The sequence below is a fragment of the Heteronotia binoei genome, chromosome 14 (genome assembly GCF_032191835.1).
Source record: "Heteronotia binoei isolate CCM8104 ecotype False Entrance Well chromosome 14, APGP_CSIRO_Hbin_v1, whole genome shotgun sequence".
In the NCBI taxonomy this organism is placed as follows: domain Eukaryota; kingdom Metazoa; phylum Chordata; class Lepidosauria; order Squamata; family Gekkonidae; genus Heteronotia; species Heteronotia binoei.
In genome coordinates this window covers 1,323,057-1,386,823 of record NC_083236.1, presented here as the reverse complement: position 1 = coordinate 1,386,823, position 63,767 = coordinate 1,323,057, and the positions used below count along the sequence as shown (strand labels likewise).

Genomic DNA, 63,767 nt, shown 5'->3' with positions numbered 1-63,767 from the left:
ACAGTCACCTCAACCAATGCAAGATGCCCTGTAATAATCCTGCAATTCAAGTTCTGTCTCTGTCACTACTGCCCTTGCTAATTAGGATCCCCCCCCACTCAATCTATCAACCCTGCCAATTTAACCTCCCCTAAATGGCTGATTAATTCTAAGACCCTTAGTCTATTCCAATTTTCAATTAGCTAATAAATTATCCTTCAAGTTAGTTAAGTTCTGGATCCCCCTACTTCCCAATTAACACTCTTAATCAGCCAATATTAATCAGTTCCTAATAGCTAATTACTTCAGTAATAATGTTAAACCCAATTTAATTCACCCAATTTATTTCATCCCAACATCAATCAGTCACTAATATAGTAAGGTTCTGTTAGAATTTAGCAGCTAAAAACATAAATAGCTCCTCATCAGCAATAATATTAGATGGTAATGGGAATAAAGTGCTGGTAGTTAAAGTGCTGGGGGGGGGAGGGGTGGGCTCCCTCTTGGGTATCCTGCCCCCCCAGGGAAAGTGTATGCGCAATACATAGCCCCTCTTTCCTGGTGTAGTGAACGCCGCGTGGTCACTGTCCGGCTATGCCTGGCAGATGGTCACTGCAATGGCCTCTCCTGCATTACTGCATCCGTGGCAACACCTTCCCGCTGGTCCCCCCCGTTTCTCACAGAGTTTGCCATGTCATGGTGCGACCGATGGGCAGGCTGGGCCCACCAACCTCGCCAGCCAAGAGAAGGAAAACTCTAACATCAAACCCGGGCAGATAGAGCTCGTTAATGTAACACCTACCACCTGGAGGACTCGCTGCCGGCGTCCCGGCTTACTGGGCCATGGCAGATGACCCCAAGGTGAAAGGGTGGAGCCAGTACTGCGCACACTGTGCTTCACCTAAAAATTCCTCTGCGCAGGCCTGAAGGGCATATCCACATCCACAACCCACAACACACCAAGTCCTGCAGCGATGGGCAAGGGGCGAAACGGCAGGTGGAAGATGCCACTGGAAGCCGCAGTCCCGATCCTGCATGTAGGCGGTTCAGGGTATTGGTCGCCTGATGCTGCCCCGGAGACGAAAGCATCTTTCGGCAGCACCCTGAACGACCAAGCAGCCTTATCTAGGGACAGCACTGCTTGCTCCACACGGAGAGGGGCCTAGAAAAGGTGGCCTAAACAAAGCTCGTCTCCCCCACCCCAGTTGGCTAGCCGTGGTCAACGGGCATTCTTACTTGCGGTCAAAAAATAACAACAAAGAAAAGGCATGCACCTGCCTCACAAAGTGTGCAAAGACTTAAGCTTGCGTGTTGGAACATCAGAACATCATCAGAACATTCAGAACATCAGAACCATGCTTGCGGTCAAAAAATAACAACAAAGAAAAGGCATGCACCTGCCTCACAAAGTGTGCAAAGACTTAAGCTTGCGTGTTGGAACATCAGAACCATGCTTGACACAGTAGATAGTGGTCGCCCTGAACGACGCTCTGCTCTAGTTGCCCACGAACTTCTCAGGTTGAATATTGACATAGCAGCTCTCAGTGAGGTCCGCTTCCCTGAGGAAGGTAGTCTTCAAGAACATGGTGCTGGCTATACCCTCTACTGGTCGGGTAAGTCAAAGGCTGAGAGCCGCCATTCTGGCGTTGGCTTCATGGTCAGGAACTCCATTGCCTCCAAACTTGAAAACCTGCCAACAGGTCACTCAGATCGCATCATGTCCATGCGCCTCCCACTTCAAAACAAGCAGCATGCAACACTCTTCAGTGTGTATGCCCCAGCCCTTCAAGCAGATCCTGCAGAAAAGAACAAGTTCTATGCTGATCTACGCAACCTCGTACGGAAGACCCCTACAGAGGACAAGGTGACTTCAATGCCAGAGTAGGTAAAGACTCGGAAGCCTGGAAAGGAGTACTTGGCAAACACGGCATTGGCAACTGCAATGATAACGGGCGCCTCCTGCTAGAATTCTGCACAGAGCACCAGCTCACCATCACCAACACTATCTTTCAGCAGAAGAACAGCCTGAAGACAACCTGGATGCACCCACAGTCCAAGCACTGGCATCTTATCGACTACATTCTGGTGCGCCAGAGAGACCTTCGAGATGTCTTACACACCCGAGTAGTGCCCAGTGCGGAATGTCATATGGATCATCGTCTTCTACGCTGCAATCTCCGTCTTCACTTTAAACCCACACTCAGGAGAGGAGGTATCCCTCGGAGGAAGCTTCAGGTTGGCAGCCTTCAGTCAGCCGAAGTTAAAGCTGCCTTCCAGGCAAAACTCCAGTCAAGAATTGAGGACCCCAGTTGCCCCACAGACCCTTCTCCAGAAGCACTCTGGGAACACCTAAAAACTACCATCCTGTCGATCTCTGAAGAAGTCCTCAGGTTCTCCACAAGGAAAAACAAGGACTGGTTTGACGAGAACAATCAAGAGATCCAAGAATTACTAGCGAAAAAGAGATCTGCCTACCAAGCACATCTTGCTCAGCCCTCCTGTCCCAGGAAAAAAGCAATCTTTCGCGCTGCATGTAGCATCCTCCAGCGCAAGCTTTGAGACATTCAGAACGAGTGGTGGACCAAGCTTGCAGAGAGAAACCAGCTGTGTGCAGACACTGGTGATTTAAGAGGGTTCTACGAAGCCCTGAAGGCAGTATATGGCCCATCATATCAGGCTCAGAGTCCCTTGCGTAGTGCAGACGGCCAAGTGCTCCTCACAGACAAGGCATCCATACTGAATCGGTGGTCGGAGTATTTTCAGGCTCTCTTCAGTGCCAACCGCGTAGTTCAAGATTCAGCAATCCACCTCACCCCACTTCAACCAGTGAAAACAGAGTTGGATGAGATCCCCACCCTAGAAGAGACTGTAAAAGCCATCAAGCAACTGAAAAGTGGCAAGGCAGCGGGAGTTGATGGAATCCCACCAGAGATCTGGAAGCATGGGGGCACAGTACTACATAGCACACTTCACAAAGTACTTGTCACCTGCTGGGAACAAGGCAAACTACCACAGGACTTTCGCGATGCAATCATCATCACTCTACACAAGAACAAAGGAGAAAAGTCAGACTGCTCCAACTACCGGGGGATAACCCTGCTCTCCATCGCAGGCAAAATCCTTGCCAGAATACTCCTGAACAGACTGGTGCGCACCATTGCAGAAGAACTCCTCCCAGAGAGCTAGTGCGGCTTCAGAGCTAACAGGAGCACCACCGACATGGTATTTGTTCTCAGGCAGCTCCAAGAGAAATGCAGGGAACAGAACAAGGGTCTATATGTGACTTTTGTCGACCTTACCAAAGCTTTCGATACTGTTAGCAGGAAAGGCCTGTGGCAAATCTTGGAACGTTTAGGATGTCCCCCAAGGTTCCTCAGCATGATCATCCAGCTACATGAAGACCAGCGAGGCCAAGTCAGACACTGCAACGACCTCTCGGAGCCCTTCCCAATAGGCACAGGTGTAAAGCAAGGCTGCGTTCTCGCGCCAACTCTCTTTACGATCTTCTTTAGCATGATGCTTCAAAGAGCCGCAGTAGATCTAGATGATGACGATGGTGTCTACATCCGCTATCGCACTGATGGCAGCCTGTTCAACCTGAGGCGACTAAAGGCTCACTCCAAGACAATGGAAAAACTCATCCGAGAGCTACTATTTGCTGATGATGCTGCACTCGTCTCCCACTCGGTATCAGCTCTGCAGCATATGACGTCCTGCTTTGCAGAGGCTGCCAAGCTATTCGGCCTAGAAGTTAGTCTGAAGAAGACAGAAGTTCTCCACCAGCCTGCACCCCAGGAAGATTATCACCCTCCCTGCATCACTGTGGGTGAATCAGTTCTGAAGACAGTCCAGCAGTTCAGCTACCTAGGGTGCATCATCTCCTCAGATGCCAAGATCGACAAGGAGATTGACAACAGGCTGGCAAAGGCAAATCGTGCATTTGGCCGACTGCACAAAAGAGTGTGGAGCAACAAGCATCTGAAAAAAGGCACAAAGATCAATGTTTACAAAGCGGTTGTGATGACAACCCTCATCTACGGCTCCGAATCGTGGGTTTTATACCGTCATCACCTGTGACTCCTTGAGCGCTTCCATCAGCGCTGCCTTCGCACCATCCTCAACATCCACTGGAGTGACTTTGTGACCAACACTGAAGTCCTCAAGAGGGCGGAGGTTACAAGCATCAAAGCACTGCTGTTGAAGATGCAGCTGCGCTGGGCAGGGCATATTTCTAGGATGGAAAACCACCGCCTTCCCAAGATTGCTCTGTATGGCGAACTTTCCACCGGCCATCGAAATAGAGGGGCACCAAAGTAGCGGTACAAGGACTCCTTGAAGAAATCCCTTGGCACCTGTCGCATCAACCATCACCAGTGGTCTGACCTAGCCTCAGATCGCAAAGCATGGAGGCACACCATCCACCAGGCTGTCTCTTCCTTTGAGAATGCACGCATAGCTGGTCTTGAGGACAAAAGGAGATTGAGGAAGAATCGCACTGCTACAGCACCAACCCCAAATCAGACTTTTCCCTGCAGCCACTGTGGCCGGATCTGCCTATCCCGCATTGGTCTTGTCAGCCACCAGCGAGCCTGCAGCAGACGTGGACTACTGCATCCTTCTTAAATCTTCGTTCGCGAAGTCAAGCCGAGAGAGAGAGAGAGAGTTAAAGTGCTGTGATAACAGTGATGTTTAAAGGGCAATCTAGTGCAGTCTATGTACAGGCACCTCTTCATACTTGGGCCGGGGCAGCTCCGCCAGTCGGCAGCCCAGCAAGCACGGAGGGGGCAGAGATCCTCCCTGCGCTCCCTAGGCACTAAGGTCTACCTGGTGGGAGTCTGCACACTACAACTCCAGTCAAGCCCAGCCCAAACAGAGCAATAAGGGACGATGTCAGGTCCCAACCGGCCCAGCACACCAATACCGCTGACCGTGTGAGCAGCAATGTCACCGAACACCGTCCTTGCCCAGAAGCAGCAGCTGCCGGCAGCGACTCAACAACTCACCGACTCAAGAGCCACCAGCAGCCAGACGCCGCTGGTCTGCTGAGATGCAAGCCGCCGCCATGGCCAATTAGTTACAGGTGCACCGGAAAAAGTTACTGCAGTTAGGGCCTGTTGTCAAGCATGGTGAAATTCCATTGATAATTGATTCTTATAGGGTCCTGTCTAACACTGGTCTGTGAAGTATCAGGGAGGACCCAGCTTTGCTAGCTATGTTATTCTTTCCCTCCCCCCTTCTTGCTTTATTGCCTGAAAAGTAGAAGTAGTGAGAAACTAAACTAGCTTGAGAAGACATAATCAGCACCTTCCCATACATTCCTGGTAGGAAGTGTGACACATCTGGGGAAAGCAAGGACAGAGTCCTGATAACACTATGAGAATGTAGACATTGAGGCACTTCCGGTTACAGCGAGACGAGGCGGTCACGTTTCAAGCCATCAGGGCAGGAACGGATCGAACCGTGCGGGTTGGGGGGTCATAGGACCCAGGCAAAGCTCCCATCAGAGGAGCATTGCTAGCAGAAGGGGTCTTGGGGAGAGGCACGGGGGAACTTCGAGGTTCCTGGCTTTTCTACCCTCACTTTGCCCCAACCGCATCATGTGCCATTAGGTGAGAGAGTCTCAGCTACCGGAGACAGAGGTGAAGGTGGAGGGCGTTTGGTGAAAGTAAATGAAACTAACCCAAAAACGGAAGACCAAGAGAAGATGAAAAGGAAAAAAAAGGACAGTATATACCTGAAGTAAGGCGCTTTTTGTTATGGCTGCAAATTGGGCTTGGCTCGGTCGCTGTGACGGAACCGGCCCGATTCTGCCTTCAGACCCGGTCCCGTCAGCTCCCTATTGAGTCGCCAACTCCTGGAGGGAGCTATTTCTCCTCCTGCCCCTTGGGCTCGCTGCCACCACCTGCTCAGTCTAGGGGTTCAGATTGAGAGGAACAGGACTCCCAATCCCCCTCTCCAGCTATGAGGCCAGGCCTCAAGGTCCTCTGCCACCCTGTACTTGGGTTTCACAGAGACCTCAGCACTTCTTTGGGGCACCCCTGGAGGACTGGCACCTTATCCAACTGCATGCCTTCCCCCTTCCCCGGGGCCCCCTTCTTAAAACAGCGTGGTCTAAAGCGGTTTGGGGATCTATGTGGTACAGAGATGGACTGCCAGCATTTAAAACAGTAAAAATATTTAATTAAAAGAGAAAAAGAAAATAACAGAAGAACAAAACAAAAACAGTTGCTTGTAAAAGGTTACACAGCACAGCACCCGCACAGCAAACAGCATGACAAAGGAAATGTGGTTATAAACGCATCCTACTGTCCCTGATCTAAACACGCCCTGCCTTTTGGATGACTTACTTTGTCTGGCTGCCTGGGGGCCTCATTTTGCATAAATAGGCCTCTTCCCCAGGCAGGATCTCCCAGGCGCACATTCTTCTCCGTTGAGTGCTAGCTGAGAACTGGTTTCTCTTCCTGCCTAACACATGCCAAGAACAAAAGAACTTCCTGCCTCTCTAGGAGGCTTTCCCCCTAGAGTTGTTGGTTTGGCTCTGGAAGGGAGGGGGGGAGTGAGGGGAAGGCTAGGCCCAAGCTTGCTTGGCAGTTTCATGTTTTCCCTCCCAATGAAGCACCAACATTGACTAAAATGGCGTTTCTCCACACGTCCCCCTCCTTAAATTCTGAGCCGGAGGGGTTGCCTCCTACAGAGGTGACCCCGTAGCAGAATCCAACCAAACAAGGAGAAACCCATTTACCCAAACAGAACATTCACCAAGATTAGGAATTTTCTCAACAATACAAAGTCCAACACCCTAGGTGTCCATGTCCTTTCTGGACAAGTCGCATTGCTGCATTCGGAAGGAATGTCCAGTCTTTAAGATGTACTCCTCCATCTCCCAGGACCACCTCTGGAGTTTGGTGCTCTCCCTCCGTTGCTGCTGTTGCTGGGGTGAGTGGCCCATCAAAGGAGCAAATTCCTGGCCCCACATATGAGGTTGGAAACTGCCCAGTTCCCACACAGTTGCTTCTTCTTTATCCCTCATTGGTGGAATGTTCCCTCTGTCCACTCTGACCTCCCAGAAAACCACCTCTGGGGCTCCAAACAATTGCTGTCCCAGGTTCTTTTTGTCTCCTTCCTTCCTACTTATATGCAACACCATGGACCTCGCAGAGAATGGCTGTGGTATATTCACCTGCACCACCTTAACTGCCTTTCCCGTCTTCTCCATAGCCACCACATAAGTAGCATCGTCCAGGTCATCCACCATCATTTCTTGACACTTGCCTAAAACTTAAGACTCATTTAAAACATTGTGTGTAAAGACTGCTACGTGTTGTGGAGATCGGATGGGAGAAAATATATAATGTTATAGAAGATCTGATTTATATTAAGGATTAAGTGGACTATTTTTTTTGGACTAAGAGCTGTAGAAAAGTGAATAGTTCATTAAAAGACTGTGTTCGATCAATATAATATAAGTAACTTGGAAGAAGAAATTTAAAGACTAGAAAGACCAGAAAGACAAAAAGGGGGAAAAACGGACAAAGAAGAAGAGGAAGAAAGGGGAAACAGAAGGACCGAAGGAAGAAAGAAGAAGAAAGAGAGGGAAAGCAAGGAATTGAATGCTGTTAGTCTATAACTGTATAATTTACAAAAGTGTGTGAATGTGTGTGGGTCTAAGTCAAAGTGTATGGTTAATGAGAAAGGATTAGGATGGAGAATGAATGAAGAAGTGAGTGTATGTAGTCTGCAAGAGGTAGTGAGTGGAGTGTTGAAAAGGGTTAAGTGGTGCAAGAGGAAGGCAAATAATGAATAATTATTGAAATCAGTTGAACATGAACCATTATTGCTTGGGGAACAAATTGATTTAGACTAGTTGGTAAAGGGATACTAAATCTCTGTATTGGTGTCTTCATTCTATATTAGTATATGATGATTTGAATTTCTCCTGCTTAACTCAATGATAGAGGGAATCATGTTGTTGCAGGATGCTCTCAAAGTATTTCAATCATCTTTTGAAGATTTTTTAATGGGGGCATTAAATCAGATGCAGAACAATTTAATGGAACAGATAGGGGGATTAAAATTTAAGTCTGATGGATTAGAAAATGGACTGAAGGGCATAAAAACGGATATGACAAAATTGATGCAAACCAAAAATTCTATTGATACAAAACAAATACTAAAGGAGCAAGGTACAGGAGACTTGGAAATTAAACAGGAAGAATCAGAGAACAGGATTACTAGATCAGACATGTATAAGGTAAAATATACTTCAAGATTTTTAAGCATATCAGAAGAAATAAATGAGGATTTATTTTGTTCAGTAGCGGAAACATTGACCCCCATGCTGGAAAAAGAACCAAAAAAAGCCGAGAGGGAAATTGAATATATATATCTCTTAAGCTAAAAAAGAATGGTTCACTTAGAGAAATACACATAAGGAAACAGAACAAAGATGCAGTTTGGAGAAGGAAAAGGGAGCAACTTATTAGATCTAGAGGTTAGAAAAATAAAAAAATGAAAGAGATATTATGGATAATTAGGCATTTAACTCCAAAACCAAGAGAGGTTTTAAATAACCAAGAGAGAAATTGGCATAAATGGAAGAAATACCAAAAATGGAGGATTCATTAGGAAAGTATGGAATTTATCAAAATTACATAATTGGATGGTGCTGCTGAATGGAATGCCAAAGCAAAGTTAGATTAGTGGGGCAGGTCATACAGATGGTTAAAGGTGTATGGAAGTAAGGCATTATGTAAGGTTTCGAGCGTCATCGATAAAAAATCTTTAATGAGTTTTCCTTGAGTGTAAGTGAAAAGGATAAATGGGTTTAATTTGTAATGCAATAATGAAGGTGAATGCATTAAATGGTGAATAGAGATAATGGAATTTGAATGTATATATATAACAGTGAAAACACTGCCTTCGACTTCTGTTTTAATAATACTATTTTCTTTTGTATGGTAACGGGCTTGTACACAATATATTAATTTAATAAACTATAAAAATATTGGGGGGAAAAAGAATGTAGACATTTATGATAGTTTATGTGTGAGAGCTACCCCGCAACCCCATCCTTTGGAATCCTTTTGAAGTAAGCCTTAAAAGTATTGTATCAATGTATTGGCAGCATTACTCTCAAGAACCCGTTACACAGAAAGTATTGGTCTATCAATAAACATAGTCTTTGTATCAGCTTTGACTCATCATTGAACCCGCATGCTTGACACCGGGATCTGGGTGTGGCCGGCACAGCTCCGTCAACCGAACAAACAGGCAGGGGGTGGTTGTGGAATGAGAAATAATTCCTCGTCGGCTGGAGGGGAGGGGGATGGGGTTGGAAGTCTCACTCGACCATCGTGAGCGCTCCACCGAAGCGATCAACGCCGCCGGCTCCACTCACAGCTCCACCCCTTCACACTCAGCCACCCCGCTCAAATTGTCGCCACCTCCCTGTTGCCCGGGCAGGCACTCACACCACCCCAAGGTCCGTCTCTGCGTTGCTAGGCCAAATCGGAACGGTCGTAAGTGTCTCTGTTTTCCTTGTTTCCTTACTAGTAAAAGTCCCTGTACAGACCCAGCTTTTTTCCCGCTGTCGACCACAATAGCACCTGCTTTACTCCCTTTCTTCCAGTCCAGGAAGTGCAGGGTGTAGCGGCAATAGCATTCTTAATCGGCAGGCGCCCAGCACCAGTGCTCCGTGCCTGCCACCTTCTTCCTCTGATGGTGTAGAATAGGTATGTAAGAACGGAATGAGTTTTGCATGTATAGTGAGATAAGAAACCTCTTCATCACATCGCTTTCTAATTTGCTGGTCAGCCTCTAGTTAGTTTTTTTTTGTTACCTTTCATTTTAATGTATCTGAAGAAGTGTACATGCACACACAAGCTCATACCTTGAATAAAACTTTGTTGGTTTTAAATGTACCTCTGGACTCAAACTCTGCTCAATACAAAAGAGATAAAAGGATGACAAATTCATACAGCTTTAGAAATGAAGTGAAAGCTGCCTGAGAACAAGTGGGAGAAACCAGTCACCAGGAGTAGATGACACATCAATAGAACCATTCCAAGCCACAGAAATTTAGTCCATCAGAATCTTAACAAGATTGTGCCAACAAATATAGAAAACAAAACAGTGGCCCACAGACTGGAAATGGCCAATTTACATCTCAGTCCCCCCAAAAAGGCATCAAAGACTGCAGTGACATCAGCCCATAAGGTTAATTTCTCCCAGGAGCCAGGGGACACCCAAAATCATACAACAAAGACTTATGTGACAAGAAATGTTAAGTCTTCAAACTGGATTCCAGAAAAGGAAGAGGCACAAGAAACAGTATTGCAAATTTACCATGGTTACTGGAGCAAAGAAAGAAAATGCAGAATTAAATCAGTTTGGGTTTCATCGATTACAGCCAATCTTTTTTGACTCTGTGAATTATGAAAAGTCATGGTTGTTTCTAAGAAATGAGCATGCTGAAGCATCTGATTGTTTTGATGTGCAACCTGTACTCCAGACAAGAGTCTACTGTTACAACAGAATATGGAAAAACAGAATTCTTTCCAATTGGTAAAGGTGTCAGACCAGGATGTATTCTATCTCCCTGTCTCTTCAATTTATATGCAGAACATATCGTAAAGAAAGCTGGATTATATTTAGATGAAGGCAGAGTGAAAACTGGTGGAAAAAACATTAACATACTGAGATATGCGGAAGATACCACTTTACTGGCAGAAAACAGTGAAACCTTGAAATGACTCTGTGCTGAAGCAGGATTAGAGCTGTGTAGTACTGGGATATTGCACAGCTTTAATCAAGGTTGATGGTGAAGAAATTGCAGCTGTTCAAGATTCCAAGAGGGAGAGACTGCAACCAAGCAATCAGAGGACTGAGCCCAGGAAGGGCAGCCATAGGGGAGCGGTAAGGGATTCTTAAGTGTATAGGTGAATGGCTGGGAAGCCAAATCAAGTATTCCCACCGCCAGGCAGGAAGCGGGTTCCTTTGACGTGTGGTGCTGGAGGAGAGTTCTGGGGATGCGGGGAGGATTCAGCCTGAGCTCCCGCTAGAGGCGGAGGTCGTGGGAGCGCCTGAGAGGGGCTGGTTGGGGGAGGGCCCTTCGCTCTCCCTCCCCCTTGCCGGGCCTCTTCTCGGCGGGCGGCGCCTGCTGGTGTGGCCGGAAGGGCGGCAGGCGGGCCGCCTTCCTTCCTGCCTCCGGCCGGGGCCGATGGGGGAGAGCGGCGGCGGGGCGCCTGCGGGGGTGCAGCTGCTGCTCCGCGCTTGCGAGCAGGGCGACTGCGAGAGCGCGCGGCGTCTGCTGCTGGGCCCGGCGGCGGCGGGAGGAGGCGAGGCGGGCTCGGGGGTGCCGGTGGACGGGGCGGACGAGGCGGGCAACACCGGGCTGCAGCTGGCGGCGGGCGGCGGCCACGAGGAGCTGGTGGGCTTCCTGCTGCGGAGGGGCGCCTCGGTGCAGAGCCGCAACTGCTGCGGCTGGAGCCCGCTCATGCAAGCCGCCAGGTGAGCCCGCAGCGCTTCCCCCCTGCAGCCCCAGCGCCGGGATGTGCTGCTCTCAGGCTTCCCACAACTAGCCTGGCCTCACACCCAGACCTATGCCAGGGATGCCGGGCCGGCCGGCTCACCCACTAGGCAAAAGAAGCTGGGGGTGCCAAATTGGCCTCCCACCCCCTCCACCTAGCCTGCCTGCTGCCACCGCTCCATTTTTCTTCCCTTGGCCGCACCGCCTCCTCCTCCCTCCTGACCCTTCCCCACGCCACCTGCTTTTCAGTGCCGGATCCGGCTCTGCCACAGCCTTCTGGCTCTCTAAAGCCCCCCTCTCTCGCCCAATCTCTGGGTCAGCAGGCAAAACCGCGTTACTGACTCCTCCCCTCCCCACTTCCTGGCTGGGAAAGGCGTCAGCGACAGCCGAGGCGCCCTTTCAGGACGCTGCTCAGGATAGATGAGCACAGCGCAGCTCTGCGGCAGTTTTGCCCACCGACCCAGTGATCGGGCAAGAGAAGGGACAGAACGCTTTAGAGAGCCAGAACACTGCAGTAGAGCCGGTTCCGGCATTGAAAAGCAGGTGGCGTGGGGAAGGGTCGGGAGGGAGGGAGGAGGAGGCGGTGCAGCAGGGGGCACCTTTGGGGGGTGCCAGGCAGCGAGTCTGCCTAGAGTGGCATGGGGCATCGGGCCGCCCCTGCACGGATGAAAAGTGTGCATTCCAGACCGATGTCCAATTTAAAAGAACAGAAGAGGCTCTTAAGTGAAGGACACGGAAACTTCTTGCTGCTGTGATGCCACTCCACTGGCAGCTCAAAGGTCTCTTTTCTATCTGATATCTCTTCTTTCAGACTTTCTCCTTTGGATCCTGCTTCCACTGTCTGAACCTGACTGAAAGGAAAGTAATTCTGGCAGGATGCTGTGAGACTCGGGGAATGTTCAGCAGCCCGATTACCTTCCTCATCCGCTTATTTGCTTCATTTGTAGTCCACATTTCTCCCCAGTGGAGACCTGAAGCAGCCAACAGCATCCTCCTCTCCTCGTAACCACCCTGTGAAGCAGGAGAGGCTGAGATAGTGACCCCGAAAGGGGAAAATAGGTCTTCTAAATAGTGAGTCTGAGCCTGAAAGGGAGCTTGTCTTACTTGGTGAGATTTGAAGCAGTTCATTTCCTGTGCTGTCCAATCATTCTCCTGAACTATACTTGTCTTGTAGAACCGACACGTGCAGCGCAATTCTATGCATGCCTACTCAGAAGTAAGCCCCACTGTACATAAAAACTGCAGTTAATATGCACAGAATACGTGAAACTATAATCCCATGTTTTAAATTCAAAGAAGATGCTTTTGTGTTGCTGTTTAAACCTTCTGTGTGGAGTAATGTTTTCCTCTCCCATCTCTAGGTTTGGACATCTCACTGTGTCCTGCATCTTGCTGGAAAATGGCGCTGACCTCAATGCACAGAACAAACTGGGAGCCAGTGTGCTCACCATGGCTTCTAGGGGGGGGCATGTCAGTATTGTGAAGTTGCTGCTGGAGGCTGGTGCTCACGTGGACAATTATGACCATCTGAGTCTCAGCTTGGACAAGAGCAAAGAGGAGCTGCCTGCTATCACCCCTCTCATGGCGGCTGTGCAGCACGGGCACGAGGCGGTGGTCCATCTGCTGCTAGAATGGGGAGCCGACTGGAATTATACCGTGAAAACCATGGGCTGGACCCCACTGATGTTAGCAGCTGTTAGCGGGAGAGTGAGTTTGGCACAACAGCTTATGAACAAAGGAGCCAATCCAGATCAGCTGAACATATTGCATAAAACTCCATACGAAATATCTGTTGACTTCAAACATGAAGACATGAAGAATTATCTGGCACCTCTCACAACGGTTAGACCTCAGACAGGTACAAACTACTTAGAAAAGACTGTTTGCTTACTTCATTTAGACCTTCCTTTTCTCCCCAAAGGGGCTGACATTGCTCTACTTCCTTCCATTTTATCCTTACAACAACCCTGTGGGGTAGGTGAGGCTGAGAGGGGGTGGCTGGCCCCAGGTCATCCAAAAAGCTTCCATGGCAGAGGACGGATGTGAACCCAGGTCTTCTAGATCTTAGCCCAAAACCCTGAACCACAACACCACACCGTTTTAGTTCTGTATTTTTATTATGAACTGCTCTATCAGCTTTATAAACAAACAAACAAGAAGAAGAAGAAGATATTGGATTTATATCCTGCCCTATACTCTGAATCTCTAGAGTCTCAGCGTGGTCACCATCTCCTTTCCCTTCCTCCCCCACAACAGACACCCTGTGAGGTAGGTGGGGCCGAGAGAGCTCTTACAGCAGCTGCCCTTTCAAGGACAACTCCTGTGATAGCTCTGGCTGACCCAAGGTCATTCCAGCAGCTGCAAGTGGAGGAGTGGGGAATCAAACCTGGTTCTCCCAGATAAACTGTAATGACAAAACTGTTTTGTACTCTTAGACTAGTGAAAAGGGATTCCACAGTCTGGTAACAAGGTAAATAGCCACATACCTGACTTGCATCACCATAGTGACGTCAGAGTGGGCCATTTTGGCTATTGGGTTTCTACTGTTTTTTATTTTGGATGAAGTAAGGTTGCTTGATTAAATTATACTTCATGAAACTGTGGCTGTTGTACAGCGCTTAGGTTATGCATGATATGTTTTCCTTTGCAGATAAGCAGAAGAGGCAGCCTGATATCTTTCATGCCCTAAAGATGGGTAAGGCATTCTTTTTCTTGCTGTTATATCTGCATCTAGTGTATTCCAGGACATGGTTGCCTTAGGCATCTACATCAGATGACTAGGTGACTATTTTACAGAGCTGTGTGAATTAGCCTTTCTCATTTCTGCAGTTCTTTCTTAACCTGTTTATGAGGGCTGCTTTCTCTTCTGGATCAACTCAGCAGCTAAGGAGACCTTCTGGGTGGGCTTGCTCTTCTGTGGCTGTTTTTCTATCGGAACTGTGGGATTCCTTCCCCCCCCCCATAAAGATTTATAACCAGAGAAAATCAGCATTTAAAATTCCCTGACCGCCAGTGCAGTCCTAAGAATGCTTTGCTGAATAGACCTGAGTAGAATTCTGAGTAAGCCTGTTTTGGATTGCTCTCTCAAAAGATTCTAGGACAGACTACTCTTAAAAGCTCACACAGGTTCATGCTTCTGGCAAAGGCTTACAAATTAAACTGTATTTCACTCAGATACTGTTTTGAGAAGCTTCCCCTTCCACTATTTTAAACAATTCTTTTCACTGGTTTTATTTGATTTATATTTGGTGTGGTATGCTGAAAATACACCTTGTTGACTGCTTTGAAGTCTTACCTGTTGCTCAAGAATGTTGCTGTCTCGGTAGGGAACTTTCAGCTGGTCAAAGAGATCACAGACGAAGACTCAGCACAAATCAACATTGTTAATGATGATGGTGCTTCCCCACTGATGATCGCAGCGGTCACTGGACAGTTGCCTCTCGTACAGCTACTGGTTTCCCGAAATGCAGAAATTGACAAGCAAGATAATGTCCATGGCTGGACAGCTCTAATGCAGGCTACATATCATGGGTAAGAAATTGTGTTCCCTGGCATGGGGAGACAAGAGGGGCCTGTGCTCACATTTACTGCCCCTGTTGTGATCACATGACCCAAGACCCCTGAGGACGGAGAAGCCCGTTTTGTTCCCAGGGCAAACTCCAGGCTTTCTCAGGCCAGCCTACTCTGGAGAGGACCTGTAGGGGGAAGTGTTGTGTTCTGAACCGTTTCCACCCTCCTCATCTCTGTTTACCTGGCTCCTGAAAAATGAGAGGAACTGTGCAAAGTTTGAGGAGTAGTCTGCTTGCCCCCCTCCCCGAAACTGCTAAATGTGCCTCTCCCTCCTGTGAGCTTGTCGGAGGAACCATGGATTGCATGTAATGCTTGCGTAGAATGTGGGGCGGGGGGGGGGGGGGAGAGTTAAAGTGTGGAGGCCCAAACTGTGTGATGGTCCTTTGTTTATCAGTGTCTTTATTCATGCCCTGTGTATAGTGGGGTATAAATGGAGACGTTCATGATGGGACCTCAAAGCAGCCTACATGTCTTCTCTCTCTGATTCTGTCCTCACAACCACCTGTGAAGCAAGTTGGGCTGAGACTGTGTGACTGGTCCAGGGTCACTCCTCAGGCTTCCACAGCAGAGGGGCACTTCGAACCTGAGCTGACCCACTGAAGGGAGTGTGCAGGGCAGATCAGGGGCATGCACACAGGAAGTTGCATGAACATACAAGTTTTACATCCAAAGTCTGAAGGCCAGCAGATCCTGTGGCTGGAAAGATGCGCAAAGGACTCAGAATAAATCCTGTGCTCTGCTACACTCTTGTCGTTTGAAGCAGTCCTAAATAGTAGGAGGAAGAGCCTGATTTGGTTGCCAAGATCATTGAAGGCCACAGTATAAACGGGTCTTTGTTGAAGCCTAAGTCAGTTTCAGTTTGCTTTATTACGGTCCATGACCAAATACACAGCACAATGCAGGCCAACAACAACCACATAAAAATTGTAAAAATCAAGATGGACCTAAATAGGTGAAACGTAAGATATTTAAAAAATAAATGTGAAAATAAAATATAGGACATTAGTATGAATAATGAGATATGACAAATAATACAGTAGTGGTCAAACATCTTCTAGCTTAATAAATATAGTACATATAAAAAATTTAAAAATTATATAGCTCCAGAAAAAATATTAACTACAATACACTGGTTAAAATTACAATCTGTTACCTTGACATTAACTTGTAAGAACCATAAAATGCAATTTGTGGAGGCCTAAGTCATTTATAGTCTGAAACTAAAAGATCATACCGATCTCTCTTTAGATCCAATACAGCCCTCTTGACAGGGTCCATAATTTTCATGGTAACTACTGAACTCATGACCGTTTCTAGTTTGTTACAATTGTAAAGGGTTAATCAGAGGCTTATTGTGCTTCTCCTTCCCGTGTGAGGTGAAAGGAAGTCAGCAGGCTCTGGCAAAGTAAGGGGTTTCTGAGAACTCTCTCTCATTCTTGGATGTATGATACTGTAAACCCAGATGGGTAGACTTCTCCAGTAACCCGACAGCAAGAAACTGAGGTTGAAAATAGGCAGCAGACACAATATTAGATCCCCCCTCCCCCCCTGCTCTATCCATCTATTTACCTGCTCTACCCATTGTATGAGCTATAGGTATCTTTATGTATTGATTGGTGGGAATTTGGCCATTTACTGATATTAAATGAAATTCAGCACACATGCAAGGGAATTATATAGAACTTAGTAGCAATACTTCAAATTGTATAATTATGTATTGTAAGCTGCCCTGAGCTCGCTTGCGGGGTAAGGTGGGATATAAATAAAATCAATAAAATAAAATCAAAACTAAAATATTTCTGGTTTTGTAGGTTAACAGCCTTAGGGCAACAACTCTAGCACTGCCATAGCAACATTAGAATCTCGATGGTCTCACATTCCTTAAGAATACTGGTGGCCTTAATTTTGAGCTTTGACGCAGGTTGAACCATGTTTGCAAAGCTGGGAAACAAGTGAATCATTGTGGTCACTTCAGGTACTAGTAGCTGGCTGAAAAGGAACAGGAATAGTAGGCGGCTGAAAAGACACAAGGAAAAGTTTAGGAGAACTTAAATACCTGGGGAATGCAGTTATTTCCTTTTTGTGTGCCTAATGTGTGACTTGTGTCTTTTTTTAAAGAAATAAAGAAGTTGTTAAGTATTTATTAAATCAAGGCGCTGATGTCAATCTTCGTGCTAAGAACGGATACACGGCCTTTGACTTGATAATGCTTCTGAATGATCCAGGTATTTCGCCCTTTCTCCCTTCACCCATACGTGCATAGGCATGCAATGTCTCCAGATCTCATGACCCGTGTTCCCTCCAGATCTCCAAATCTCATGACCCGTGCTGAGTTAGCATGAGCCAGCTCACAGATTTTTAGCCTCCAGCTCACACATTTTTGTCTTAGCTCAGGAAGGATGACCCCAGAGCACAATAATTTATGCAGTAGTTTACACCTTTAATACCAGTAGCTCACAAAGTAAAATTTTTGCTCACAAGACTCTGCAGCTTAGAGGGAACATTGCTCATGACACAAGAGGCTGGTTTCTAATGACACACTTTGGGGGTACAGAATTATTTCCACCACAAGCTGCCTTTGGGTTTTTCAGATGCAGAAGTCATCCGGTTGTTGGCCTCAGCATGCATGCAGGTGGATAAAGAGAAGAGTAAGCCAAGCAGCAAATCAGCTGTGCTTTCCTGGAGAAACAAGCCATCCTTCGATGCCCCCCCAGTGGTGCCAGATGACAAAGGAGGGCTGAAGGTATGGAAGTTCAATATGCTGTATCACAGGAAGTCATAAATGATAGATGACCATTTCTGTTGAGGTTAAAAACTTAGCTTAGATGGAAATGGAACAAGTCATGTTGAATCCATTCATAAGATGGGATTCCACCAGGAGACAATTATCCTAATTGACTCTGCAAGGAGAAAACAGTGTATGAATTGTTGAGGTTATGGGTGCTGGGGGGGGGGCACAGGAAAGGTCAGCCTTAGACCACAGGAAAGGGAATGAATAAAACACTCGACTCCTGCTCTTCTCTAAGCTCACCAGTTACCCCAGCTATGAGCTCCTGGGGGGGAGATTCCTTTCCATGTGGAACCCCTCCCAGATCCCGAGGGAGCCACATCACTCGGGCACTGTCCCCTCTTGCCAGATCCTGCAAGAGGTCTAGCAGCAAGATGCAGCTGCCTTTTTCTCTCCATAGCAGCTGGCTTACAGAGGAAGCTGCCCAGCTGTTCTTTGCTGTTCTGTAGCATCCTCACTGTATAGATCAAGTGACAAAGTGAGTTGCCCTTGGGGTTTCCATCTGGTCCTGCGAAGCCGGAGGCTTGGATCAGACCTTCTGGTTGGAGCAGTGTGAGTTGCCCAACTCACCAACCCTAAGAGTCTGTGGCTTGCATGATGATGCTTGGTTGGGAGAGCTTCCCATTGGGCACACACCCCAGTGTTCTCCTGCTAAGTAACCATGGTAGTTGATCCCTCCTCCTGCTTCCTGTTCCCAGGTAGTCTTTTCCTAGGAAGGAGCTGAACAACTAGCTCTGTCTTTTGGCTTATAAAGCTGGAGAAGTGAACAGGTAGATCCGAGTCTAGTCGCACCTTAGAGACCAATAAGATGTTGAGAGTCAAATCTCCCTTCATCAGATACCTTCATCAGAGCTTTGATGCTTCAGAATTCACCCCCTGTCATGGACCAGCTAAGCCCAGCAGAGCAGAGAGTCACAGACTTGCAGAAGACTCTTCTGAGAAGGAGTCAGCCGGCCAGCCTGCCTGAGCCCAGCAGCAGAGGAGGCGCTGCAGGAGGAAGCAGGCTCTGAGCGGCCAGACAGGAACCAACACGATGGCCCTTCAGCCCCCACTCCCCCGCCCTGAGCTGCCAACAGAGAGCCAGCTGCCAGTCAGTCCCCAGAGCCTTGGGAAGGGTGTCAGAGGAAGATGAGGGGAGGCCTGCAGGACAGAAGGTGCCCTGCCTGCCTCGCAGCGCAGCATCAGCAGTGAGGGGAAGTGCTGGTGGGAGCAGGACTGAGGCAGCTGACAGGTGCAGGACGTAGTAGCGGCTTAGAAGCAACAGAGAAGGGCGTGGCTGTGGGGAAGCAACTTGACCTTGCTGCCTGTGCTCCAGACTGAAGTCTGAAGGGAAGGCTGTAGAAAGGTACAGGCCAGGGTCAGAGATAAAGAAGTTGGCCTCTACCTTTGGATCCTGGCTCTCGGATTTCCCTTCAGACTTGAAGCTGTGAATGTTGCCTGCCCTGGGCCTGAACCCTGGGACTGCACGTGGATGTCTGGCCTTGGGACTGCTTCCCAAACTGCCTGTGGTGGGCCTGCAATCAGGACGTTAGTGCCCCCACCCCCCACGCATCTTGCTGGTCTCTCCGGTGCTCCTGGAGTCAGGTCTAGCTTTTCTGTGGCAGACCAACTTGGCTGCCCTCCAGAAACTGTCTTCATGAGAGGGTAACAGGACGGGTCCTGAGCTTTAGGAAGATTTTTTTAAAAAAATTAACATATATGACAGATTATTTGCATAGCTATTTACTGTGTGTGATGAGTATGTATTTTTCTTTGGTGCATTTTTGTTTTCAGTCATGGTGGAACAGGATGTCCAATCGATTTCGCAAGTTAAAGTTGACCCAAACTTTAAACCATGGATTTGCCATAAGCCCATCTGTGCCTTTTCCAGAAGAGTCCAAATCACTGTTTGATTGTACAATGAAGGCCACCTTGCAGAGCTGTAACCCTGGAAATCATCACATCACTCCAGCATGGGCATCCAGGCACAGCTCTATGGGTAAAAACAGTTAACTTCCGCCTTTGGGGCATGAGTTCCCCTCCGTGCAGCTATGCAGTGGGGGCGGGGGGGGGGGGTCTGACATGCAAACCTACACAATGGACCGGCTTTTTAAAAAGGAATCAAGTATTGATTATATTTATGTGAATATCTATTTAAAAGATGAGATTGCATAAGTTTTTAAAAAATGAATAACAGTTGTTATTACGTTGAAGGTTTTTAAATTCCCTGTTTCTACAGACAAATAATTATGTGAAAAGTATCTGCTTTTAGCCTTAGCAATAGAGCTCCAGCAAAAAACGAGATAAAAGGCTTGATAATGTAAGTTTGTTTTAAGTCGCTTCTGCAGCCACCTTTCCTGAGTCAGGCCATCATTCTGCCAGGATGAAGGCTGGCCTCTTCTTCTTCCGAGTCTCAGGCGAGAGGCTTCCCTATCAGCCCCTCCTGGAGCCTTTGAGCTGGAGATACTGCCAGGGGCCCTCCCCTGCTGCTGGAGCCACGGCCCCTCCTGCATGCATGTGGTTCTGCAGGCAAAAGCCGGAGGAATGTATGTAGTTCCGCCTGGGTGACAACTGCTGGGAAGTTTGCTTCACTGTATACAGACACTGGGAGCAATAGCCAATTGTATCTTCTCAGTGGATGTACCTGCAGTGGAGAAGATGCATGTGCAGTCATTAAAGGTGGTTTATCTGCCTTTCCCAACATGCAAGCCCTTGCTATGTAAGAAATCCATAACAGTTCAAATGTTTCTGAACTGTAAATAGGCAGAAACCTGGTAGCATTTTTAGAAGTCCAGAGCTGCTAATATGCCATGACTTGAGCCAGTGATCCATCATTGGGCTGGCAATAGTTAACCCTGGAAATGGAGCATTGAACTAGTCACCTAATTCGTACTGGCAGAGGATCTCTGTGTCTGGAGTGTGCTGCTTCAGAGGGCAAGTGGAGGCTTGTTAAATCTCCAAGGGTTCTCGTGTGGTTTCTGAACGACAAGTTTGTTTTCTGGGCGGGTGGGATTTGGAGAGTAACACTTGTCATGCCTTTGGGCACCTGCTTGCCATCTGCAGGGGGACTCTCGGGCACAGGCTGAAATCTTCCTTGGGCCATAAACCTGCCACCACCTGGGAAGGTGTCCTCAAGCAGTAATTGCTGAAGTCCGTCAAATGGCATAATCTGTATTTCTTATGCCAGCCTGAATAAAACTCTGGTCTACAGATTTATTTAAAGTGAATTTAAAACTGAATTGCTATTTTGGCAATGTACAGATGGCTCATCTTATGTGAAGATATTTTTCAGAAAACAGGGATATGTATTTAAAACTGGTCAAAATCACACCTTTTATATCTGAAACTAAAAAAAAAAGTAACATGGCAAACTAATCTTTGAAAATCAGCCTAGCTATAAATGGAAAAATTGTTTTAACATGTCACCTAGAATAAATTTTACATGACTTATGGGGTAGATTTAAAATAATGCTATTAATGTGTTTTTCAGGTCTAGGCACTAGAAAGGCAGAAAATGATTATGAACTATTGACCACAGTGGTAAGTCATAATGCTGCTAGTATATCAAGAACTTTGCCAGGTTGCACTGCCAATCTTGTCTAAACAGCCCAAAAGAAATACGAAATATTCTGATTATTAGCAGTAATGAATTATCAGGTATACAGAACAGTCCTTATTTTTACAGTAAAAAAGCAACAGTTAATTCCCATTTGTTGCCTAGTCAGATAAGATGCTGTAAGAGCAGCTGTGTAATGACATCAAAAAGCAGCAGCATCATTGGCCCAAGTAATTTGGAACAAAAGATCAAAGTGAAGGTCTCCCCTGAAGAATCAGGAGAATTCAGGGGCTGCTTCAGGGAGCAGGAGTCCAAAATGAGCCACCCTGAAAGTTTGGTTGATGGCTGCGTGGACCGTTGAGGAGAGAGGAGGCTCTTGCTCCTGCATCAGGGCTGCCCACGTCAGCAGCTTCATGCCTGAGAGTCCTGGGCCACTGTGGAGAAACGCCATTTTAATCCATGTTGGTGCTTCATTGGGAGGGATCGCTAAACTGCCAAGCAGGCTTGGGCCTAGCCTTCCCCTCACTCCCCCCCTCCCTTCCAGAGCCAAACCAACAACTCTAGGGGGAAAGTCTCCTAGAGAGGCAGGAAGTGCTTTTGTTCTTTGCATGTGAGTTAAGCAGGAAGAGTTTTTAGTTCTCAGCTGCAGCTCGAAGGAAGAGGTTGCCAGTGTGGGAGCTCCTGCCTGTGCATGCGGCCTATTCAAAAGAAAATGAGGCCTCCAGGCAGTAAGACAAAGTAAGTCATCCAAAAGGGCAGGGCATGTTTAGATCAGGGACAGCAGGACGCGTTTAAAACCACATTTTGTTTGTCAGGCTGTTTGCTGTACGGGTGCTGTGCTAACTTTTTAAATGCAACTGTTTTTGTTTTGTTTTTCTTTCCCTTTCTTTTTCTCTTTTAAATAAATATTTTTTTGCTGTTTTAAATGCTGGCAGTCAAACTCTGTACCACATAGATCCCCAAACCGCTTTAGACCACGCTGTGTTAAGAAGGGGGCCCCAGGTGAAGGGGGGAAGGCATGCAGTTGGATAAGGTGCCAATCCTCCAGGGGTGCCCCAAAGAAGTGCTGAGGTCTCTGTGAAACCCAAGTGCAGGGTGGCAGAGGACCTTGAGGCCTGGCCTCACAGCTGGAGAGGGGGATTGGGAGTCCTGTTCCTCTCAATCTGAACCCCTAGACTGAGCAGGTGGTGGCAGCGAGCCCAAGGGGCAAGAGGAGAAATAGCTCCCTCCAGGAGTTGGCGACTCAATAGGGAGCTGACAGGACCGGGTCTGAAGGCAGAATCGGGCCGGTTCCGCCACAGCCACCTTTTACCAGTGAGAGATTTAGCCAATGCTCTTCCTACGAGAGATTTAACCAGTGCCCCTCCTACGAGAGATTTAGCCAGTGCTCTTCCTACAAGAGATTTAACCAGTGCTCTTCCTATGAGAGATTTAACCAGTGCTCTTCCTAAGAGAGATTTAACCAGTGCTCTTCCTATGAGAGATTTAGCCAGTGCTCTTCCTACAAGAGATTTAACCAGTGCCCCACCTATGAGAGATTTAACCAGTGCCCCTCCTATGAGAGATTTAGCCAGTGCCCCTCCTATGAGAGATTTAGCCAGTGCTCTTCCTACGAGAGATTTAACATGCCCCTCCTATGAGAGATTTAACCAGTGCTCTTCCTACAAGAGATTTAACCAGTGCTCTTCCTACGAGAGATTTAACCAGTGCCCCTCCTATGAGAGATTTAACCAGTGCTCTTCCTACGAGAGATTTAACCAGTGCCCCTCCTACGAGAGATTTAACCAGTGCCCTTCCTATGAGAGATTTAGCCAGTGTCCTTCCTATGAGAGATTTAACCAGTGCTCTTCCTATGAGAGATTTAACCAGTGCCCCACCTATGAGAGATTTAACCAGTGCCCCTCCTATGAGAGATTTAGCCAGTGCCCCTCCTATGAGAGATTTAGCCAGTGCTCTTCCTACGAGAGATTTAACATGCCCCTCCTATGAGAGATTTAACCAGTGCTCTTCCTACAAGAGATTTAACCAGTGCTCTTCCTACGAGAGATTTAACCAGTGCCCCTCCTATGAGAGATTTAACCAGTGCTCTTCCTACGAGAGATTTAACCAGTGCCCCTCGTACGAGAGATTTAACCAGTGCCCCTCCTACGAGAGATTTAACCAGTGCCCTTCCTATGAGAGATTTAGCCAGTGTCCTTCCTATGAGAGATTTAACCAGTGCTCTTCCTATGAGAGATTTAACCAGTGCTCTTCCTAAGAGAGATTTAACCAGTGCTCTTCCTATGAGAGATTTAGCCGTGCTCTTCCTACAAGAGATTTAACCAGTGCCCCACCTATGAGAGATTTAACCAGTGCCCCTCCTATGAGAGATTTAGCCAGTGCCCCTCCTATGAGAGATTTAGCCAGTGCTCTTCCTACGAGAGATTTAACGTGCCCCTCCTACAAGAGATTTAACCAGTGCCCCTCCTATGAGAGATTTAGCCAGTGCTCTTCCTACGAGAGATTTAACATGCCCCTCCTATGAGAGATTTAACCAGTGCTCTTCCTACAAGAGATTTAACCAGTGCTCTTCCTACGAGAGATTTAACCAGTGCCCCTCCTATGAGAGATTTAACCAGTGCTCTTCCTACGAGAGATTTAACCAGTGCTCTTCCTACGAGAGATTTAACCAGTGCCCCTCCTATGAGAGATTTAACCAGTGCCCTTCCTATGAGAGATTTAGCCAGTGTCCTTCCTATGAGAGATTTAACCAGTGCCCTTCCTATGAGAGATTTAACCAGTGTCCTTCCTATGAGAGATTTAGCCAGTGTCCTTCCTATGAGAGATTAAACCAGTGCCCTTCCTATGAGAGATTTAACCAGTGCTCTTCCTATGAGAGATTTAACCAGTGCCCCACCTATGAGAGATTTAACCAGTGCCCCTCCTATGAGAGATTTAGCCAGTGCCCCTCCTATGAGAGATTTAGCCATGTGCTCTTCCTACGAGAGATTTAACGTGCCCCTCCTACAAGAGATTTAACCAGTGCCCCTCCTATGAGAGATTTAGCCAGTGCTCTTCCTACGAGAGATTTAACATGCCCCTCCTATGAGAGATTTAACCAGTGCTCTTCCTACAAGAGATTTAACCAGTGCTCTTCCTACGAGAGATTTAACCAGTGCCCCTCCTATGAGAGATTTAACCAGTGCTATTCCTACGAGAGATTTAACCAGTGCCCCTCCTACGAGAGATTTAACCAGTGCCCTTCCTATGAGAGATTTAGCCAGTGTCCTTCCTATGAGAGATTTAACCAGTGCCCTTCCTATGAGAGATTTAGCCAGTGTCCTTCCTATGAGAGATTTAACCAGTGCCCTTCCTATGAGAGATTTAACCAGTGCTCTTCCTAAGAGAGATTTAACCAGTGCTCTTCCTATGAGAGATTTAGCCAGTGCTCTTCCTACAAGAGATTTAACCAGTGCCCCACCTATGAGAGATTTAGCCAGTGCCCCTCCTATGAGAGATTTAGCCAGTGCCCCTCCTATGAGAGATTTAACCAGTGCTCTTCCTACAAGAGATTTAACCAGTGCTCTTCCTGCGAGAGATTTAACCAGTGCCCCTCCTATGAGAGATTTAACCAGTGCTCTTCCTACGAGAGATTTAACATGCCCCTCCTACGAGAGATTTAACCAGTGTCCTTCCTATGAGAGATTTAGCCAGTGCTCTTCCTACGAGAGATTTAACCAGTGCCCCTCCTACGAGAGATTTAACCAGTGTCCTTCTTATGAGAGATTTAACCAGTGCCCTTCCTACGAGAGATTTAGCCAGTGCCCTTCCTATGGGAGATTTAACCAGTGCCCCTCCTACGAGAGATTTAACCAGTGTCCTTCCTATGAGAGATTTAACCAGTGTCCTTCCTATGAGAGATTTAGCCAGTGTCCTTCCTACGAGAGATTTAGCCAGTGCTCTTCCTACGAGAGATTTAACCAGTGCTCTTCCTACGAGAGATTTAACCAGTGCCCCTCCTTTAAGAGATTTAACCAGTGCCCCTCCTATGAAAGATTTAACCAATGCTCTTCCTACGAGGGATTTAACCAGTGCCCCCCCTACGAGAGATTTAACCAGTGCCCTTCCTACGAGAGATTTAGCCAGTGCCCTTCCTACGAGAGATTTAGCCAGTGCCTCTCCTACGAGAGATTTAGCCAGTGCCCTTCCTATGAGAGATTTACCCAGTGCCCTTTTTACAAGAGATTTAGCCAGTGCTCTTCCTATGAGAGATTTAGCCAGTGCCCTTCCTATGTGAGATTTAATCAGTGCCCTTCCTACGAGAGATTTAGCCAGTGCCCTTCCTACGAGAGGGTCCTGTTCTTCAAGTTGAAGGAGAGGCTGTTGCTGCCTTGGAAAGTATCTTCCACTTGGTCAGTGGAAAGTATCTTCCATTGCAGGAGATAAATGTAGGTGGGATGTATGAGGGTGGGGTGGAGGGGGCGTGTCCTGGGACTGGTGACACTGTCAGGAAGGGATAGGAAGTTTTCTGATGTGGAGCTGGAGAAATCCCAAGATATTGCATTCATTCCAGAGCTGCCTTCTCCTTTATTAGCAGCCTGAACAGCCCAGAGTAGCTGGAGCTCATCAGAGCTTGGAAACTCAAAAGGGTGGGCCACACAAACACACAAGTGTGGGCCTATGATTTGCAGGGGAGATCCTATCTCCCTGCCCCCTCCCCCTCCCACACTTTCCTGACAAGCTACAGCTGCAGCCTGGCCCAGTGCTGCTATGGTGCTCCGCTGGAACCCAGCAGGAACCACACAGGAGGTAGGAGCCTTCTCAGTGCTTGGGCAGAGAGCTCATCCTCTACCTAGAAAAACTGTGACCCAGTTTGGTGGTGCCTACTTGCATGATAGGGAATCCTCCAGGGCATGTGGGGTGGCATTTCACTTTCCCACTGTTCCCTTCCCCATACTATTTTCTCTTTCCCTCCCTCTGGCAGCCCCCATCTCCTCTCCCCTTCTCCTGGCTCAGTCTCTCCTTTTCAAGCAGTCATCAACCTACCTTTTATCCATCTTCCATCTTCAGCTATATTTATTATTTATTTTCTTCATCTATCCCCCATCTTTTTCCACAGTGGGGACCAAAACAACTTATATTATTCTCCTCTCCTCCTTTTTATCTGCACAACACTCATGTGTGCAAGGCTGGGCTGAAAGTATGTGACTGGTTCAAAATCACACAGTGAGCTTTCACAGCAAGATGAGAATTTGAACCCAGGGCTTCCAGACCCTACTCTGAGAGTGGCAGAGCCAGTTTGGTGTAGTGGTTAAGTGTGCGGACTCTTATCTGGGAGAACTAGGTTTGATTCCCCACTCCTCCACTTGCACCTGCTGGAATGACCTTGGGTCAGCCATAGCTCTTGCAGGACTTGTCCTTGAAAGGGAAGCTTCTGTGAGAGCCCTCTCAGCCCCACCCACCTCACAGGGTGTTTGTTGTGGGGGAGGAAGATAAAGGAGATTGTGAGCTGGTTTGAGACTGAGATTCTGAGTGGAGAGCGGGATATAAATCTCATATCATTATCATCTTCTTCCTCCTGCTTACACCTCATTGGCTTTCAAAGGGTGGCTACTGTTGAATAGTGGCAAGCAGCTGGGCCTAGCTGCATAATGCAAATCAGGTGGTATCAAGTCACCCAGAGGTTGCTTCCAGACTTACACATGCCATCTTCCAGGTGGGACCTGGAAGTCTCCCAGATTTACAACTGAACTCCAGACAACAGAGATGTGTCCCCTGGAGAAAACGGGTGCTGTGGAGGGGAGACTCTCTGGCATGATATTAAGCTGAGGCCTCTCCTGTCCCCAAGCCCTGCCCTCTTCAGACTTCACCCCGAAATCTCTATAGGAGTTTTGCAACCTGGAGCTGCCAACTCTAGCCAAGCCTGATCCCAATAAGTCCTCCTTCAAAGGCTACAGTAGGCCTGGAAAGGGCCCTGCCCTTCCTCCTGCCTTTGATTGGCAGAAATCCCATCTCCCCCCTTTCTTGCTGGGCTCCCAGGCACTCTGGAGATGGCTGGAGCTGCTCTGGGCGAGCTTCCTTGCCCCTCCTGGTGGCATCGTCTGGGAGCTGCTCAGATGAGGGCCCACAATGCTTGCAGGAGGGATTCTCTCTCCCTTCCTTTTTCACGGGGCCCAGTACGACTCCAAGGCTTTCCCAGGCTGCACAGCCAGTGCTGCCAGGCCTAGCAGAGCTCCCAGGCTGTACGGCTGCAACTAGGCCCAGAGCAACATGCCCTGCAAGGGTCCTGGGCCATATGGCCACTGCTGGCAGGCCCACCGCAGCTTCCCTGTCCTATCTGCGAACACTGGAGGCATATGCATTCTCTGCACTGGAACAGAGAATACTACTTTATTCTGGAATTACCCCACCTATTGTTGTGGGTCAGCCTGGACTCGGCAACAGCAAGAACTCCTTAGGACAGGGGTGTCAAACATATGGCCCACAGACTAAAACTGGCTTGCCTGAGACTTTATTCCATCATGTGGCTCTTTCTTCCCCCTCCCCCGCTTGTCCTCAGCCTTTGAAGTTGTAGGCTTCCCTCAGCTTTGTCCTTGCATGTGCCTTTGCCTGCTCCAGCATGAAGCTCTTCTGGGCTTGCAAAGTTGCAAAGAAGATGTGGAATGGATTTTTCATTAAGGTCTCTGCACCCACATAGACTACACTGGGAGTAATCTACATGGGCCCAAAGAACATAATGGAAAATCTGTTCCACATTTTTCAGCTTTTTTATGGCCAGTTGAAGCTGTTGCGTTCTGGAGTTATGTCGTTGAAAATAAAAAGGTTGATGCTCCGAGACAGCTTGTCTCTGCTGAATGGACCTGAGAACTGGTGCCTAGTGAGTACTAACCTGGGAACCCACAGCCAAAGGGGGATATTACACAGGAGGGCCCTTGCTAATCTGAGTAGACCCGGGGGTGGGAGGGGAGAAGCTTGCAATGCCCAGCCATTTCATTTTTTCCTCGGCTCAGAGCATTTTATATTTTTTGTTTATATTTTTAGTTTCTGTTGTGATGCTTGTGCTTTTTCTTAATGTTTTATGTTTAAAATTGCATTGCCAAATCCCACTATTCCCCACCTTTCCATTTTAGGCAGGCATCTTTGAAGAGGGGGAAAGTTGGGGTGGTGTCAGTTATCAAAGACTGTTAAATAAACAAAACATCACAAGAGTTTTGAGCATGTTTCTATTTTAAGTTTCTATCTCCATTACCTGGCATTACATTTTATGACACATGTGGCCTGGTCCCACAAAGTCCCCTTTACATCAGATCTGGCCCTCATTACAAATGAGTTTGACACCCCTGTCTTAGGAGAAGAGGATTCCTCAGGAGAAGAAGAGCCTCAGGAGATCAGCTCTGACTTGGTGTGCACCAAGGCTTGACATCTGTATAGTTTTTTGCTTTAAGGTTTTCTGCAAACCTAGAGGATTACCCAGGTTTTCAGAAAAATATCTATCATATGGCCTCAGTTCTGCAGATTTTTCTCAGATTTGAAAAGTTTAAATTTTTTTTTGCAGATTTATATATTCACAGATGGGGGCCACATGTGGCTAATAGTATATAGATGTGTTTGTATAAAATTGCCTTGTTCTCTCTGCAGTCATTCTATCATGATGTTAGATACCCTGATGGGAGATGGCTGTCTGGGCAATATGTGATGTCATGGTTGTCTGAGTGCTGTTGAGTAGTCTGTTTATAAAATGTTTTTATTGTATTTTATTGTTTTATTATATGTTGTACTCCGCCCTGAGCCCTGCGGGGAATGGGCAAAATAGAAATTTGCTAAATAAATAAATAATAAATAAATAAAATACCTTGTTATTCCCCTTTCCCCCATCCAGTTAAGAAGTGGGGCTCCATTTACAAGGTTGCCTAATGACAAACTGAAAGCTGTGATCCCACCTTTCTTACCTCCTTCAAGTTTTGAGCTGTGGAATTCAGACAGGACCCAAACGAGCCAAGATGGCGGTGGTGGACAAGGGAAGCTTGGCGTTCCGTACAGATCCAGCAGCCACGGCTTCAATGGCAGTGCTACTTCTGACAAAGTAAGAAACTCATGGTGCAATCCCGAGGGCTCTTTCCTGGGAGTCAGCCCCATTGAATAGGCAACAGTAGATTTCCAAGGAGACCTGCTTCGAACTGCTCTCTCAGAAATACCATAATGCTTTTTGTGTGGTTTTATTTAAGCCTAAACAGCTCACTCTTCATGATTAAGATATATTATTTTCTTCACTCTAAAACAAATAGTCTCTTGAATTTTTGTGTAGACTAGATTTTTTTAAAAATATTTTTGATTAAACGTGAAGATAAGTTGCTTTGTTAGTCCCAGAAAATAAGATAGCAGCATTTATTTGATTTACTCTCAGATGAGAGCATAAAAGCTCTTTGTTTGTTTACTGCCTGCAGAATAGGGCTGGGAGAACTGGAAACCCATGCACTTTCATTTTTTCTTCCAGAATGTTTCTTTGAAAGAATCATAGAATCCCAGAGTTGGAAGGGATCTCCAGGGTCATCTAGTCCAACCCCTTGAATAATGCAAGAAACGCACAAATACCTCCCCCCACACATATTTCCAGTGACCCCATTCCACACCCAGAAGATGGCAAAAAAACCCCCAATCCTCTCCAGGGTCCCTGACAACATTGGCTTGGAGAAAAATGGCTGCCTGACCCCAGTGTGGTAAACAGCAATTCCCTGGGCGTTTTAGAGGGGACCACAAAAACAAAGTGCTGATTGCTCTTGAGAAACTCATGCTGGCTTATCACAGACATCCTTTCTAAATCCTCAAAGACTGATTGATGATTTGTTATAAAACTTTTCCAGGTAGAGACTAGGGATGTGCAAAAAAAAAAAAATCGGAAGTACACGGATTCGGAAGTATATGGGGGAGAAAATACGGAATCCTGTATATTTCTCAATTCCGTAGTTGGAATAGCCGCATATACAGTAGATGTGTGGCTATTTCCGAATATACGGCCCCATTATACCCTATGGGCCATTGAAATCAATGGCAAATAGGGTATATTTGAAGCCGCCTGGAGGGGAGGGGGTTTAAGGAAGAGCCCCCAAATTTGCAGGGGACCTGCAGGGGACTCTCCCCTACAAACCCCCCAAGTCCCAAAAAGATTGGGCCAAGGGGTCCCATTCCAGAGGCACCCAAAGAGGATGCCCCTATTCCACCATTATACCCTTTGTGCCATTGAAATCAATGGCAACATAGGGCATAATTAGAGGCTACTGGGGGCAGGGGGTTTGAGGGAGAGCCCCAAAAACTGCAGGGAACCCGCAGGGGACTCTCCCCTACAAAACCCCCAAGTCCCAAAAAGATTGGGCCAAAGGGGCCAAAGGTCTTTGGGCTCCCCAAAAGGCCCATTGCTAACAATGATGGGGAAAGCCCAATTAGCCACTTCCTCCACTATAATTGCTGTGGGGAAAGTGGCTGTGGCCAGAGGGGAGTTTGAGGGAGAGGCCCCAGAACTGCAGGGCAGCTTCAGGGGACTCCCAAGCATGAAACCCCCCTGGCCCAAAAAGACTGCACCCATCTGTGGGCACCCCTAAAGGAACACTGCTCCCAACGGTGAGAAAAAAACAATTAGAGCCACTTCCTCAATGTAATTGTCGTGGGAAAGGTGGCTCTGGGGAGCAGGAGGTTTTGAGGAGAGCCCCCCAAACTGCTGTGCAGCTTCAGGGCACTGTCCCACACAAAACCCACAAGGCCAAAAAAAAAATTGGACCGGGGGTCCAATTCCTGGGGCACCCAAAGCCCAACCTAACTTCACACCAGAGAATCTCTATAGGACCCAAATGCACTACATCCCTCAATCTACTCTATCAACCCTGCAGGCCTGGAACCAATATAAACCCAGTTGCCAACGTCACTGCCACACAAAACACAATCTGCTCAAGGTCTGCTCTGCAGACCTGGCTACAGCAAACCCTGATGCCAGCTCTCCAGCCCTGCCCCAAACAACACGGGAAGAGCTGGCCAAGCACAACAAGCTTGCTGGCTCTGGGTTTTCTCACCCAGGCGCCAGCTTCCCTGCCACAGAACACACAATCTACAGATGTCAGCTCTCCAGCCCTGTCCCAAACAACACGGGGAGAGCTGGCCAAGCACAACAAGCATGCTGGCTCTGGGTCTCTCACCCAGGCGCCAGCTTCCCTGCCACAGAACACACAGTCTACAGATGTCAGCTCTCCAGCCCTGTCCCAAACAACACGGGGAGAGCTGGCCAAGCACAACAAGCATGCTGGCTCTGGGTCTCTCACCCAGGCGCCAGCTTCCCTGCCACAGAACACACAATCTGCAGATGCCAGCTCTCCAGCCCTGCCCCAAACAACACAACTCTCAAACAAGAGAAGTGGTAGACCACCACACCTAGCTCCACATCATTCTGTATCTGACACAAAGCAAGAAGCATTTTGACTTACCTTGAGTGATGGATGGTTGGCTGGTCCAGGCTCTTTTGCGTTACCCAGGGTGCACCACGAGGAGACAAGCCAGAATTGCACCCCAAATGAGGAAGATCACTGGGAGGGCCTCAGATTGTGTGAGAGGAAGGCAACCATTCCTTCTCTCTCAGCTCAGCAACACACCAGCATCACTGTCCCATTAGAGGGACCTCAGCATTGGTATGGCTGCTGGCTGCCTGTCATCATCACTGGCACCTCCCTCTTTCTTCCTCCTTCCCCTGAAAAAAACCCTGGGTTATCCTGGCTGGGCCTGTGGGTGCTGTCGGTTACAGCTGGGGGCTGCAATGGCCCTTTCAGTATTATTAGGCATGTGTGGATGGGGGACTGGGGAAATTTGGATCGCTTTGCAGTTTTTAAACCAGCATTCACTTTTGGTTTGGGGAGGGATGAGGGGTGGGGGAGTATGCACTGCTAATCAATTTGTGAGTGAGTTTTTGGGTTGTCTTTGGACTCTATGTTTACTGGGAGAGCATTTTACAACCACCTTCCAAGCGCGGGCCAAGAGAGGATGCAGGCACAAGTAGGTGCTCACTTCATTCACTCTCAAAGTCTACGTTCGGGGAGCCGAACAGAGGCAAGTTGACCTTCAGGAAGACCAACTGCTCAACTGTCCAGGGTTGCAGGCGATTGCGATGTGGGCAGACAATGTTGCCCATATGCAAAAAGACGCGCTCGCTCTGCACGCTTGCCGGTGGGTATGAGAGGAACACCTTGGCCACGGAGGAGAGGCAGAAATGGATTTATCTGTTATGTGGGGATGATTCCTATTTCTCCGCATTTCTTTTGTTTTGAGCAAAGTCTGCCAAAATGAGTTCATAAGAAAAAGCATGGGAACTGATACCTTCATTTTCTGAATACTGCTGTGTCTAAAACCATTTTGAGCAACAAACATCTTTATTTTTCCCCTCAGGCAGCCTTAAGCAGAGCTACTAGGCCCATTAAACCACCAGCCTTTGCCCGAAGGCCTCCGACTCCCTCCAGCTCCAGCACTTTCAACCCTTCTCCTCATTCTTCCGGAGGATCCGGCAGCACAGCTGGAGTGAACAGGCACGGGGGAGAAATGCATAATAAATCAGGTGCTGGCATTTTGGATTCTGAATATAAAGAATAGAAATATTTGAACTGACTCGATATCCAACCAAAGTCTACCTTGTTTGTATAACTAATGAACTGATTTCTAGACACACACACACACTTAATATTATAATAATTCCATGCTGGCCCATGGAGACCCCAGTTGTCCTTGAAAGGGCAGCTGCTGTGAGAGCCCTCTCAGCCCCTCCCAGCTCCCAGGGTGTCTGTTGTGGGGGGAGAAGATAAAGGAGATTGTAGGCCGCTCTGAGTCTCTGATTCAGAAAGAGGGGCGGGGTATAAATCTGCTGTTTTCTTCTTCCAGGAGGACCATGGGGTGCTGAAGGCAGGAGATGAGCAGAGGTGGTTTCTCCTTGCCTTCCTGGCCACAGCAGCTCTCCGTCTCCCTGGGGGGGGGGGGTCTCTCCTCCAAGTCCCAGCTGTGGCCAGCCTTGCTTAGTGTCCAGCCGTTGAGGAGGCTGGCCTGGGCAGGGCAATGTGGGCCGCTTGCCTGCACTTACATCTCCTTTGTTTTGGGAGAGCCCAGAACCAGACACATCTTGGTGGTCCTGGCTCAGATTGTCAACCTTTTTCCTGGCCTTTTGGAAACACAGAAGGCCGGCACTTTAACATGTATCTGCCTTGCGAAATGTCTGCTTGTAGAACATGTAGAGGAAGTGGTCAGTCACCTGTTTCCTGCAGAACTTTTGCTTGCTTGAACATACAAATCAATGTAGTTCCAGTCAGAGAGGAGCTGGGAATGATGGGAACACACTCCTGAACAGATCTGTTTAGAAGACAATCCCAACAATCCCATTGAATTCAATGGGACTTACTCCCAGGTAGATGTACAAAGTATTGTGGCCTAAGATAGGCTCCAAGTGTAGTTTCTAAGAAGAAAAGTACATCTGATAGAAGCAAACAGAAGATACCGACTAAGGAAGATATCTGAGGGCTGAGGGAAATTAAACATCACAAGGCTGGCTTCTGCAGATAGATCTGCACCTCCTCCCTGAATCCTGTTGCCTGTGCGACCTGCTTATTTGCTGTGAGGTAGTTTGCGATTTCAATATACAGCAGGGAGGAGGAGGAGGAGTGTGGATTATGTGGTCTGGAAGAGGGACGGTGCCAGCTGAAGGTGCTGGGTCTTCTTTCACAGCTACGGAGCTGGAAGAGATGACAGCCCCTCTGGTTGGGATCTGGGAACCTGAAATATTAAACACCAGCAAATGCTCAAAAACCCAGATACTTCCCTGTATCTGTAATTTGGACCATTTAATCTCCAGGGTCTGAAAGCTTACATTTCTAAGATTCTCATCTTCCCTGCTTCAAGTTCCACAGTTGCTCCAACTTTCTCACTGGCCTCTCTGCTAGAAAAGAGAGGGCTGGTGATATGGTTAAATCGGACCAGGCTCAGATCCATACTGTAGTATTCTGAAGCAAGAAGCCTTGCATGTTGCTAGCCTTTCAGAGCCCTTGCACAGAATCAGGCCACAGGGAGAGTTAAAGTATGCTTTTAGTTTAGTTTAGTTCAATTGCTTTATATCCCGCTCTCCCCGCTGAAGCAGGCTCAGCTCCTCAGCTGTTTTCTGAAGGGGGGAAAAGGCTGCTGAACATTCTACAGAAACTAGCCAGATGGGTGCTGTGGAGTGACAGGTGCTTGTTTTAACTATTTAACTATCCAAGCAACTTTGAAGGGCAGCTGTGATGCTTCAGATAATAGGTGGGTAGGCATTAGTGCACAAGATTTGATTCAATCCACACTCAGCCATCTAAACTTTGGATGCAATGCTGGTTCAGTGCATATATTGCCATGCTTGCAGAGTGAAATTGCATGTCAGGCTTGTATCGTCAGAGCCAGAATGAGCCCCTTGGTTCTCAGCAGTTGCTATGAAAACATGCAGGGAGCTGGTCGCCTTCTGTCCAGACTCAGAGCAGCGAGTCTGTGTGCGTCGTGCGAGTCTTCCTCTTGCTGACCCTGGCTTGCCTGGCTGTGCTTGGACGTTTTCCCTCTGTGTGCCCTGATATATACCCCCCTTCAGGCCTGCTTCTTGGCCTTGGTCCCTTCTTGAAAGCAACAGTTTTGTTCCAGTTCAGTCCCCCCTTTGGCCTGGACCCCTTTCCATCCTGCACTGTTGTGTACTTCATGTACCCTCTTTGGCTGCTCTTCCCCAGGGGGACCCAAGGCAGCTTCCTCTTTATCCACACAACAGTCCTGTGAGGCCAGTGAGGCTGAGACGGTGGGTGACATCACACTAGGAATTTGCCACAGCAGTCTTTCGGCTTTCAAAAAGCTGCCCCAGAATCAGACCACACCTAACACAGGCACAGACCACACACGCACTATCTGGAGTGCTGAGATTGTTCCTGTGTGTGTGAGATGCATGCATGGTTGTCTGCCTTTCTGCCGTGTACAAGTTGGTTTGCAAAAGACTGCAGTCTGACATTGGGAAGTGGGAGAAAGGCAATGAGTAAGATACACCTAGAACACAGCTCACCCCAGGGCAGCAAAATAATCAGCCGTAAGTAGAATCCAGCAAGCCTCACTAACCCAGTCTCCTCAGAGCTTGGAAGGTAAGCAGGGTCAGCCACAGCCAAGGAAGAAGATGAGGGCTGCTCTCCTGAGGAAGGCAGGCAATAGAGAGCTACCTCTTCTCATCTGTTGCCTCGAAAGCCACATGGTTCTGGGGTCTCCATGAGTCAGTTGCAAGTTAACAGCACACAAATTATCATAGTAAATAAAGCCAGCAAGCAGAAGAGATGCATTAACCCCCTCCCCCCTAAAATCCATCAAAATTGCCAGTGGAAGCGAGAAATCATTGTATGTTGGAATTGTGTGTCTTATCTTTTATGTATGACTTCCCCCTCCCTTCCGTAGGTGGCAATGCAGACAGTGTTTTGTCTCAGATTGCAGCACAGAGGAAAAAAGCAGCTGGTGTATCGGAACAGCAGCCCGGCCAACCACAACCAGCAGCAGGAGCCACTCCTTCCCCCTCTCTTCCTGATACAGAGAGAACTCCAGTCGTTGGTCATGGAAACATTCTGAAGGTTCTTGACTTTCCTGTTCTTGTTGGCATCATAGTTGCTATCCTGGCAAAGCAAGGGGTGGTTTCTCTAGGATTCCCTCTCTAGGACTCGTTACCACACATTACTGGGTAATTAAGTTTTTTGCTGAACCAGGGCCTGTAGGCATAAAGCTAATATTTCTCTTTAAGAAATCCCCTGAAACACCTCTGGAGAAGATTAACCACATGCCTTGAGTTCCAGCATTCTAATGAGACACAAGGCAGGGAGTTCTGCTGTGGGAGCTCCAAAGCGTTTCTCTCCCGGTAGGCAGCAGCTGCCTTGAGCCCGGCTTTAGCTTGCAGTACTGCGGGGAATATGGCCACAAAATACCGGGGGATATAAATCATTGATGCTTCTAAGCAGAAGATATTTGTTTATTTATTTCATAAAATGTATGCCCCACATTTCTGCCTTCACAGAAAGGGGGCAACCAAGCTGTCTAACACAGCCACAGGGGTGTCGAACACATTTGTTATGAGGGCCGGATCTGACGCAAGTGGGACTTTGTAAGGCCAGGCCCTGTGTGTCATAAAATATAATGCCCGGTAGGGAACATACAAACTTTTTAAAGGACACAAACACAATTAAATATATCATAGCAGCTTTTTCATTGGAGCCTCACGTTAAGAAGGGTTTGTGTTAAAACTGATATTTCTCTCCACAACTGGAGTTCCTGGAGTTTGTTGAACTTTATATTTTAACTGTGGCTGGTCCCAAACCTCCCCCCGCCCTTAAAAAACGTAAATGCTCTGAGCCCATGTAAATGCCCTGAGCCCTGAGCCCCCCTCCCTCTGCTTCCTGCTCTCAGAGGCAGCCCCGCCTCTGCTTCCTGCTCCCAGAGGCAGCCCCTCCCTCTGCTTCCTGCTCATAGAGGCAGCCCCACCCTCTGCTTCCTGCTCCCAGGGGCAGCCCCTCCCTCTGCATCCTGCTCCCAGGGGCAGCCCCTCCCTGTGCTTCCTGCTCCCAGAGGCAGCCCCTGGCTCTGCTTCCTTCTCCCAGAGGCAGCTCCTCCCTCTGGTTCCTGCTCCCAGAAGCAGCTCCATCTCTGCTTCCTGCTCCCAGAAGCAGCCCCTCCCTCTACTTCCTGCTCCCAGAGGCAGCCCCCGGCTCTGCTTCCTTCTCCCAGAGGCAGCTCCTCCCTCTGGTTCCTGCTCCCAGAAGCAGCTCCATCTCTGCTTCCTGCTCCCAGAAGCAGCCCCTCCCTCTACTTCCTGCTCCCAGAGGCAGCCCCCCTTTGCTTCCTGCTCTCAGAAAAAGCTCCCTCTCTGCTTCCTGCCCCCAGAAACAGCCCCTCTCTCTGCTCCCAGAAGCAACCCCTCCCTCTGCTGCCTGCTCCCAGAGGCAGCCCCTCCCTCTGCTTCCTGCTCCCAGGGGCAGCCCCTCCCTCTGCTTCCTGCTCCGAGAGGCAGCCCCCTCTCTTCTTTCTGCTCCCAGAGGCAGACCCCTCTCTGCTTCCTGCTCCCAGAGGCAGCCCCCCTCTGCTTCCTGCTCCTAGAGGCAGCCCCCCTCTGCTTCCTGCTCAGAGACGGCAGCCCCCCTCTGCTTCCTGTTTCCAGAGGCAGGCCCCCTCTGCTTCCTGCTCCCAGGGGCAGCACCTCCCTCTCTTTCCTGCTCCCAGAGGCAGCCCCTCCCTTGGTTTCCTGCTCCCATAGGCAGCCCGCTCTGTTTCCTGCTCCCAGAGGCAGCCCCCCTCTGCTTTCTACTCCCAGAGGCAGCCCCCCTATGCTTCCTGCTCCCAGAGGAAGCCCCCCTCTCCTTCCTGCTCCCAGAGGCACCCCCCCTCTCCTTCCTGCTCCAAGAGGCAGCCCCCCTCTGCTTCCTGCTCCCAGAGGCAGACCCCCTCTGCTTCCTGCTCCCAGAGGCAGCCCCCTTTCTGCTTCCTGCTCCTAGAGCCAGCCCCCTCTCTGCTTCCTGCTTCCAGAAGCAGCCTCCTCTCTGCTTCCTGCTCCCAGAGGAAGCCCCCCTCTCCTTCCTGCTCCCAGAGGCAGCCCCCCTCTGCTTCCTGCTCCCAGAGGCAGCCCCTCCCTCTGCTTCCTGCTCCTAGAGGTAGCTCCTCCCTCTGCTTCCTGTTTCCAGAGGCAGCCCCTCCCTCTCCTTTCTGCTCTCAGGGGTAGCCCCTCCCTCTGCTCCCCGAGGGAGCCCCCCTCTGCTTCCTACACCCAGAGGCAGTCCTCCCTCTGCTTCCTGCTCTCAGAGGCAGCCCCACTCTGCTTCCTGCTCCCAGAGGCAGCCCCTCCCTCTGCTTCCTGCTCCCAGAGGTAGCTCCTCCTCTGCTCCTGTTCCCAGAGGCAGCCCCTCCCTCCTTCCTGCTCTCAGGGGTAGCCCCTCCCTCTGTTTCCTGCTCTCGGAGGCAGCCCCCTCTGCTTCCTACACCCAGAGGCAGTCCTCCCTCTGCTTCCTGCTCTCAGAGGCAGCCCCACTCTGCTTTCTGCTCCCAGAGGCAGCCCCACTATGCTTCCTGTTCCAAGAGGCAGCCCCCCTCTGCTTCCTGCGTCCAGAGGCAGCCCCTCCCTTTCCTTCATGCTCCCAGTGGCAGCCCCTCCCTCTGTTTCCTGCTCCCAGAGGCAGCCCCTCCCTCTCCTTCATGCTCCCAGAGGCAGCCCCTCCCTCTCCTTCATGCTCCCAGTGGCAGCCCCTCCCTCTGTTTCCTGCTCCCAGAGGCAGCCCCCCTCTGCTTCCTGATCCCAGAATAAGTCCTCCCTCTGCTTCCTGCTCCCGGAGGGAGCCCCCCTCTGCTTCTTTCTCCCGGAGGCAGACCCCCTCTGCTTCCTACTCATAGAGGCAGCAGCCCTCTGCTTCCTGCTCCTAGAGGCAGCCCCCTCTCTGCTTCCTACTCCCAGAGGAAGCCCCCTTTCTGCTTCCTGCTCCCAGAGGTAGCCCCCCTCTGCTTCCTGCTCCCAGAGGCAGCCCCCCTATGCTTCCTGCTCCCAGAGGCACCCCCCCTCTCCTTCCTGCTCCCAGAGGCAGCCCCCCTCTGCTTCCTGCTCCCAGAGGCAGACCCCCTCTGCTTCCTGCTCCCAGAGGCAGCCCCCTTTCTGCTTCCTGCTCCTAGAGGCAGCCCCCTCTCTGCTTCCTGCTTCCAGAGGCAGCCTCCTCTCTGCTTCCTGCTCCCAGAGGAAGCCCCCCTCTCCTTCCTGCTCCCAGAGGCAGCCCCCCTCTGCTTCCTGCTCCCAGAGGCAGCCCCTCCCTCTGCTTCCTGCTCCTAGAGGTAGCTCCTCCCTCTGCTTCCTGTTTCCAGAGGCAGCCCCTCCCTCTCCTTCCTGCTCTCAGAGGCAGCCCCCTCTGCTTCCTACACCCAGAGGCAGTCCTCCCTCTGCTTCCTGCTCTCAGAGGCAGCCCCACTCTGCTTCCTGCACCCAGAGGCAGCCCCTCCCTCTGCTTCCTGCTCCCAGAGGTAGCTCCTCCTCTGCTCCTGTTCCCAGAGGCAGCCCCTCCCTCCTTCCTGCTCTCAGGGGTAGCCCCTCCCTCTGTTTCCTGCTCTCGGAGGCAGCCCCCTCTGCTTCCTACACCCAGAGGCAGTCCTCCCTCTGCTTCCTGCTCTCAGAGGCAGCCCCACTCTGCTTTCTGCTCCCAGAGGCAGCCCCACTATGCTTCCTGTTCCCAGAGGCAGCCCCCCTCTGCTTCCTGCGTCCAGAGGCAGCCCCTCCCTCTCCTTCATGCTCCCAGTGGCAGCCCCTCCCTCTGCTTCCTGCTCCCAGAGGCTGCCCCCCTTTGCTTCCTGCTCCTAGAGGCAGCCCCCCTCTGCTTCCTGCTCCTAGAGGCAGCCGCCCTCTGCTTCCTGCTCCCAGAGGCAGCCCCTCCCTCTCCTTTATGCTCCCAGTGGCAGCCCCATCCCTCTCCTTCCTGCTCCCAGAGGCAGCCCCTCGCCCCGTTTCCTGCTCCCAGAGACAGCCCCCCTCTACTTCCTGATCCCAGAAAAAGTCCTCCCTTTGCTTCCTGCTCCCCGAGGGAGCCCCCCTCTGCTTCCTGCTCCCGGAGGCAGCCCCCCTCTGCTTTTTGTTCCCAGAGGCAGCCCTCCTCTGCTTCCTGCTCCCAGAAGCAGCCCCTCTTTGCTTCCTGCTCCCAGAGGCAGTTCTCCATCTGCATCCTGCTCCCAGAGGCAGCCCCCTCTCTGCTTCCTGCTCCCAGAAGCAGCCCCTCCCTCTGCTTTCTGCTCCCAGGGGCAGCCCCCCTTTGCTTCCTGCTCCCAGAGGCACTCCTCCCTCTGCTTCCTGCTTTCAGAAGCAGCCCCTCCCTCTCCTTCCTGCTCCCAGGGGCAGCCCCTCTATTTCCTGCTCCCAGAGGCAGCCCATCTCTCTGCTTCCTGCTCCCAGAGGCAGCCCCTCCCTTTGCTTCCTGCTCCCAGAGGTAGCTCCTCCCTCTGCTTCCTGCTCCCAGAGGCAGGCCCCTCTCTGCTCCCTGCTCCCAGAGGCAGGCCCCTCTCTGCTCCCTGCTCCCAGAGGCAGCCCCTCTGCTTCCTGCTCCTAGAGGCAGCCCCCCCTCTGCTTCCTGCTCTCAGAGGCAGCCCCTCCCTCTCCTTCATGCTCCCAGTGGCAGCCCCTGCCTCTGTTTCCTGCTCCCAGAGGAAGCCCCCCTCTGCTTCCTGCTTCCTGCTCCCAGAGGCAGCCCCTACCTCTCCTTCCTGCTCCCAGGGGCAGCATCTCCCTCCTTTTCCTGCTCCCTGTGGCAGCTCCTCGCCCTGTTTCCTGCTCCCAGAGGCAGCCCCCCTCTGCTTCCTGATCCCAGAAAAAGTCCTCCCTCTGCTTCCTGATCCCTGAGGGAGCCCCCCTCTGCTTCCTGCCCTGGAGGCAGCCCCCCCCTCTGCTTTTTGCTCCCAGAGGCACCCCTCATCTGCTTGCTGCTCCCAGAAGCAGCCCCTCCGTCTGCTTTCTGCTCCCAGAGGCAGTTCTCCCTCTGCTCCCAGAGGAAGCCCCCCTCTCCTTCCTGCTCCCAGAGGCAGCTCCCCTCTGCTTCCTGCTCCCAGAGGCAGCCCCTCCCTCTGCTTCCTGCTCCAGAGGTAGCTCCTCCCTCTGCTTCCTGTTCCCAGAGGCAGCCGCTCCCTCTCCTTCCTGCTCTCAGGGGTAGCCCCTCCCTCTGTTTCCTGCTCTCAGAGGCAGCCCCCTCTGCTTCCTACACCCAGAGGCAGTCCTCCCTCTGCTTCCTACACCCAGAGGCAGTCCTCCCTCTGCTTCCTGCTCTCAGAGGCAGCCCCACTCTGCTTCCTGTTCCCAGAGGCAGCCCCCCTCTGCTTCCTGCTCTCAGGGGTAGCCCCTCCCTCTGTTTCCTGCTCTCAGAGGCAGCCCCCTCTGCTTCCTACACCCAGAGGCAGTCCTCCCTCTGCTTCCTGCTCTCAGAGGCAGCCCCACTCTGCTTCCTGCTCCCAGAGGCAGCCCCTCCCTCTGCTTCCTTCTCCCAGAGGTAGTTCCTCTCTCTGCTTCCTGCTCCCAGAGGTAGCTCCTCCCTCTGCTTCCTGTTCCCGGAGGCAGCCCCTCCCTCTCCTTCCTGCTCTCAAGGGTAGCCCCTCCCTCTGTTTCCTGCTCTCAGAGGCAGCCCCCTCTGCTTCCTACACCCAGAGGCAGTCCTCCCTCTGCTTCCTGCTCTCAGAGGCAGCCCCACTCTGCTTTCTGCTTCCAGAGGCAGCCCCACTCTGCTTCCTGTTCCCAGAGGCAGCCCCCCTCTGCTTCCTGCTTCCAGAGGCAGCCCCTCCCTCTCCTTCATGCTCCCAGTGGCAGCCCCTCCCTCTGTTTCCTGCTCCCAGAGGCAGCCCCCCTCTGCTTCCTGCTCCCAGAGGCAGCCCCTCCCTCTCCTTCATGCTCCCAGTGGCAGCCCCTACCTCTGCTTCCTGATCCTAGAGGCAGCCCCCCTCTGCTTCCTGCTCCCAGAAGCAGCCCCCTCTGCTTCCTGCTCCCAGAGGCAGCCCCTCCCTCTCCTTCATGCTCCCAGTGGCAGCCCCTACCTCTGCTTCCTGATCCTAGAGGCAGCCCCCCTCTGCTTCCTGCTCCCAGAAGCAGCCCCCTCTGCTTCCTGCTCCCAGAGGCAGCCCCTCCCTCTCCTTCATGCTCCCAGTGGCAGCCCCTCCCTCTGCTTCCTGCTCCCAGAGGCAGCCCCTCCCTCTCCTTCCTGCTCCCAGGGGCAGCCCCTCCCTCTGCTTCCTGCTCCCAGGAGCAGCCCTTCCCTCTGCTTCCTGATCCCAGAGGCAGTCCTCCATCTGCTTCCTGCTCCCAGGGCAGCCCTTTTCTCTGCTTCCTGCTCCCAGAGGCTGTCCTCCCACTGCTTCCGTCTCCCAGAGGCAGCCCCCTCTCTGCTTTCTGCTCCCAGAGGCAGCCCCCCTCTGCTTCCTGCTCCCAGAGGCACCCCCTCCCTCTGCTTCTTGCTCCCAGAGGCAGCCCCTCCCTCTCCTTTCTGCTCCCAGAGGCTGCCCCTCCCTCTGCTTCCTGCTCCCAGGTGCAGCCCCTCCCTCTCCTTCCTGCTCCCAGGGGCCGCCCCTCCCTCTGCTTCCTGCTCCCACAGAGGCAGTCCTTCCCTCTCCTCAGAACAGTGAGGGTGGGGAGTGGGGCTGGATCAACGGCCTTGTGGAGCTGCTCCATCCTGTGGGTTGTGGGTTTAACACTTTTGGTGCAACAGATTAAAAACACATTTGAAAACCACTAACATAAAAGAACAATTACAAACAAGCACGAGCTCCGAGGGCAACCAGGTGGGATCATGGAGGGGCTCTGATTCAGTGGTGGAGCCTCTGCCTTGCATGCGAAAAGTCCCCGGTGCAATCCCTGGCAGCATCTCCAGTTGAAAGGGTCAGGCAGGAAAGAATGGGAAAGACCCTTCTCTGCCTGGAGTGCCGCTGACCATCTGAGTACACAAGGCTGCTCTGGATGGACTGAGGATTAGGTTTCGGAGAAGGCTGTTTCATTTGTGGTCATGTCTGAGGGAACCCCAATGAACAAAAAGAAAGATAGTCTTCATCTGCTTGCAAAAGACAGCAACAGAAAGCGACAGGCGACTCTCCCTGTCGAGAGAGTCCTGGGTTTTGGTGCCGCTTCTGAGAAGACCCTCTCTCAGGTTGCCACCTACCTAATCGCAGAAGGTGGAATCACCCAAAGCAGAATTTCCAAAATGGCTCACACTGTGGGACATAGAGGAAAATAATAAACTAACATATAGTATGCATGTGCAAAAAGAGAAATGTTCCATTTGTGTTCTAAAAATGTATGCAGATCTTTCTGTGGCAACAGGAACTCTGTGAAACAGTAAAGTATTGTCTTAGTGGGATGTGCTTAATATAGAAATTTTCCCCACTGCCCTGTTGGCCAACTTGGAAAAGGCAGCTTGGATAATGTGCTTAAAGTTAAAGTTGCTTTCTTTCTACCTCTACCTCCCCCATCTATTTTCCTTCCTTCCTTCCTTCCTTCCTTCCTTCCTTCCTTCCTTCCTTCCTTCCTTCCTTCCTTCCTTCCTTCCTTCCTTCCTTCCTTCCTTCCTTCCTTCCTTCCTTCCTTCCTTCCTTCCTTCCTGCAGCTCTTAAACTTCTGATGTCTGATCCCCTTCCACCTGCAAGCAATACCTGTGCTGCTCTGTAGCCTTCACAACTTCTCTTTTTAACTGTGGTAAGTCTTCACATTAATCAGCATGAAGATTAATTACTGTAGAGCCTAGTTAGATAAGGAGATAAAAATACCCAAGAGAAGAAGAAAAGGAAGAGTTGGTTTTATGTCCTGCTTTTCAGATTCTCAAAGCGGCTTCCAATTCCCTTCCCTTCCTCTCCCCACGGCTAGACCCCCTGTGATGGAGGTGGGGCTGAGAGGGCTCTGAGAGAGCTGGGACTGATCCAGCTGGCTTTTATGTGGAGGAGTGGGGAAACCAAAACTGGTTCTCCAGATTATAGCCCCCTTCTCTACCACTACACCAAAATGGCGCTATTGTTGTTTAATTTACGTGCTTCTGTTCTCTGCTTCATGCAGGCATTTGTTTTCTTAAAGATAATAAAACAGTCATATGGTAAGCTTCAGTAATGAGAATATTTCTCTCTGTGTGATTGACAAAACAGAAATTAGAAGTGAACAAAAATCCTCCATCCGAGAATGCCTCTACTGCCAAAAGCACGTCTCCGACTCTCACGCCCTCGCAGTCACCCTCCCCACCACCCAGAGCTCACGAGGCTGATTCCTCCCTGTCCTCCTCTCACCAGCAAGGGAAGAGCAGTGGCGGCTCCAGCAGTGGGACTCTGACAGACGAAGGTCAGTAGCGCTGGACGATATGATCACGATGTGGGGATCTGTCTCTTGATGGACCAACACGTAGGGTGCTGTCACGCACACTAAACAGAGCACTTTCAATCCACTTTCAGTGCACTCGGCGACTGGATTTTACTGTGTTGAATGGCAAAATTTACTTGCAAACAGTTGCTGAAGTGGATGGAAACTGGATTATTTAGCATATGTGAAAGCGCCCTAAGTGTCTGAGTGCTCTCTTGTGCTGAACACCCATCACAGAACTGGATGATGGAGAGGAGATTAGACCATAGCCCTTCTCCCAGACATGCTGATTTGTTGATAGACCAGGCCATGATTGCAGTGGAGTACATTCAAGGGTATATTCTGCAATTCGTACAGTTCAGCACAGCTTTGACACATGATTTTGCAGATCATATTTCTTACCTCTTGGTTCCTTTTTTTTTTTTAAGAAATGTATTTTATTAAACAAGACAAACGTACAGTAAAACAGACACCATATAAATATATAATCCTAAATACATATAGATATGAGAAATAAACAAAAAACAAAAAAACCCAATCCTCTTGGTTCCTTGAACACACTGAAATTCCTCAAGGAAGTCAGTTCATGATAAGATAGCTTCCCCCTGAAATAAGTGTCTTACAGACCAACATGTGTGATGTTTTTATGGATAAGAGCTCATCAGATCCAAGACTGGTGCTCCAGTCCACAAAAGCTTATTCTTTGATATAAATGTGGCAGCCTTTTAGGAGCCAGAAGAGTCCCACTTTTGTTTTATCGTCAGCAGAGGGAAGAATTAGAGGCCATTCTCTGTACGTGGACAGGCAAATGACCGGAGATCCTGAGCCAGCCAGATCTGCCTTTCCCACCTGGCAGCGAGAGGACCAAGAGGATTGACTCCTAGTTGCCCTTCCTCTGCCTCTCAGAAATAGCTGTAGTGTCTGACTTCTGCACCACTACATGGCTGTGGCACTACGCAGATGTTTCCCTAAAGCGAATCTAGATTCCTCTTTGAACTGGATTAAAACAGGTTTATTTTTTGATCCAGTTGAAAGGGAACGCCATGAGTCATACTTGGAGTATGTACAGTATCATGTGGCCATTCCCTTTTCCTGAGGGTGCTTTCTGTTTTCCACAAAGAGGGAAAATCCCCACCTGGAAGCAGTCTGGGGGATAAGTCATCCACCAGGCTGCCCTTTGGAGAATTACTTTGACACTTTCCTCCATGTTCATAAAAACAAGCCAAAAATTGTTCTGCTTTATTTAAAGATGAACTCACAGGCATCCTGAAAAAGCTCTCCCTTGAGAAGTATCAGCCTATTTTTGAAGAGCAGGAGGTAGGACTTTGTTTCACCTTTTGTTGTCTATTAGCTCTGTGTGTTTGGCTGAAATTGCTTTGCACAGAACGTCGATCCCATATTTTGCCATTATCTGAGGGTGGCTCTCCCCACTCCCCTCCTTGCCACTGGTGGGGGGCAACAACGGGGCTTCTTCCCTGGGCTGCTGGGTGGATGCAGCACAGCAGGCAGCCTGAGGGAGATGGGGAGGGAAGGGCAGTACGAGGGGGCACCTGGCAGTAGCCCCACCACAACACAACCAAGAGTTGGAGGCAGCAGCAGGCAGCCCTGCGCAGCTGGCCGGCAAGTGGGGGGAACAGTGAAGAGGGAGGGGGGGAGTGATGGGGCCTGGGAAGGAGGCCCCGGTTGAAGGTACCATCCTGGAGCATGAAAGGAAGGGCAGGAGTGGGGCTGTGAGAATGGGCTAGGAAGGTGGAACCCAGGAGGGCAAGTGAGTCCTGGAGGGTCCGCCCTCCAGAGAAACTTTGAATGGGGACAGGGAGGCAGGCTAAGGAGGAGCAAGGATGACTATAGGTGTCTTGAAGCTCTCAGGGGAGAGCAAGGGGGTTTCGCCTCCTCCTCCTCCTTCCATTTGGGGCCTGTCAGGACAAAAAGGAGCCCCCGAGGGCCCAGCCTGGCCAGAGGCCACAGACCCCCCCCCTCCCCTAGCAGCTGCATTTCTGAAACAATGTTTGAGAATATCTACAGAATATTCTCAGCATGCCACATAAGGAAAGAGGGATAAATTTGCTCTTGGTAAACATTGGACTGATGTCAGGACAGTTGGTTAGAGTGTTGTCCTAGCTGTGGGATGATCCGGGTCAAATCTCCACTCTGCCAAGAAGCTCCCAGGGTGATTTTGGGCCTGCTTCTCTCTTTCGGACTGACCTTCCTCACACAGATGTTGTGAGAATAAAAGCAGGGCTGTGAATGTTGCTCTGAGCTCCTTGTGGGGAGGGCAGGATCAGGTAGGACGAATGATGCAGCACTGGACTAGCACAGCTTCTAGAAACAGTTTTCACACTTTCTATTGTCTCTTGATTAGCATTTATTAGGGTCTCCAGGAATCCAATAAAAGTCCTTCAGAAGTTTGAACTGTCCTCAAAAGTACATTGTTAATATTTCCTGTTGCAAATGTGGAATTGAGGATGAGAAAGAATAATTTGCTCATGGGCACTAAGAAGAACCCAAGAAGAGCATTGCTGGATCAGACCAGTGGTCCACCTAGTCCAACAACAGGGCACAGAGGCCAAGGTCTTCTTTTGGTGTGACCTCCTGGCACTCGGATTCAGAGGATGTGGAGGAGGTTCCCTTTAGTCACCAGAGCTGGCAGCAGCCACGGATAGACTTTTTCTTCTAAAGCTATCTATAAACCACCCTAAGAATAGTTTCCTGGGCGTGAGCCCCACTGAATAGAATTAAAGTTTCTCCTTAGTAGGCCTGCCTAGTATACATTTGTTTTTGCTGTGGAAAGCCACCATTTTATTAGATGGCAATGAAGTGACCTTCCCGACCAGTATTTTGACAGGATGTACAGAGGGGGTTAAATTAACATGCCCACGTTAGTTCTGTTGAATATAGCTGATATTTGATGGATAGAAAAGAGAGAATGTCTACAGGCCAGGGACCCTTAAAAAGCCTGCAAAAGCTTTGCTGTCTGCTTTGGAGCTCAGATGGAGTCATGATTTGGTGTTCAGTAAAGCATGTTTCCCAATAACGGAAGCTTTTTAAAAATTCCTTAGAAAAAAATAACCGCATGTTGTGGTGGTTTCAACCTGGGGGCCAGGGACCCTTGGAGGGCCACAGAGTTATACTACAAGGGATCCTCACGTCTGTATACACATTAAGCATTGTCATGTTGATCTTTTTGTCATTATGTGTTTTCTTAATCAACAGATACTAATCATCCATGATTTTTTTTCTGCTAAAAAGGTTGGGAACCACTGGTATATCATCTATTGACTTAATGTGCAAGAGCTGGAAACTTTTTAATACAGATATTGAAAATTATTCCAAACAATTGTCTGTTATAAAGAACCACAATTCTTCACTGACATCTAGTTTAATATAAGTATTAACATGTTTTCCTGGGTGTCTAGTTATAAAAAGTTAAGGGTAGAAACATATCAGCCTGCATATGGCTGGACAGGTAGGGGTCTTTCAAGATAAAGTATAGGAAATAACATCTGGTACAGTATTCTAGACTGTTCACAGCCCTTCACATATGTTATAATTTCTGTAATTTTTACAATAATGCTACAAGATAAGACGGAATTATTGCCTCCATATTAATGGGAGGAGCCATTGTGGGCGGGGGGGGGGCATTGAAGGAGAGAGAAAGTGGCTTGCTTGAGGTTATAAGAAAATGAGAAGAATCCTACTGGATCAGACAATCCAGCATTCTGTCCAGCATTCTGTCTTACACAGTGTCTGGTTACACATCTGATTTGTTAAGTTATCCTATTTTAATTGTTTTAACTATTTTAATTTTATTTGATGTTCTAAACTTTTGCTATAATCTGCCCTTAGCCACTTGTGGGGAGGCCAGAGTATAAATTGAAATAATACATAAATTAAATAAAGATAGCAAAACCCACATTTTCTGGCTCAACGCCAGCTGCTTGCTGATAAGGAAGACGAACAGTCGCAGGATTGCTTCTGAGTCACTGGCTGCAGGCATGACTCTTAGGCCTGGGGCTGTGCAGCCTGCCCAAAGAGGCTGTTAGGCATGGTTGCCAGGTGTGCAATGGATGCTGCGCCACTGACCCTGCCTTGCCTGACTTCTAGACTGCACAACTCTGAATTGAATGACTCTTTGTTGCCTGACTTCTGGCACTTGATCCTCAGAGCCTGGAAGCCAGTACAGATTTCCTTTTTCCATCCTGAATCTATTGCCCATCAACTTCATTAAGAACATAAGAGAAGCCATGTTGGATTAGGCCAATGGCCCATCCAGTCCAACACTCTGTGTCACACAGTGGCCAAAAAAACCAAGTGCCATCAGGAGGTCCATCAGTGGGGCCAGGACACTAGAAGCCCTACCACTGTCTCTCCCCCCAAATACCAAGAATACAGAGCATCACTGCCCCAGACAGAGAGTTCCATCTATAGCCACTGATGGACCTCTGCTCCATATGCTTATCCAATCTCCTCCTGAAGCTGTCCATGTTTGTAGCTGCCACCACCTCCTGTGGGAGTGAATTCCACACGTTAATCACCCTTTGGGTGAAGCAGTACTTCCTTTTATCCGTTCTAACCTGGCTGCTCAGCAATTTCATTGAATGTCCACAAGTTCTTATATTGTGAGAAAGGGAGAAAAGTACTTCTTTCTCTACTTTCTCCATCCCATGCATAATCTTGTAAACCTCTATCATGTCACCCTTCAGTCGATGTTTCTCCAAGCTGAAGAGCCCAAAGTCTTTTAACCTTTCTTCAAAGGGAAAGTGTTCCCATCCTTTAATCATTCTAGTTGCCCTTTTCTGCACTTTTCCCCCTTTGGGTGCCTCTGAGCACTAGCATAATGGGAGAGAGAGAAACAGTCCTCTCTGTCTGCTCTCTCTGCCCCATGCATAAATTGATAAACCTCTGTCATGTCCCCCCTTTCATTTTTTGTAAACTGAAAAAGGTCACTTTGTGATTTCATAGCAAGATTGTTTATGATTAAGTGTGCATGCTCAGCAGTAAGTCTACTAAGGTCAGTGAGCTATACTCCCTAGTGAGTATGCTTAGAATTGCAGCCTTGTAGTGCCATCTGAAACAGTATTACATCCATCCAAGCCCATGAACTTGGAAGGGCTTCAGTTTGCTTCAGATGGCGGCACAGTCGGCCACAACATTTGGATGCATCCAGGTACCACAGAGGTCTCCAGTGATGCCCAGATTTCTGTGCAGGCAAGGCTTCCTGCTGGGCTTGCACACCCTCTCCCCACTCTTTCCAACTCATGCAGGGGGAAATTAAGCATTCTTGGTTTGAAACAATCTCTGTGTTTCCTGTATGGAACAAGTGTAGGCACTCAGGCAAATCAGAATTAACATACGAACCAGGATTCTAAATTTAGATTAAACTCTTGAGTTACAATCCCAGTTTTGGGGGGAATAAACAAATACTGGTTCTCCTGGGAGCCTGCATTCCTATGTCATGGGATTTGGGAAGGCATTTCAACTCAGGAAACTTGTAATCAGCTCCATGCAAGATGGGAGGCACAAACACAGGCAGCAAACTGTGTTTTTGTACAGCTTTAGCATAACTGGAGGTGGTTGTGTTGTCTGGATGAATTTTGAATCTTTGTTCCTTCAGCCGATGGAGCAGTCGTGAGCAGCAACAGTTCATCAGGCCCAGAGTGGGAATGGGAAGTCCTAGGCTGTGGGGGCTTTTGAGAATGGTTGAGAATGAGCTGGAGGGGAGGCTACGTCTACTCCTTTTCTCTTCTTCCACTAGATCTTTTATAAGGTAGGAGGAAACAATTTATTATGGATTCCTGTTTCACAGGTGGATATGGAAGCTTTTCTCACACTTACAGACGGTGATTTGAAGGAACTGGGAATTAAAACGGATGGTTCTAGACAACAAATTCTGGCAGCTATTTCTGAGCTGAATGCAGGAAAGGTACTTCAGAATATCCAATATGAGGAATGAATATTGCTATTCAGGTTTTTAAAACTTTTCTGATATCTGATGGTGGGGGAGACTTGGTTCTCTTGGGTTGGCTCCAGGTCTGCTGTCTGTCATGATGCTGAAAAGCTTTACCTTTGGGGACTGGCTAAGGGGTTGCTGAGCTCTCCTGGCCCAACGGGGGGGTGGGGTGCAGGCTAGTTGCACATTCCAGGGATTAAGCCAACTGTGTTTGGACACTGGCCTGACCTCCCAAAAGCCAACAATTAGAGAGGATCCATGATCTGCTTGGCATGGAGAAGATCCTAGGCTCAGTCCCTAGCAATCTCTAGCTAAAAAGATCAGGAAGCAGTTGATGTGAAAGACCTCCTGTCGGTCACAGGAGACAAGACTGGGAGACCAAGGGACATTCCCAAAGATGCCAATGGAAACTTTAGTAACAATGTTATACATAGACTTCAATATTGAGTGCATTTTTGGTTCTGGTTTAATTATGTTTCTTCATCAGGGACGAGAGCGAAAAATTTTACAAGAGACTATCCACAATTTCCACTCTTCCTTTGAAAGCAGTGTTAGTAACACCAGCCCTGGAAAACCTCTGTGTAAGTTGAGGATGCTTATTTAGTACTAATACAAAATAGGAGTCAATTGCACCTTTAAGACCAACTTAGTTTTATTCAGAATGAAAGCTTTCGTGTGCACGCACACTTCTTCAGACGAGAAATGAAGTACAGTAAGCAGAGCCACATATAGCTGGTGGGGTTTGGAATGCCAAGTGGTACAAAGTTAAAATCCATAAGCAGAATAGTAAAATTAACAAATTCAGATAACCTTTGATCTCGGTTGCATTAGTGTGGGAAACCATAAAACAGTAACATGTCAGAATGTGAGAATGCCTGGGACTTCCGGGGTTGGAAAACGCCGAGCTGAATTGCTTCTCAGAAGGGGAGCAAGCTGGGACATAAGCTCGGCAGGATCCAAACCTCCTTTACAATTTTAAACATCTAATCTGTAAAGGACTGGTGTTGATTTGGATAAACTACGGAAAAAAGGTACTATTTGCTATCTCTTCATTCCGTGACTAATTAAAGTTAAACAAAACAAAAGTAAAAGGTGGGAGTTGGAAATACCGAAAGCCTGAAAGGAGAAGAAAATAAGGGGCTAAATTTGAACTTTGTAATCTTAAAAGACAGTGTTAAAAGAAGAAAGGAATTTATTGTTTAGTCTATCTGTGGTTGAGGAGGCAGCACCATCATCACAGACCTGCAGTTCTCACAGTCAACACAGGAAATACATCAGATATCATGAAATTTCTCTACCAGTGAAACGAGATTTGAAGGCAAGAAAAGCAGGAAGTATTGGAGGAAGAAGAAGGAAGTCAACGAAGCAAACAGCCTACTCTTGGATTATAATACCAGAGAGAAACATGGGTGGCCATTGTTGTTAGGAGGACTATATTTTAACATCGTTTTTAAAGTGATTGGGACATTAAAAATTGGTGGAGTTAACAGATTTGGCAATTAAAAAATTACTACTGTTGGATAGTAGATAAGAAGATTTGAATGGGTAAAAGGGAAAAAAGGAGTTTTTTTAAAGTAAAGCAAAAGTTGTGACTGCCATTTTGGGAGAAATAAAAACTTTAAACCTTAATATCTGAGCCTGGGAGGCTCAGAGGACAGCGAAATTGGGTGCATTGAAAAGGGCAAGCTTCACTTTATCAAACCTGATGGTTCAAATTTAATTTGGTGAGATCAAAATTTTTGATTTCTTTTATATGTCAGACCTGAAACAAACTTGTGATAGGTCTGCTTAATAGAGAAAATGCAAGCCCAATTAGATGCAATGGAAGCTAGGATAATGAAGGGGGTGAAAGAAATGATAACTGCCTCTAAAAAAGAAATAAGAAAGGATATTGAGGACTCAAAGAAAGAATTAAAAAAAGAAAAAGAGAATCTCAGAAATGACACTGTGGTAATAACAAAGAAAGTACAAGAAGTGGAAGAGAGAGTGAAAACACATTTTATTTATTTATTTATTCATGATTTGTATCCCGCCCTTCCCACAAGTGGCTCAGGGCGGCTTCCAAAAATTGGTCAAACATAAAAATTAAACAATTTTAAATATATAAACAATTAAACATTTAAAACAGTTAAAACCTTAAAAACCAGTAAACATACCAATTACATATAGAACAGATGTCTGGCCAAGCTACATTGAGTTCTCATCTTAGCTAGGTGTAGGCTAGCCGGAAGAGGGTCGTCTTACAGGCCCTGCGGAACTGAACAAGGTCCCACAGGGCCCTCACCTCCTCCAGCACCTTGTTAAAATTACAAGAAAAAGTGACAATTCATGACTGCAAACTGATGGAAACTCAGATCCGTCTGAGAGGTGTACCTGAAGATGAAGAATCAGACTTGAAAGAATACATAATAAAAATAATTGCAGAATTTTTGGAGGAAGATCCTGAAGGGAATAGAAATATGTATGACTATATGTATAGAGTAAATTCACTGTATGCAAAAAAGAATAATCTGCCAAGAGATGTGGTCATAAGATTTATGACAAAAGAAATGGTGGGAAAAATCATGAATAAAAACATTGAAAAGTCATTGACATTGGGAGGCAGTAGAGTAAGAATTATGAAAGAACTGTCAAGACAAATGTTAACTGACAGAAAGGCATATAAAAAATTGACAGAAAAACTACGTGACAATGGAATGAGGTATAGATGGATAATATCTGAAGGTCTGAGCTTTGAACTTCAAGGGAAAAGGATTACAATCACAAATATACAGGAACTGCGTAGATTTTATAAAGAAAATAAAGAATTTGCACCATGATGGATTACAAATTGATATCTTGGAATGTAAATGGACTAGATTCACCACAAAAAAGAAAGGCAACGTTTCATTAGATAAAAAAAACAAAATTGTAATATAGTATGTTTGCAAGAAGTGCATATTAGACAAAAGGATTATAAATTTTTATGGAATAAACAATTGGGACTAGAATTTTTAACATTGGCTGAACAGAAGAAGAGAGGAGTAGTCTTTTATATTAAACAAGAATTAGACCCGAAATTGGTATTTAAAGATAAAGATGGAAGATATATAGCGGTAGAAATTGCTTTGAATGCCAAAAAAATGTTGTTATTGGGACTTTATGCTCCAAATGGTGCTAAAGACATTTTCTTTAAAAATACTACACAACATCTTGATGAAGTGACCTATGAGCAAATTTTATTGATGGGGGACTTTAACGGAATAATTCAGAATACAATAGATAGATCTGGGAAGAAAAAAAATGATAAAGAAGGGAAATTGCCAGTCTTTTTTTTAATTGGTCAAACAGGAGAGTTTGGAAGATATAGGGAGGAAGTTTAATCCTGAGGTACGGGACTATACCTTTTTTTCAGCTAAACATAGCTCCTTCTCTAGAATTGCCATGTTGTGGGGTACTAAAGATTTGGGGCTTATAACAAAGAAAATAGAGATATTACCTAAAATAGGAGCTGATCATAACCCAATAATGTGGATTTCAAAATTGTTGAAAAAGTCAAGAAGATGGAGATTAAATGAAGATTTACTACAAAATAAAGAAATAGTGACATCTCTAGAAAATGAAACCAAAGCGTACTTCTAAGTAAATGACAGAGAGGATATAGAATTTCAGATGGTATGGGATGCCTAAAGGCAGTAATGAGAGGATTACTAATAACATTGAATAATAAAGACAAGAGAGCAAAAGATAAACAGATGTTGGACATTCAAAATGAAATTAAGAAAAAAGAATGTGAATTAAGGAAAAGGCCAGAAAAAAAATTGTAAAGGAGATTACAATATTGCAAGCACAAATGAGACTTCTGTTAAATAAAGAATTAGAATGGAATTTGAAAAAATTAAAACAGAAATCTTTTGAGGGAGCAAATAAACCTGGAAAACATTTGGCCTGGCAATTGAAGAAAAAGAGAGAAAGTAAAATTATTAATAAAATTGTGGCTGATGGAAGAGAGATGGCAGATCAAGAATAAAGAGAGAATTTTTAAAATATTATGCTAAACTATTTAAAGGTGTTAAAGTAAAGAAGGAAAAGATGGAAGCGTATTTGCAGAAGATTAAAATAGCACCCTTAACTGATTATATGGAAAAAGTTTTGAATGATCCAACTGAAAAAAATAGAAATTGAAGTAGCGATTAATGCAATGAAAATTGGAAAGGCTCCTGGACCAGATGGATTTATGGCAAATTTTTAAAAAACATTTAAAGAAGAATTAATACCGAAACTTCAAAAATTAATGAATGTGATAAGAATAAATGGGAAAATACCAAATACATGGAAGGAAACAGTAATTTCGTTGATTCCAAAGGAAGATAGGGATGTCACTAATGTAAAGAACTATAGACCAATCTCATTATTAAACAATGATTATAAGATATACACAAAAATCTTAGCAGAACGGCTTAAACAATATCTAATAAATTTTATAAAGGAAGACCAAGCGGGTTTTCTCCCTAAAAGGCAAATAAGAGACAATATTAGAACTGTTGTAAATATTGTAGAATACTATGAAAGACATCCAGAGAAGGAAGTTGCATTATTCTTTGCAGACACAGAGAAAGCTTTTGATAATTTGAATTGGGACTTTGTTTGCAGTAATGGACAAAATAAAGTTTGGGGAAAACTTTATAAGAATGATAAAAGCAATTTATACTGAACAACGTGCAAGGTTATGTATAAATGCAGATCTTACAGAAGAAATGATAATCAGCAAAGGCACAAGGCAAGGTTGTCCGCTTTCACCATTGTTGTTTATAATGACTCTTGAAATCTTATTGATGCAAATACAAGATGATGAAGAAATTGAAGGAACGAGAATTAAAGGATTTTCCTATAAATATAGAGCATTTGCAGATGATATAATGTTTATAAACGAAAATCCTACGCAAGTAACACCTTTGTTGTTAGCCAAAATACAAGATTTTGGAGAATTGGTGGGACTTTATGTTAATAAAGAAAAGTGTAAAAATATGCAAGTAAGTAAACAAAAGGAATTGCAGAGATTAACGGGATGTGAAGTTACCCTTAAAGTAAAATATTTGGGCGTGGAAATAACAATGAAGAATATTAATCTGTAAAAGCAGTAAAATAGAATTGAATACTGCTGAAGAGTTGAATAATAAGTATGATTGGTTTCAAATGCAAAAAATAAAAAGTTTGGTGGAAAGCGATGTTAAAACTGAAAGAATAAGACGAGAACAAACAGAAATGGGAAAAGTTTTGCTTGGAGATAATGAAAAATTAATTTCAAGAATCTATAAGTTATTTTTAAAATTGTCTACGGAAGATGAAGTAGTGAAATCTCAAATGATTAAGTGGGCAATTAATGTAAATAAAGAAATACAGATGGACACATGGGAATATTTGTGGACGAACTCTATGAAACTCTCAACATGTCAGAGTATTAAAGAAAACTGTTTTAAGATGATGTAAAAAGTTGGCAAAGATGAACAATAAGATGTCAGATAGATGTTGGAAATGTCAAAAACATGAAGGTTCTTTCTACCATATGTGGTGGACTTGTGAAAGAGCGAAAAAGTACTGGCAGATGATTCAACAAGAGATTTCTAAGATCTTGGGATACGAATTTAACAAAGTTGCAGAGACTTTTCTGTTGGGATTACAAATGGAAAAATTTCCAAAAGAAGATAGAACTTTAATCTGGCACTTGTCTCAGCTGCTAGGACATTGTATGCACAGTTGTGGAAGCAAGAAAAAATACCAGAGAAATGGGATTGGATTGTAAGAGTTATGACATGGAGTGAAATGGACAAGTTAACAAGGAACTTAAGAGACTATGCTTTAGAAGTATTTAAGATGGAGTGGAAAAAGTTCAGAAGATATGTAGAAAAAGAGTGGAAAATAAAAGGACATTGGACAATTTTTCATAATGACTAAGTACAAGAGGGAGGAGGATATTAATTTTGGTTCTTATTAATTAAGGGTACCTTTAATATTAAGATTTTAAGTATATAACACCAACGGGGGTGAAGTAATGGGGGGAGGAGTGGGTAGAAAGTAGTATATGGGATAGATTTTAAAAAAAGTAATTATTAATGAAGTAAGAAATTGAAATTTATTACCATATGTTACTAATAAAATTGTTTGAAACCAAGTATTATGCCAAGTTATTTAAAGGTGTTAAAATAAGGAATGGAAGGATGGATGAGTACGTACAAAAGATAAAAATAGCACCCTTAGCAGAAAATATGTGAAAAGTTTTGAACGATCCAATTGAAAAAATAGAAACTGAAGCAGCAATTAATGCAATAAAAAATGGAAAAGCACCTGGGCCAGATGGATATACAACTAAATTTTTTAAAACCCTCAAAGAGGAGTTAATCCCGAAACTGCAGAAATTGATGAATATGATAAGAACAAAAGGGAAAATACCAAATTCGTGGAAGGAAGCTGTTATTTCGTTGATTCCAAAGGAAGATAGAGATGTCACGAACGTAAAAAATTATAGACCAATTTCATTATTAAATAACGACTAAAAATATATATACTAAAATATATACAAGAATCTTGGCAGAATGGTTTAAACAATATTTGATAAAATTTATAAAGGAAGATCAAGCGGGGTTTCTTCCCAAAAGGCAAATAAGAGACAATATCAGAACTGTTGTAAATATTGTAGAATATTATGAAAGACATTCAGAGAAGGAAGTAGCATTATTTTTTGCGGATGCAGAGAAAGCATTTGACAATTTAAATTGGGATTTTATGTTTGCAGTAATGGAGAAAATGGAGCTGGGAGAAAGTTTTATATGATAAAAGCAATATATACTGAACAACGTGCAAGGCTATGTATAAATGCTGATCCTACAGAAGACATGATAATTAGTAAAGGTACAAGACAAGGTTGTCCACTTTCCCCACTGTTGTTTATAATGACTCCTGAAATATTACTGATGCAAATTCAAGAGGATTAAAAGTAAAAAGATTTACTTACAAATACAGAGCATTTGCAGATGATATAATGTTTATAAATGAAAACCCCATACAAGTCACACCTTTGTTGTTAGCCAAAATACAAGAATATGGGGAGTTGGCGGGACTTTGTATTAATAAAGAAAAATCAAAACTTCTATGTAAAAATATGCAAATAAATAAGCAACAAGAATCGCAGAGACTAACGGGCTGTGAAGTTACTTCCAAGTTAAAGTATTTGGGTGTGGAGATAACAATGAAGAATATTGATTTGTTCAAAAATAATTATGAGAAGCTATGGCATAAAATGGATGAAGATATGTTAAAGTAGAATAAACTTTTGTCACTGTTGGGTAGAATAGCTGCAATTAAAATGAATATTCTACCAAGAATAATCTATTTGTTTCAAACTATTCCGATTGTGAAAGACAGTAAACAATTTAATAGATGGCAAAGAAAAAATTTAGAGTTTGTGTGGGCTGGGAAGAAACCAAGGATTAAAATGAAAATTTTAACAGATGCAAAAGAGAGAGGTGGATTTCAATTACCAGACTTAAAATTATATCATGAAGCAGTTTGTTTAGTATGGATAAAAGAATGGATAATGCTGTTAAAGAAAAAACTCTTAGCGTTGGAAGGTCATGGAAATAAATTTGGCTGGCATGCTTATATGTATTATGGGGGGGGGGGAGATAGACGGCTTTTTCTCTCACCATTATATAAGAAATAGCTTGTTAAATACATGGATGAAATATAAGAAATATGGAGATGAGAGAAAACCATTATGGATAGTGCCAGCCGAAGTGATAAAAATAACAGCTGAGACGAATGAAGAAAAGTGGTTATCATATAATCAACTATTAAAAATACAAAGTGGCAAAATAGAATTGAAAACTGCTGAAGAACTGAATAATAAATATGATTGGTTTCAAATGCAACAAATAAAGAGCTTGGTGGAGAATGACATTAAAACTGAAGGAATAAGAAAAGAGCAAACAGAAATGGAAAAAGTTCTGCTTGGAGACAACGAAAAATTAATTTCAAAATTATATAAATTAATTTTAAAATGGTCTACAGAATATGTAGTGAAATCTCAAATGATTAAGTGGGCAATCAGTGTAAATAAATACAGATGGAAACTTGGGAATATTTGTGGAAGAACTCTATGAAGCTTTCGACGTGTCATGGTATTAAAGAGAACTGTTTTAAAATGATGTATAGATGGTATATGACTCCTAAGAAATTGGCAGAGATGAATAATAAGATGCCATGCCAGACAGATGTTGGAAATATAAAAAACATGAAGGTTCTTTCTACCATATGTGGTGGACTTGTGAAAGAACAAAAAAGTATTGGCAGATGATTCAACAAGAAATTTCTAGGATCTTGGGATATGAATTTAAGAAAGTTGCAGAGACTTTTCTGTTGGGATTACAAATGGAAAAATTTCCAAAAGAAGGTAGAACTATAATTTGGTACTTGCTTTCAGCTGCTAGGAATATGCGCAGTTGTGGAAGCAAGAAAAAATACCAGAGAAATGGGATTGGATTGTAAATGTTATGACATGGAGTGAAATGGACAAATGAACAAGAATTTTAAGAGACTATGATCTAGAAGTTTTTAAGATGGAGTGGAAAAAGTTCAGAAGATATGTAGAAAAAGAGTGGAAAATAAAAAGACATTGGACAATTTTTGATAATGATTAAGTCTTAGAAAAAAGAAGAATATTAATTTTTGCTTTTATTAGTTAAGGGTACCTTTAAACATTAGTACTTTAAGTAAATAACACCGGTGGGGGTCAAGTAACGGGGGGAGGGGTGGGTAGAAAGTAATATATGGGATAGATAAAAGAAGTTATTAATGATGCAAGAAATATAATTTGTTACCATATGTTACCAAATAAAATTGTTTTAACCAGAATGTGAGAATGCCTGTTAATTATTCTATTGCTAATAAACCTGGGTCAAAAAGAAGGCATTTCTTTCCCAGAAGCTTTTTCTGTCCCAACTAATTTACCTTTTAACATGTAACGTAAATATATACATCATTCTAGTTTGCCATTAGGAAAAAAATACATTAAAATATAGTAGCTGATTGTTTAATATAAGTAATGAGATTAACAGCCAATATCTCTTGTTTGAGTATGTCAATATGAAAGCATTATTCTGATACACTATCCTAAAAGAGAAATACATTGGAATACTGTGGATATATCGCCCTACTTGGTGAAAGTGGGTTTAGCATATGTAATGAAATAAAAAAAAACAACAACATCTATCTAATGTGGTGCACAGAGAGGCCTCCCACAGGCTCAGCCAAAGAGTTCTTCTTGAAAAAGTTTGTGATCTTCTTCATGGTCTCTGTGCTTCACACCCATGGGATAATGCGCCTGCGCCGATCCCCGAATCGGTACCTGAAAAGCCCGGGATTTTTCCGTGCTCGGCGCCAATGGGCATGCGCAGGCGTTCCAGGTGTGAATGCACAGATGACCACTCGAAGATCTACAGTTACAGGTAAGCAACCTGTCTTTCTCAACCTGCACTCCAATTTACTTTGATAAAGTAGTCCTTGAGACATATTGCTCTGTGTCACATATTTCCTGGGGGTGGGGTTTGATGGGTGAGAACAGGTGGGGAGGGTCAAGCTATGGGTTCATTCTTGAAATACAATATGCTTTTCCTGCATATGGAAACCAACTTTTATTCCAGTGTTTCAGTCTTTAAGGGAGATACCACATTGTGCTGTATTTTGTGTGTTCACTTGCAACAGAAGAGACTGCAGAAACCATGACCTTTGCCCCTGAATCAGAAGCCCAGGAAGCCCTGCCATCTCCCACCTGTGCCTGCTCCAGCCTTTTGATCCACCTGCCCTCCCCCCTTCCACTACCTGTTGTAGCGAGCAGGAACTCAGTTGTTCCATGCAACAGGGCAGAGGAGAGGGAGAACTTCAGGACTGCAGGAGAAAAGGAATTCCTCCTCCTCCTCGCTCATTCTCGCATGCACAGGCACCAGTGCATCTCTGGCATCTCCAGTGAGGGAAACTGAAGGGCAAAAAAAAAGGGGGGGGGGGAGAACAGCTTGTTTTGTGATTAGATTTGTTTGTTACTGGCCTCATTATTAGCCCAGCAGAGATTAGTATTAAATTGTATTGGCATTTAATGGCTCATGTAAGAAATGAAATAATGATGAATGGTCTTTTCTGTTTCTAGCATCAGGATGCTGGGTAAGGGCACAGGAACCTTCTACCAAGAGGTAGCCGTAGTGCCCTCTTATACTGAGGACTGGAGCACGGATGACTGAATCCACCTCTTCAGCAGCGTCTCAGTGCAGAATGTGAAGAAGAAGACGACATTGGATTTATATTCCTCCCTCCACTCAGAGTCTCGGAGTGGCTCACAATCTCCTTTATTTTCCTCCACAACAGACACCCTATGAGGTGGGTGGGGCTGAGAGGGCTCTCACAGCAGCTGCCCTTTCAAGGACAACATCTGCCAGAGCTATGGCTGACCCAAGGCCATTCCAGCAGGTGCAAGTGGAAGAGTGGGGAATCAAACTCTGTTCTCCCAGATAAGAGTCCGTGCACTTAACCACTACACGAAACTGGCTCTCCAGAAGGGAAGAGGATGCAAACTGCAAAGCTGACTTGGCAATTCATGGGGCTCTTAACCGTGCTGAAGTTAACAACATGTCTGGGTGCTCTAAGGCTGTTGGAAGATAGTGAAGAGGGGACTGTGCTGCAAAGAGATGGATGGATGGTTTTTTAGGAAGGCAGAAATCTCCCAGGATGCATGTTGCAAACACCAAGAAACAGAGCATTGTAGGAGGAGCCTCAAAAGGAGCCTGTCTGTGGTTAAGATGAACTGCTTATTTCCGAGGGAGAGCTGTATGTGTTTGTAGCAGCAAATAAAGTGCCAGTGACCCCTTGAAGACGTACAAAATTTATCCCAGAATAAACTCTCATGAGCAGGAAGTTGCTTCCTCCAGTGCACGGTGTCCATTTCTTTAGGCAAGCAACCAAAAGGTGGCGGGAGAAGATTAACTTTCCTCTCTGTAACATCACCCCCTTCTGTTTAGTACAAAATGCATCTGTCAATGGATGTGCATTTCACACTTATGAAGAAGTCAGTTTTGACAAAATCTGAAATTGGAATGGTTTTGTGAGTCTTTACAATGCTGCTGGACTCCTGCTTTGTTTTAATTTATTGTATATGAATATCATGATAGCGGAACACATGAAGGAACCCACAAATTTAAATGAAATGACAGTGATATGGTGAGGAATTGAGTGCACTAAGGTACAGAATGCTACTGAATTGTGCCTAAGGCATGTTGTACATTAAGTGGCAAATACAGTTTACATTGACAAATTTTCAAATAAGATTTTTCTAATGGAGGAAACTTGTAAATGTATCTGTTTGTGCCTAGAAAGCTGATGTTTGCAGGTTCCTAGTCTCTGTGTAACGTTATTCAAAACACAAATTCTGAAGGCAGAGTACAGGAATAGGTTAGATTTCCCAACCTCTAGGTGGGACCTGAAGATCTGCTATTACAACATTTTCAGACAATAGAGATCACTTCCCCTGGAGGACGTGGCTGCTTTGAAGGATGGACTCTGTGGCTCTGTACCCTGCTGAGGTTCCCCCCCCCCCCAAAAAAAAAATCTCTAGGTATTTCCCACTCGAGAGCTGACAACCCCAGAATAAGCCAGTGTGGTATAAGAGTGTAGAAACTGGGTCAGGGAGACCTGGCTTCAGATAACCACATCATGAAGCCCATTGATTTGACCTTTGGGTAGTCAGCCCAACCTACCTCACAAGGTTGTTGTGAGGATAAAAATAAGGGGAACAAAGTAACCTTAAGCTCTATGGAGAAATTGTGGGATAAACATATAGTACATTAAAAAACAAGTGCTGATCTAAGCACCTTAGAAGAAGGACAAGAAAATAACTTCATACTGTGTACTTTGCATACTCTGTACTCTCTGCAGGCCTGCTATAGAATTACTTCCACTCTGGGGGGCCACTATCTGTCCTCGTAAGAATGTCTTGATTGTGGTGGTTGGTCTTCCTTGTGAGAGTTTTCCACAGACCATTCCTATCCTGCAGTCTAAATGAAGGGGGATTCTTACCAAGGAGGAATTGCTCTTCTAAGAGTCAACTGCACTTAACTTTGTTTGAAACCATTTTTGTTGTCATTTTGAAAATTCAGCTGCCAAAATCGCTTAAGCAAAGAAGAAGACTGTTCAGGAAGAGAGAGAAATTCTAACCTTTTCCAGGCCTGCTGTTTTCTCAGCTGGAAACAGCCATCCCTGAGCTGGTTTTATTCCTACTGTGGGAAACTTCCAGGCACCTGCATTCCGCCCCCCCCTCCCCAGTGCGAGAGGGCAAAGCAGCGGCGAGCATATGCCAAGCCCTTGCACGTAGAGACCATCCACCCGGGAGCCCTGGTGCCATGTGAGGCTTAAAGCACTTTGCACTGGCACAAGAGGAGGAGGAGGGTGGTGGGCCTGCTTTGGCCAGGCTCTGTATGCATCTATAGCAGCGCCCGCCTCACGGCCTCACTGGCACCTCTTTATTTCAGTCTCTTCGGGGTATTTTACTTGTTTATTTGATGGGACCACAGCAGCTTTGTTTGTTCTTCCCACAAAATATAGGCTCTTGAGAACTTTAACTTAAACCACAGATTTATTGTAACACAAAGTCTTAAACTGGGGATATGGGAGATATTTACACAGGCTAATACGTTGCTCAGTTGTTTCAGGCTTTACATTCACTTTTACTTTCTTGGAGTCTCTCACAGTTACACAGTCCACAGTTTTCCTATAACTCACTCTCCACTTCTAGCCAAGGTCTGGCCTCTTGGGATTGATGTGTCAAGTCTCAGCCCTCGACTGGAGTCTCTCCTCTCAGCCCTCTTGGTGTCTCAGACCCACATCCACTCCCTCAACCTCCTCACTAGATCTTCAGAGTCGTCTATAGGTGTTTGTGACCGTTCAGGTCTTAACTGACTCACACACACACAGCCCTCTTGGCTGGTTTTGTCGAGCTTGCAGTCTCTGGAAGACTTCCCCGTCTCCGCCTCAAGCTCCTTCACAGGATCAGCTGCCCTCTCAGCCCTTCTGGCAGGCTCGAACTGACCCTCTCAGTCTCTGTCAGGTCCCCACTGACAGACTTCAACTGAATGACTGCCTCAGCAGTTTCTTTTTCTCAACCACTTTTCCTCCCTGAGAGCTCTCAGCCCTTTGCCCCCACCCTCAGGTCACCTGACGCAGCCCTGTGCGTCTTCAGTTTATGGTTAACCCATTGCTTTCCGTCACAGCATCTCAACCAGCTGATGTTTCCTAACCATCTCCAGAGTTTGTGACTGTGGTCTCACCTGGATGCTACTAAGGCATGAGGGATTCTGGCCAGGTTCACTTTGTCCAGTGATCTGTGCAATGGCCACTTCCAGACTGGACTGTTGTCACCCACTCTGTGCAAGCCTCCCCTTGCATCTGATCTGGAAATTGCAGTGAGTGCAGATCACAGCGACGTGTGCTGACAGTGAGGCCTGTGTGGCTCACATACAATTTGTTCTCCATTAACTGCCCTGG

The 63,767-nt window shown here is 46.8% G+C and overlaps 1 protein-coding gene across 1 annotated transcript; it reads left to right on the top strand.

The window, feature by feature from the left end:
* Positions 1 to 11,197: 11,197 nt before the first annotated feature.
* On the top strand, positions 11,198 to 61,568 carry ANKS6 (ankyrin repeat and sterile alpha motif domain containing 6). Its single transcript, XM_060254060.1, has 16 exons — positions 11,198 to 11,487; positions 12,868 to 13,364; positions 14,157 to 14,201; positions 14,833 to 15,037; positions 17,195 to 17,301; positions 17,668 to 17,819; positions 19,638 to 19,842; positions 21,334 to 21,383; positions 29,258 to 29,461; positions 32,800 to 32,965; positions 35,839 to 36,008; positions 44,050 to 44,239; positions 45,507 to 45,574; positions 50,064 to 50,180; positions 50,695 to 50,788; positions 60,385 to 61,568. The coding sequence occupies exons 1-16, from the start codon at positions 11,198 to 11,200 to the stop codon at positions 60,429 to 60,431; spliced, it is 2,607 nt and encodes an 868-aa protein (XP_060110043.1). The 3' UTR covers positions 60,432 to 61,568.
* The last annotated feature ends 2,199 nt before the right edge of the window (positions 61,569 to 63,767 follow it).

Bases quoted from the DNA above. Each gene is read 5' to 3' on its own strand.
- ANKS6 (XM_060254060.1), top strand. From the start codon at position 11,198: ATGGGGGAGAGCGGCGGCGGGGCGCCTGCGGGGGTGCAGCTGCTGCTC. The intron at 17,820-19,637 runs GTATGGAAGTTC...TTTTGTTTTCAG, and splicing joins ATGACAAAGGAGGGCTGAAG to TCATGGTGGAACAGGATGTC. The intron at 32,966-35,838 runs GTGCTGGCATTT...TCCCTTCCGTAG, and splicing joins AGAAATGCATAATAAATCAG to GTGGCAATGCAGACAGTGTT.